The following is a 72,089-nucleotide window of genomic DNA, read 5'->3' on the forward strand; positions in this document are numbered from 1 at the left end:
GAGAATTGCATGAACACTTCTGTAGATATCACCATCATCACATCAGCCATTCTGGAATTTGAACGGATCACTTGTAACTTCTATCCACTCCCAATCTTTGTTCTAACAGATGGTGTGAGGTGGACTTCCGTGCCTTAATCTAGGGAAGCCAGCTGATCTAAGGAACCTCTTCTACTTTTTTTTTTTTTTTTGCTTCTCTTTCTCTCCCTGTTTAGCAAGTGTGAAAATCTAACTCTCTGAAACTTTAAAGACAATCTTGCCATTCTCTCAGAATCTTCTCCCCATCTTACCTCCATGCTTGACAAGGCAAAGAGGAAAGTGACAGGTGGCCTTCCCAGTGTGAAACCAGATGGAGAAGGTGTCACATTTGGGCTTATCCCTCCGGGGCACAATGCCCAAAGCACCCCACTTCTTCCCGATGCCATTGCTTGAGATTTAAAAATTCTAGATGGTGGGTACCAATTTGTTTTAAGAGCATCTTGCTTTTATTCCTCACCCCTAACTTTCGTCTCTGACTTGAACATATGCACAGAACAAACTTCTTTGAAAAATCTTTCTGAAAATCTCTGCAAAGGAAAAGTCCCCTACCTGTTAGCAATGGCTTTCCTGAAGCTGAGAATGAACCCGACTCACCTTTTTATTTTAATAAAGGCAGACAGTCTCCAATGCCCCAGCCCCGCTTCCATCATCCAGGTCACTAAGGAAGAACCCCTCCACTTTCTCATTATCATCCCACAGTCTTTCTCATCCTCCTCCAAAAACCCTAGAAAAGTAAAGGCTGTCACTTCTGTCATCTAGAGGAGATAAATACGTCCCAATAAAAAATTCCATAGCTACAGATATTCCCTAGGGTGCTGAATCCCAGTCTTCACCTCTGCTTTGTGTAAAACTATTCTGTTGTGTCCTGGTCCCTGCACCCCACCCCACAGAGCCATCAGTTGGACATGGAACCTAATAGACATTTCTGTGCACATTGAATAAGCTTTGACTCTGGGTGAGCATTCTGGTGATAGAATAGTGAAATATTTCATTTGTTTTGCTTTTTTTTTTTTTGCTTTCTGTGTGTGTGCTCAGTCTCTCAGTCATGTCCAACTCTTTGAGACCCCATGGACTGTAGCCCACCAGACTCCTCCGTCCCCAGGACTTCCCAGGCAAAATTACTGGAGTGGGTTGCCATTTCTTTCTCCAGGGATCTTCCTGACCCAGGGACTGAACCTGGGTCTCCTGCATTGGCAGGTGGATTATTTACCACTGAACCACCTGGGAAGCCCTTTTTTGCTTTATATTTGTGTTCAAATGTCAGTTATTGCTGGCGTGTCTTGCCAGCTGCCTAGGTGTTTACTTATTAAAGCACACCTTTTATGTCTATGCCATAATCTCATCCTCAAAGTGAGAAGGCCTGAGGAAGATTAGACATTAAAAAACAACAGACAAACAAAAAATCATCTTCATGAGAGTTATGAGATTTTCTAAACTCTGTGTATTGTGAATCAAAGTGTTTTCTAATCCTTTTTTAAAGACTATGAGAAACATCCTCTGTCCCTCCCTTCCTCCCAACCCTTCCCTCCCTTCCCTTTCCCCTTCCTCCCTTCCATAAACCATGCTGTACTTGCAGTATAAAAGGTACTTTGATAGAAAACATGTCAGCCCTAGATTCCATGATGCTTCATATGTCTTGACTGTTTTGAGTTACCTTCTCTGCAAAGAAAGAAAAACACTTTGGTTTATTTCACAGAAATCCGTGTGTATATGTGTGTATTTTTGTATGAATGTATGTATAAATACATTGTTGTTGTTTAGCTGCTAAATCGTGTCTGACTCTTTGCGACCCATTCCTCATTTGTAAATATATATCTACTTATGTATATGATAAATTGGATATGTAAATATGTATATGTCTGTATCCGTGTATGTATGTCTACACATAGATATGTACATATAGTTTTCCTTTTAGAAATAACTCAGACTTATTTTAGCAGTAAGAACTATAGACAAGCCTAAGAAAAAATGAAAATCACTCATGGCTCCACCATATTGGTGTATTACCCACTGCTATATTTTATATGGATAACCAGCAAGGACCTACCTACTGTAGAGCGCAAGGAACTTTACAGAATGTTATCTGGCAGCCTGGATGAGAGGGGAGTTTGGGGAAGAATGGACGCATGTATATGTTTGGCTGAGTCCCTTTGCTGTCCACCTGAAATTATCACAGCATTGTCAATTGGCTATTCTCCAAAACAGAATAAACCATTAAAAAAACAATAATAATATATTGATGTAATCCCTTCTAGCATTTAGTCATTCTTTTTCATTAATAGTATAGGTAAAGAAGAATACTTTCTTTCAGGTCTTTGTCAGTGAAGTGAATCTCTTTCTATAATCCTAGCCTGGCCACACACCTCCCAGGACATAAGTCTCTCTGTAGGTGATTCCTCTTGAGAAGAGTGGATCTGCCCAATTTATATAAATATTACATGGCGTGGGCTTGTGTTTTCATCTCTCAGGTGCTTTCAACGAAGAAAGCATGTAAGGGTCCATCATTAAAGCTCAGGGGAAATAATTGAGAGCATTCCATGTGCACCAGATTAGAACTAAAGCTTTGAAAATCACCTTTTTCTGTAGGATGTGAATAATCTCTCTCACGCAGGCACGCTGGGTGAAGCCTCCCTGGGAGGAATTACTGTACATAGGTGTGCCTGATGCAGAACTGCACTGGACATTTTTAAGATTTGTTAGGATGTGGGAAAATAATAATTTCATTTTTTCTCTTTCTCCCTATGAGCTGGCAATCATTTCTCTCTTTCCCCATCTTGGCTCAATAGCATCATATGTTTTTGTTTTTGTTTTTCTGGATTGTATCAGGTCACAACAGAAAGGAAATACAGAATGTTCGCCAGTGAGTGTCCAGGGCGCCTGACTGCCCTGTGTCATTGTACACAAGGGATTAGCTGTGTTACCTCCCTCTAATTCTTGGGGAGTCATTTTTCCTCTCAGCCTTTTGTTGGCAGTGAGGGTAGCTCTAAATATCATGTACCATCTTCCTGAGTTGCTTGCGGTTCAGTTTCTTCTCAGAGCCTTCCCTCTTTGGCTTCTGGTGTTTTCTCACATGACTCCCAAGTTTCCCCCCTCTGGCTCTGTTGGTTGACTACTCCTCAGGCCAGCTTTCTGGGCACACAAGCAGTGCAGTCAGACAGGGCACTGCTCAGAAGGGCCTCCCCTTAGGATTACTGCTCTGCAGTCACCGTCTTCAAATCCTCAATATCTTTCTTTTTGGATTTGTGCTTTGAATGAAGTAGGTCGGACAATGGAAGCTGCACCAGGACAAAGAGCTTTGACTCCAACTTTCCTGCCTCCAGCTGCCTCTGCTTCTCCCTGGGTTGGGTTCTCAGCTGTTTGCCACCGTTTCTTTGGCTCTGCTGGCCTGGTTATCCCTGCCACTCTCCGCTCTGCAGATCAGGGTGGGACGGGTCCACTGTCTCCCCTGCCTCTGTGCCTAGTGGAGCATGGGTGTGGGTGTGGGCAGGATTAGGCTTGGACACGGACCTTGCAGTCTTTTGCAGTGGAACAAGGTGGCAGCCATCCCTGCCTCGGGCCCAGCAATGCCACAGGGTGTTCGTGACTCATTAAGGGGAATGGAAGGCCAGTCAGTCAGTCAGTTCAGTCACTCAGTCACATCCAACTCTGCGGCTCCACGAACCGCAGCACACCAGGCCTCCCTGTCCATCACCAACTCCTGGAGTCCACCCCAACCCATGTTGATTGAGTTGGTGATGCCATGCAACCATCTCATCCTCTGTCGTCCCCTTCTCCTCCTGCCCTCAATCTTTCCCAGCATCAGGGTCTTTTCCAATGAGTCAGCTCTTCGCATCAGGTGGCCAAACTGTTGGAGTTTCAGCTTCAACATCAGTCCTTCCAGTGAACAGCCAGGACTGATCTCCTTTAGGATGGACTGGTTGGATCTCCTTGCAGTCCAAGGGACTCTCAAGAGTCTCTGAATGGAAGGTATGTTTTACCTACGTGGAACCCAGTGCAAGGTGATAGTCACTTGAGAGCCCCCTTGTGCCAGGGATTGGGGAAGCAGCCCTGGGGAGATGAGGTTGACTTCCCTACATGTTTCTCTGTCTCCACCAACTAGCAATGTCAGCCCTGGCTCCCTAGCATACATCCCTCTCCTCTTCCTTTAAAAAACTGTGTTTCCCAAGTCTACACAACCAAGTGCTTCAGGAGATACTAATTCTGACCATGGCTGTGAGAGTGAGCCTGGTTTACCCATATGTAACCCCATTCCTCTTGCCATAATTATGGATCCAAAAATAGATGTGCGATGCAATTCTGACCACAGGAATTTGAGAGAATATCTTCTGAGATAATTTTGATGCAGTCACAGAAAGAGGCTCCTCTCTCCTTTTCCGTTAGTTGCCGTTGTGTTCCAGTGTTATGCCCAGACCTAATGCAGCCTCAGTGACAACAGCAAGAAGATGAAGCCAGGCCTGGGAGGGCAGAGCTGAGAGATGCAAGGAACCTGGCTTCCAGAGCATGCTTTGAAATCACTGAACGCTCTCTGTATCCTGACTGTTGTTGCTCAACATATATTGAATCGGGGCTTCTTTTACTTACAGCTAAGTTTATACTAACTTATGGCATCCTTTTTTTTCCTCTTTCCCTTTGATTTCTATTTTCAGTCAGTCTATATCATTCTTCCTGTTGGAAAATGAGTTCTCAACTAGATTTATAGAAATATATAGGATATATGCTATGCATGTTAATTTTTTTTTTAATCTGAATAGTTGGCAGTCTGACCATAAAAGTGGCAGAAAACACACCCGGAAGAGGTGAAAATACATACTCTTCAAGTAAATATGTCAGTCAATTTTTTTATACTCACTTTTCTCGTGTTTATATGAGCCAGTGTAAGTATAAACCAAAATGTTTGACATTTATGATACCAAACCTCTACCACCTAGAAATAAACTATAAGAGAAAAGAATACAACACTAACAAGAACTAACAAGTCTATACATACTCTCTTACTGGATTCTGTGAGTATGGGAGGAAAGCCGATTGACAGGGAGCAGGTGATGGGAGCAAATATATATATGATCTGCAATATTACTTCTATTTTTAAACTCTTCACACCTTTCTCTGCCTACTAAGTGTAATGTCACTGAAAGCAGAAATAATGCCTCATTCATCTTTCACAGTCCAGTGACCAAGAGAGAGCAAAACACAGAAAGTACTCAATAAGGATTCGTTAGCTAAATAAATAAAGTAATGGATAAATGAGTGAATAAATGAAATAGCAAAGGAATGAAAACATATTAACCACTCACACATTATGATTTAACATTTTATTTCATAATTACATCTTCTACACTAACACATAGGCCACCAATAAATTATTAATTTCATTGAATGATAAGAAAATTTTATACTCTTTCTTTACCATTCACTCAGAACAACTTCTAGCAAAGTCAGGTGGCTCAGTGGTAAAGAATCTGCCTACCAATGCAGCAGTTGCAGGAGATGTAAGTTTGATCCTTGGGTTGGGAAGTTCCCCTAGAGGAGGAAATGACAACCCACTCCAGTATTCTTACCTGGAAAATCCTATGGACAGAGAAAACTGGCAGGCTACAGTCAAAAGAGTCACCAAGAGTTGGTCATGACTAAGCATTCACACAACAACCAGAACAACCCATCATTTTCTTCAGTTCATTTCAGTTCAGTCACTCAGTCGTGTCCGACTCTTTGCGACCCCATGAATTGCAGCACGCCAGGCCTCCCTATCCATCACCAACTCCCAGAGTTCACTCAGACTCATGTCCATTGAGTCAGTGATGCCATCCAGCCATATCATCCTCTGTTGTCCCCTTCTCCTCCTGCCCCCAATCCCTCCCAGCATCAGAGTCTTTTCCAATGAGTCAACTCCTCACATCAGGTGGCCAAAGTATTGGAGTTTCTGATTTAGCATCAGTCCTTCCAAAGAACACCCTGGACTGATCTCCTTTAGAATGGACTGGTTGGATCTCCTCGCAGTCCAAGGGACTCTCAAGAGTCTTCTTCAACACCACAGTTCAAAAGCATCAATTCTTCAGCACTCAGCTTTCTTCACAATCCAACTCTCACATCTATACATGACTACTGGAAAAACCATAGCCTTAACTAGACAGACCTTTGTTGGCAAAGTAATGTCTCTGCTTTTGAATATGCTATCTAGGTTGGTCACAACTTTCCTTCCAAGGAGTAAGTGTCATTTAATTTCATGGCTGCAGTCACCATCTGCAGTGATTTTGAGCCCCAAAAAATAAAGTCAGCCACTGTTTCCACTGTTTCCCCATCTATTTCCCATGAAGTGATGGGACCAGATGCTATGATCTTCGTTTCTGAATGTTGAGATTTAAGCCAACTTTATCACTCTCCTCTTTCACTTTTATCAAGAGGCCTTTTAGCTCCTCTTCACTTCGTTTTCTTATTATGTATTAAATGTCTGGGACATGTCTTGTTTCTTAATGAGCAGAAGTTTTCAAAGAGCTGGTAATTCTATATTTATCAGTTTCACTAAGTATAGGATCTGCATGCTACCATCCTATTTGTTTAATAATTTTTGTTTAGTATCTGCTTTGTATAAGCTACTATTCCAGATTCTGGAGATAAAATAATGAGCTCACATATCAGGTCCCTATTCTCAATAAAATTACAATCTAGTTTGCACTAGCTAAGCATAGACAAAGAAATAAAGAGAATAATTTCAGATCACTTGGCCTCTAGTTCCTTTCATATATAATGGCAAAATTAGTAGGACTAAGACAAGTAGGTGACTTGAAGGAGTAGTGAAGGAATAAAACTTTGGAAGTGAGTAAGTAAATGAAGAACAAAGTAGGAGAGGGTAATGTATGTGAATATTGAAATCATCAATAATGATAATGCAGAAAAAGTGGACAAAGATAGTGAACCCAAATGAGAAAGAAAATGCTTGAAAACACTGATGGGTGATTGGTGGATAACAGATTCCAAGTGGGGTGGGGAATGGTTTGAGTTCCAAGAAAATAAGAATGTTTTAAGGAAAATTATGAAAAGACCTGTTTGAAAGTAGCAATGAAGAGCAATGCAAACATCTACTCAGTCACCTCATCCAGAGGTTTGTGTGATTTCAAGGGAAGTGGCACTCTTTGGTGAGAATCTTTATTTAGGACAGAAGTAAGAGAACATCTAAGAAGGAGTTATGTATATTAGAGAGTTTGCTAAAGAAAAACTATGAATTCCATGAGGCACATTGGGAAGGACCTGGGAATATATGAAGCTGGATGTTTGGGTCAATTTCATAGAATTTCAGCATGGAGGTAATGTCCTGATGATTGTGTTGATGCAGAGGCTATAGGTGTTTGATGGCAACTTAAGACAACAGGAATGTGAGGCAAGATAGCTTAATTCTGAACATACAGTCCATATTGTCTAGGAATGAAGGCATCACTTTAAGCTGGAAGCTTTAGGGAGACTGGGAAACTGATTCAGATTTTATATCCATAGCTGTAATTCCATGTCTAAATTTGGTGCAGTAGAAAGACTATGGATATAGAAGGATTCAGACTTGTGGATTCCAAATCCAGTCCTGGCCAGCACTGCTAAGCCTCTTCAGTCATGTCTGACTCTTTGCAATCCATGGTCTGTCACCCTCCAGGCTCCTCTGTCCATGGGATTCTCCAGGCAAGAATACTGGAGTGGGTTGCCATGCCCTTCTCCAGGGGATCTTCCTGACCCAAGGATTGGCCCCAAGTCTCTTATGTCTCCTGCATTGCAGGCAGATTCTTTACCACTAGTGCCTCCTAGCTATATGCATGTTGCCATATCACTCAACTTCTTTGAGCCTCAGTTTCCTCACCTGTAAAGTGAGCAGGCTGTACCATCTTGAAGAGGAAACAAACCAAACAAGAAAATTGGTTTAATTAAATTCTAGAGAAACTGGCTCCCTTTGTACGTAGCTATTTTTTAAAGGCATATACTCATTTTGAGTGTTAGTTCTATAGTTAGACAAAGATGAATTTTTATCCCAAGTCCACAATACTAGTTGTGCAACCTAACTCCCTAAATTTTCTCTAATTTTCTCATGGTGGGGGGTGTAACAATCTTAAATAATTATCGTGAAAATTAAATGGCACAGTATCTGACAAGTATTAAACACCTGACACATTTTAGTTGTGTATTATTAAATGTGAGAAACGTTTTTTGATTCTGTTCATTTAGGCTATATAACACCTCATTAATACTTTAATATTTTAAGCTGCTAAAACGTCAGTATGAAACTGGTTAGGTAAATGGCCTCTGGTACTTATGACCTTTTCAGATGAGGAACAAAATAACATCTAATTCAGAATAAAAAATAAATAAATAAACTCTTCAGAGTGAACCGTGAAGACTGAAACCGTTTTTCTGTTTGGTCCTTACTTTGTCAAATTAATCATATTAATTAAAAACAATGTGGAAAAAAAAATCAACTGTTCCAACACTGATTTTGTTTTCCTATTTTTCTATATTTCAGAAATAAATTTCTGGACGTGCCACTTCCTAAAATTATCCATGGGTCAAAATAAAGTACATTTTTAACAAGATGTGTTAGTAAGAATGAACAAAGTGGAAATCCCTTTCTGATGAATCTCCTAATTAGTAGAATAAAGGGGTTGAGCTAGATGATCTATAAGTCCCTTAGAGCTTCCAAAATTTCATTAATTTCTGATTATTGATATTCATTGGGTAGCCCCAAGAATATTTTAGAGTACATATTGTGCTTCTGCTTTTCTTCTCCTGCCCTTTGGGAGCACTGAGCTCTTCCAAACGAGTAAGAGGAGAACAGGAAGATGGAGTTTGGTAAACAAGGTACCAGACATCCCCAGGAGCACCAACCTCTGGAGCCTGCCCTCAGAAGTCACATTGAAGTCAAACAAAGGAGAAACATGGCATTTCTCTTTTGATGGATACAGTTAACATGCAGTATAGGAAAAAAAGGAGAATCACTGTCAACATGCTATGAAATAGTAATGAATGTATTTTTGGAAATAAGATTTTTAAGTGTGTTATACCCATCAAAGTTTGTCAATATCTAATCAACCAGGAAACCGTTTGAAGTAGAAGTGAAAGGAAAAAAGGAAGACTGAAGAAGTGAGTTTTGAGTTAACGTTATTTCTTTACATAATCAATACTGTGATTTTATTTTGTTTTTCATTTCAAACCTCATTATATTTGTGTGTTTAAACATGTGGGTGTGTGTTTAAACATGTGGGTGTGTGTTTGTGTTTGTGTTAGTTTGTGCTTTAGTTCTTAAAAAGCTTCTTCAAAGATTAAAATAATGGCAGAGAGATACGTAGACATTAAGGGGGGATGAGTGTGGTCAAGGTCATAATCCCAGGCTTACTGCGCCCCTCAAGGTCATTGATGTACCTGAAGGTGCATACAGGTGAATATAAAGAACTGCAGGGTGAGGGCACCAGAAAGGTAATAGGAACTGGTTGAAAATCTCTAGCTTTGTAGGATACATGGTTGGTTTTCTTTTAAAAAGCTAAACACATTTCACCGGTAATGCTTTCTAAGCCATAGATACACTGTTGTTTACCTAGATTGATGCTTAATGTTTAAATGGATTTTAAAAACATTTTTTAAATAAATCTTTTAAATGCAGGTTCTGATTTAGTAGGTGTTGGGTAGGATCTAAGATTTTGCATTTTCACCACTCAGAATGCTGTGATGCCAAAACTGCTGATCTATGGGACACGTTTAAGTAACAAGAATTCTTTTGTTATTATTATATTTACTCATTTCTTTTAGGACCTCATAAACTTCACAGGATGGAGAAAGAAATGGCAACCCACCCTAGTATTCTTGCCTGGGAAATCCCATGAGCAGAGGAGCCTGGCAGGCTACAGTCCATGGGATCCCAACGCATCAGATATGACTGAGTAACTAAACACACAAACTTTACAGGAAAGCATTTCTTATACCAAACCACTGAGGTTTTGATACATAGCAGGACTCTATGCAGCTCCCGGGCACAAAAACCTTTCTGTGTTCCCCATTTCTTGATTACAGGAAATAAGCTTCAGTCTCCTTGACCTTCCCTAAATTCTAATGGACAGGTTCAAATGAATGCTAATTAGGGAAGAGAGGGGATGCAAGAACAAGGGAGGGACAGTCAAAAGGAACCATAGTACATCCTTGGGGAATGGGCCTGGGAACACAACAACCTTGGGGAATGGTCCAGGGAACACAACAATATCATTCAGTTGTTTTGCAGAGATTGAAATGCCCTCCAGTTGGGAGAAGTTAAAGGTATACCCATAAGCATGTAGAGCCCAGAACAGTTGGAACCAGAGGATTGACGGTGCTGATTCCCACTTACATCAGTTCAGTTGAGTTCAGTTCAGTCGCTCAGTCCTGCCTCTTTGCCACCCCATGGACTGTAGCACACCAGGCTTCCTTGTCCATTACCAACTCCCAGAGCTTATTCAAACTCATGTCCATTGAGTTGGTGATGCCATCCAACCATTTCACTCTCTGTCATCCCCTTCTGCTCCTGCCTTCAATCTTTCCCAGCATAAGGGTCTTTTCAAATGAGTCTGTTCTTCCCATCAGGTGGCCAAAGTAATGGAGTTTCAGCTTCAGCATCAGTCCTTCCAGTGAATATTCAGGATTGATTTCCTTTAGGTTGGACTGGTTGGATCTCCTTGCAGTCCAAGGGACTCTCAAGAGTCTTCTCCAACACCACAGTTCAAAAGCATCAATTCTTCAGTGATCCGCTATCTTTATAGTTCAACTCTCACATTCATACATGACTACTGGAAAAACCACAGCTTTGACTAGATGGACCTTTGTTGGCAAAGTAATATCTCTGCTTTTGAATATGCTATCTAGGTTGGTCATAGCTTTTCTTCCAAGAAGCAAGTGTCTTTAATTTCATGGCTACAGTCAGCATCTGTAGTGATTTGGGAGCCCCCGAAAGTAAAGTCTCTTGCTATTTCCATTGTTTCCCCTTCTATTTGCCATGAAGTGATGGGACTGGATACCATGATCTTAGTTTTCTGAATGTTGACTTTTAAGCCAACTTTTTCACTCTCCGCTTTCAGTTGGATCAAGAGGCTCATTAATTCTTCTTAACTTTCTGCCATAAGGGTGGTGTCATCTGCATATATGAGGTTATTGATATTTCTCCCAGCAATCTTGATTCCTGGCATTTCGCATGATGTACTCTGAATATAAGTTGAATAAGCAGGGTGACAATATACAGCCTTGACATACTGCTTTCCCTATTTGGAACCAGTCTGTTGTTGCATGTCCAGTTCTAACTGTTGCTTCTTGACCTGCATACAGATTTTTCAGGAGGCAGGTCAGGTGGTCTGGTATTCCTGTCCCTCGAATAATTTCCGTATCTCTTGAATAATCTCTTAAAGAATTTTCCGTAGTTTGTTGTGATCCACACAGTCAAAGGCTTTGGCATAGTCAATAAAACAGAATTCGACATTTTTCTGGAACTCTCTTGCTTTTTTGACAATCCAGCAGATGTTGGCAATTTGATCTCTGGCTCCTCTGCCTTTTCTAAATCCAGCTTGAACATCTGGAAGTTCATGGTTCACATACTATTGAAGCCCGACTTGGAGAATTTTGAGCATTACTTTACTAGCGTGCGAGATGAGTGTGTTTGTGCAGTAGTTTGAGCATTCTTTGACATTGCCTTTCTTTGGGATTGGAATGAAAATTGACCTTTTCCAGTCCTGGGGCCACTGCTGACTTTTCCAAATTTGCTGACATATTGAGTGCAACACTTTCACAGCATCATCTTTTAGGATTTGAAATAGCTCAACTGGAATTCCATCACCTCCACTAGCTTTGTTCATAGTGATGCTTCCTAAGGCCCACTTGACTTCACATTCCAGGATGTCTGGCTGTATGTGAGTGATCACACCATCATGATTATCTTAGTCATGATCTTTTTTGTATAGTTCTTATGTGTATTCTTGCCACCTCTTCTTGGTATCTTCTGCTTCTGTTAGGTCCAAGCCATTTCTGTCCTTAACTGTACCCATGTTTGCATGAAATGTTCCCTTGGTACCTCTAATTTTCTTGAAGAGAGCTCTAGTCTTTCCCATTCTATTGTTTTCCTTTATTTCTTTGCACTGATCACTGATGAAAGCTTTCTTATCTCTCCTAGCTATTCTTTGGAAGTCTGCATTCACATAGGTATATCTTTCCTTTTTTCCTTTGCCTTTAGCTTCTCTTCTTTTCTCAGCTATTTGTAAGGCTTCCTCAGACAACCATTTTGCCTTTTTTCATTTCCTTTTCTTGGGGATGGTCTTGATCACTGCCTCCTGTACAATGTCGTGAACCTCTGTCCATAGTTCTTCAGGTACCCTATCAGATCTAATCCCTTGAATCTATTTGTTACTTCCACTGTATAATTGTAAGGGATTTGATTTAGGTCATACCTGGATGGTCTAATAGTTTTCCCTATTTTCTTCAATTTCAGTCTGAATTTGGCAATAAGGAGTTCATGATCTGAGCTACAGTCAGCTCCTGGTCTTGTTTTTGCTGGCTGTATAGAGCTTCCTTGGTGGCTCAGAGGGTAAAGAGTCTACCTGCAATACAGGAGACCTGGGTTTAATCCCTGGATTGGGAAGATCCCCTGGAGAGGGAGATGGCAACTCACTCCTGTACTCTTGCCAGGAAAATCCCATGGATGGAGGAACCTGGTAGGCTACAGTCCTTAGGGTCCTAGTCGGACACAACTGAGCGACTTCACTTTCACTTTTCATTTTGGCTGCAAAGACAATCAATCTGATTTTGGTATTGACCATCTGGTGATGTCCATGTATAGAGTCTTCTCTTGTGTTGTTGGAAGATGGTGTTTGCTATGACCAGTGCATTCTCTTGGCAAAACTCTGTTAGCCTTTGACCTGCTTCGTTTTGTACTCCAAGGCCAAATTTGCCTGTTACTCCAGTTATCTCTTAACTTCCTACTTTTGCATTCCAGCCATCTATAATGAAAACGATATCTTTTTTGGGTGTTAGTTCTAGAAGGTCTTGTAGGTCTTCGTAGAACAATTCAACTTCAGCTTCTTCAACATTACTGGTTGGGACATAGATGTTACTATAATTTTGAATGGTTATCTCTCCACCAACCAATCAGAAGAATGTCCACCAACTGATCACACCCTCTTTGAATCATTACTGTGAAACTCCTCACTACCCTCTCCAGATCAGGACACATAGTTTTGAGGGCATGAGCCAGCCCCCTGTGGCCCCCTTTGTCTGGCACATCAATAAAACTATTCTTCTCTACTTCACCTAAAACTCTGTCTCTGAGATTTAATTTGGTGGCAGGGTTCAGAAGCCAAATTCAGCTTCAGTTTTCATTTCCTCCCATACCTGTCTTAATGAATAATGGCCAGTTATCTTTTTAGCTTAGTTTAAGGATTGTCAAAATACTACTCTGTTGCCTACTCTACTCTGTTTCTATACCTCAAGCCTTCCTGCCTTCCTTCCTTCCTTCCTTTTCCCCTTTTGTGGAGCCCTATACCAAGGTCACAGGACTGAAATCTCTGGAACTGACCAAGCCCCATAGCAACTGTTGCCATGAGCCTCTGGATCTAAATGAGCCAGTCTCCTGATCCCATATTAGGTAAAATACCCACCCTATTACCCACCCTATAGCATCCTAAACAACCACTTAATGCCACTACTCCAGTGGGTATTTTCTCTGTCTTGAGGCTATAAAAATTGGCTCAGTTCAGTTCAGTTGCTCAATCATGTCCAACTCTTTGTGACCCCATCGACTGCAGCACACCAGGCTTCCCTGTCCATTACCAACTCCCAGAGCTAACTCTTACTCATGTTCATTGAGTTGGTGATGCCATCCAACCAGAGAGTTTCACTCTCTGTCATCCCCTTCTCCTCCTGACTTCAATCTTTCCCAGCATCACGGTCTTTTCAAATGAGTCAGTTCTTTGCATCAGGTGGCCAAAGTATTGGACTTTCAGCTTCAACATCAATCCTTCCAATAAATATTCAGGACTGATTTCCTTTAGTCCTGAAGGAAATGGACTTTTTGGATCTCCTTGCAGTCCAAGGGACTCTCAAGAGTCTTCTCCAACACCACAGTTCAAAAGCATCAATTCTTCAGTGATCAGCTTTCTTTACAGTCCAACTCTCACATCCATATATGACTACTGGAAAAACCATAGCTTTAACTAGATGGACCTTTATCAGCAAAGTAATGTCTCTGCTTTTTAATATGCTGTCTAGGTTGGTCATAGCTCTTCTTCCAAGGAGCAATAACTGTGATTTGGGACAATTAGAAATGGTGAAATGTAAGATCACATTAAGCAGTGGGGTGGAACAAAAATTAGGAATCAGAACACACTTCTGAACTGAGTTTGCCAATTAAGCAAGCAAGCTCATATCTGTCTTTTGAACATATGGCAGAGTAGAAGGATGTGCGCTCATCTTCTTCTGGGAGAACTCCAAAGTTACAACTCGCTGCTGAACAACCATCGACAGGAGAATGTTGGATCCCACCCAAAAAAGTACCCCACATCCAAAGGCAAAGGAGAAGCCCCAGCAAGGAGGTAGGAGGGGTGAAATTGCATTTAGAATCAAACCCTATACCTGCCAGAGACACTCGGAGGGATCAAACAAAACTTGTGCTCACCAGAACCCAGAGACCCCACAGAGACTGAGCCAGAACTGTGTTTGAGTGTTTCCTACAGAGGTACAGGTCAGCAGTGGACTGCCACAGGGACAGGGGCTCTGGGTACAGCTGACCTGGATGTGGCAAAAGCCCTCTTGGAGGAGGTTGCCATTAACCCCACCACAGAGCTGCCAGAACTTACATAGGACTGGGGAAACATACTCTTGGAGGGCACAAAATCTTGTGCACACCAGGACTCAGGAGAAAGGAGCAATGACCCCACAGGAGACTGACCCAGACTTGCTTGTGAGTGTCCAGGAGGCTCCAGCAGAGGCGTGGGTCGGCGGTGGCCTGTGGCAGGGTTGGGGGCACTGAGTGCAGCAGTGCGTGCATGGGACTTTTTGAAGGAGGTCCCCATAATCTTCATTACCTCCACCATAGTTTGGCCTCAGGTCAAACAACAGGGAGGGAACACAGCCCCACCCATCAACAGAAAATTGGATTAAAGATTTACTGAGCATGGCCCGGCCCATCAGAATAAGACCCAGTGTCCCCTTTAGTCATTCTCTCCCATCAGGAAGTTTCCATAAAAATTGGCTAGTAGCCTGCAAAAGGGTTCAGTTCTCCCTTGAGCCTGCCTGCTGTTCTAAAAGCATCCAGTCTAATAAACTTTATTCTCCTCTTATTCTGCCTCATGTCTAGAAATTCTTTTCCAATCCACATGCAGACCATGACACCTTCTTTCTTTCTTTTTTTTTTTTGTAAATTAATTAATTTATTTTAATTGGAGGCTAATTACTTTACAGTACTGTAGTGGTTTTTGCTATACATTCATATGAATCAGCCATGGCTGTACATGTGTCTCCATCCTGAGCCCCCCTCCCACCTCCCTCCCCATTCCATCCCTCTGTGTCATCCCAGTGCACCAGCCCTGAGCACCCTGTCTCATGCATCGAACCTGGACTGGCAATCTATCTCACACATGGTAACATACATGTTTCAATGCTATTCTCTCAGATCATTCCACCCTCGCCTTCTCCCACAGAGTCCAAAAGTGTGTTCTTTATATTTGTGTCTCTTTTGATGTCTCGCATATAGGGTCATCGTTACCATCTTTCCAAATTTCATATATATGAGTTAATATACTATATTGGTGTTTTTCTTTCTGACTTACTTCACTCTGCATAACAGGCTCCAGTTTCATCCACCTCATTAGAACTGATTCAAATGCATTCTTTTTAATAGCTGAGTAATATTCCATTGTGCATATGTACCACAGCTTTCTTATCCATTCATCTGCTGATGGACATCTAGGTTGCTTCCATGTCCTGGCTATTATAAATAGCACTGTGATGAACATTGGAGTACACATGTCTCTTTCAATTCCGGTTTCCTTGGACACCTTCTTTCTTTCTCTCTATCTCTCTCTTTATCTTTCTTCTTTTCTTTTTTGCTAACTTCAACACATTTCCAAGTTACTTTGAAGATATCTTAACCGTTTTTTTCAAATTTCCCAAATTGGTTGTTTTTCACTCTTTCTCTCTCCCTGTCTTGGACACAGGACACTCCACCACTGCAGAGATTCCCTAATGGACAATAATACAAATACATATCCTGAAGCAGCTACCATTTAGGGGTCTCCTCATAGGAAGATACAGTTTCCTGTATTTATTAATGGCACTGGGAAAACAGCAATACGGGGATGTCCTGTGGTAGCATTCTCCAGATGTTGAGAAGTCTGGCTTGGTTTGGGGGCTGCTGTTGCCTATTTTCTCTTCTAATGTAGTCATAGTCCCTGAAGGGAATCCAAGCATGAAAGATGCAAAGAAACAGTGAATTGAAAGGCCCCTATGGGTACAAGTCTAAGTTGACTATGTTTGTGACGGTGACATTCATTTCCTGCCTGCTGCCAGCTCTGAAATCTTGGTTAGACAGAAGAGCAGAAGTTAATTGCCTCAGAGAAAAGGTCCCTGCATTAATTGTCACGTTAAAGTTCACATCACATTAAAGCTTTGAGCTCAGGTTCCTCTTAGCAGCTGGGCTCAGAGGAGCCATGGAATCTCATGCCTGTACATAATGACTGTTCTCCAGAGAAATTTTCCACTTCCACTGAGACTGGAATGGAAAAATATTTAGCTTGAACTACAATTGTAAAACCTCAGCAGGTCCAGGAAGACTAGAAGAGAGAGGAAAGGATTTTGTCAGAGAAGTGGAAATCTGAATGACATACACCAAGAAGGGGTAATACTCAGGAGGCAGATACTAAAGTGGACTAATGTGGCTGTGAAGGGCAGAGGAGCCTGGCAGGCTACAGCCCATGAGGTCACAAAGAGTCAGACACAACTGAGCAACTAACACTTTCACTTAGCTAATTATATTAAAGGAAGACTGTGATCAACATCATAGAACAAATGAGATAATATCCAGTGGGAGTCATGAGGATGAAAAAAAAAAAAAGAATTTCTTCTTATAAGATAGGGGATGTCTTTTAGAAGAACTAATATTTATGTTACACCTTAAATGAAAGCCATTTTTCAGACTTCTGTTTCCAACCTCTGTCCTTCTGTAACAGACAAAGACAATAGTCCTTTGAATCATACTGATTTGCTGGTAACCAAAGGTGAAATCAACACAAAGAGTAGGTCCTGGTTTCTCTACCAAGAAGGGACTTCCTAGGTAACTGAAGCAGTAGAGAACCCATCTGCCAATGCAGGAGATGCAGGTTTGACCCCTGGGTAGGGAAGATCCCCTGGAAAAAGAAGTGGCAACCCACTTCACTATTCTTGCCTGGAAAATCCCATGGACAGAGAAGCTTGGTGGGATACAGTCCATGGGGCCACAAAGAGTCAGACATGACTGAGTGACTGAACTCAGCACAAGTATAGGAAGAGTACTGGACAGTCACTTAGTCCATTATCCTGTTTCCATTCAAGGCATTCAATCTTTCAACACAAATAGTTATTAATTGATTTCATACTCACTTGTAATGTCTCATACTCTGGTGTAATTTAAGACCAACTTCCTCTCCTTCAGTGGAAGCTTACTACTTGCTATTAATACAACCCTTCATATTCCAGAAAAAAGTCAGCTTATATACACATCAACAACACAATGGACATGAGTTTGAGCAAACTCTGGGAGATAATGAAGGACAGTGAAGTCTGTCGTGTTGCAGTTCATGGGGTGGCAAAGAATCAGACACAAATTAGGGATTGGACAACAACAATATATTCCTGTAGTTAATCACATTCTCTATCACATGATCTTTTAAAGAAAAATAAACATTATATTTTCTACTCACTATATGCAGAGTACATCATGAGAAACACTGGGCTGGAAGAAGCACAAGCTGGAATCAAGATTGCCGGGAGAAATATCAATAACCTCAGATATGCAGATGACACCACCATTATGGCAGAAAGTGAAGAGGAACTGAAGAGCCTCTTGATGAAAGTGAAAGAGGAGAATGAGAGAGTTGGCTTAAAGCTCAACATTCAGTAAACTAAGATCATGGCGTCTGGTTCCATCACTTCATGAGAAATAGATGGGGAAACAGTGGAAACAGTGTCAGACTTTATTTTTCTGGGCTCCAAAATCACTGCAGATGGTGATTTCAGCCATGAAATTAAAAGACGCTTACTCATTGGAAGGAAAGTTATGACCAACCTAGATAGCATATTCAAAAGCAGAGACATTACTTTGCCAACAAAGTTCCGTCTAGTCAAGGCTATGGTTTTTCCAGTGGTCAGGTATGGATGTGAGAATTGGACTGTGAAGAAAGCTGAGCGCCGAAGAATTGATGCTTTTGAACTGTGGTGTTGGAGAAGACTCTTGAGAGTCCCTTGGACTGCAAGGAGATCCAACCAGTCCATTCTGAAGATCAGTCCTGAGTGTTCTTTGGAAGGAATGATGCTAAAGCTGAAAATCCAATACTTTGGCCACCTGATGTGAAGTGTTGACTCATTGGAAAAGACTCTGATGCTGGGAGGGATTGGGGGCAGGAGGAGAAGGGGACGACAGAGGATGAGATGGCTGGATGGCATCACTGACTCGATGGACGTGAGTTTGAGTGAACTCTGGGAGTTGGTGATGGACAGGGAGGCCTGGCGTGCTGCAATTCATGGGGTCGCAAAGAGTCAGACACGACTGAGCGACTGAACTGAACTGAACTGAACTGATGCATTTTTGAGTGTCTTCTTTAAACCCTCTCAGCTCATCAAAGTATCCTATAAATTGAAGCCTAAAGAATTGTACCTTGAGCACTGGGAATGCAGAAGTCAGGATTGAGAACAAGGAAAGTGATTGTCCTCATCTCCCACTCTACTCAAGGTCTATCCATTATTTCATTTGAACATAGCAATGGCAAGACCACCTTAAAATGGTATGATACTATAAATTCACAGTCAGTTAGCCTAAATTCCAAATGGTTTCATTGAAAAAATGAAAGGACTTGCATTGGCATTTGAAATTAAAAACAACAACAGCAATTGGCTTCTCTTTTAGCTGTGCTGGGTCTTGTTGTAGGGCAGACGAGGGTACTCTGCAGGTGTGGGACACAGGCTTCTCATTGCAGTGGCTTCTCTTGTTGCAGAGCATGAAGTCTAGGGTGTGCGGGCTTCAGAAGTTGAGGTACAAGTTGCCCTGTAGCACATGGGATCTTCCCAGACCAGGCATTAACAGGTGGTTTCTTAACCACTGGACCATTAGGAACGTCCCACAATTGGCCTTTTAAGTGTGTCTCTAGGTCCCAACATTGTGTGAATGCAGCCCCCTCAGTGGAGGCTGTGGCACTGGACTCTGCATCACATCTGAGTAGCAAACCATACTCTGCTCGCTTTATGCCTTGTTGCTTCCTCTTGGCTTAAAAGTGTTTAACCTTTGGAACACAGCATTTGCTATTCATCTCCTAATGAGGCTCTTTGACTTAAGTCTTTGAGGTTTATTCATCTGAGTGGTTTTGCTTAAGCCTGCAGAAAAAAGAAAGGAAATAAAAACATTGCCAGGTTTAATACCGACTCTTTTTTGTTAGAAAGCCTGAACTTAGGAGTCTGCCGATGAAGACCTGGTGGTTGTCTTAGCATTTTGGTCCCATGCAAGTGCAGGCAGGCTAATGCTCAGGCTCAGCTGGGTGGTGTCTAGGTTAACATTGCTTACAGTGTCAACATCAGTTAATCTCCCCAAAGGGCTATTTCTTGAATTTGTAGAGGAAGTAGGGGGTTATTATTTCTGATCATAATTATTATATTGAGTTGGCCAAAGAGTTCATTCGGGTTTTCCAAACCAGCATACAATATTTACTATGACTGCTACAGGAGTAAGGAAATCAATCCACCAGAAATTAATCTTTCCGAAATAATTTCCTAGGAACAGGGCTAGATTTTAGGAGAAAGGACTTTCTGGATCTGTGTGAAATGTCCTGGACTAGGAATCAAGAGACCTGGTACTAACTAGCTAAGTATGTCTAGTTGGGTCATGTTATCCACTGGGTCTTAGTTTTCTTTCCATAAAAAGAAACACTAATCTCTCTCCTCCCTAACACTCCAGGATACTGTGAACACGGTGTGGGGCAAAAGATATTAAAAGTCTTTAACAAAGCTGTTGTTGTTCAGTTGCTAAGTCCTTTCTGACTCTTTGCAACTCCATGGACTGTAGCAATCCAGGCTCCTCTGTCCTCCATTGTCTCCCAGAGTTTGCTCGTGTCTACTGAGTTGGTGATGCAGGAAAAATATATGCTTTCTTTTTCTCTTTTTCTCTTTTGTCCTAATGGAGCAAATCAGACATATTCCTCCATCGATTTCCCCATGCCCACATACAGGTGTTTCAGATTTGAAGGTAACAGGTACACCTGCAGGACTCACGGTTTGGACACAGAATAATGCCCAGAAATTATTGGACTGAGGATCCTGGACTTGGGACAAGAACAGTATGGGCACTTCTGCTATCCACTTCTTAAAGCATGTCATTAGAATTAGAGGCAGAAGACTTCCCTGGAAGCCCAGTGGTTAAAACTTCACCTTCCAATGCAGGGGCTATGGGTTCAAACCCTGGTTAGGAAGCTAAGATCCCACCTGCCTCATGGCTGGAAAAAAAAAAAAAAAGTAAAATAGATCAATATTGTAACAAATTCAATAAAGACTTTAAATGATCCACATTTTAAAAAATCTTTAAAAAAATGAATTAGAGGTGGGAAGAACCTACATATCACATATTAAAGCAAAAGGACACCTGTATAGATGAAAATCTCTAGAATAGATTTCATGGATTGTGAAATAACCAAAAACATTCCATTTGCAGTGACTAAGGCAGGTATACTTATAAGGAGGTGATGAAGGGGGTGATGGAATTGCTGCTCATTGTTAGTAGGAGGTGTGAAAGCTCCTTACCCCAAACCTGACAAAGAATTGAGCGCTACTCCTGGTCTTTAGCATAACCCATATTTGGAGCAGAGAAAAAAGAACAATCAATGTTTCCTTGGGGGCTGGAAATTCATGGGTCTGGTTTCAGAAATCCCTGCAGACAGTTTGGTTCAGTGATGAGGCTTGTTCGATCCTCGTACTCAGGCACACTCAGAGCACGCGCAGTTGACCAGACATTCACCAGTGTCTCAGAAGCAAGATTCCGTGACTTTTAGTCTGGTTTCCATCCGATCAGAATCACTGTCTGCAGAGATCCTGCTCAGAGACGGGTCTTTTCACAATATACAGAATTCAGGAAAATATAAAATGGGCTTTGAATAGAGCTTGGACTTTGAAGTCAGACAAATATAGAATCGAATCCCAGTTCTATCGATTATTATCTAGAAAATGACAGGTTATCCCTGTGCTTCAGTGTCTCTGTGTCAATTGATAATAATTGTGTCTTCCTTCTGTGGCTGTTGGGAGGATTAAAAGCACCCTGGAATTCTTTCTGACATGGCTAAGAAGTCCTGTATGATGGTTCCCTTCTCCTTTATGTAAGGTTTAGGAGTACTTGGCACCCAGCAGGCACCTTCCTGGTAGAAACAATGGTTATACCTGCATTTGTACAAGTTCAAGAGAAGATGTAATATGTGCTTCATACAGAGATAGTTTAGAATATTCCTCAAAGAACAAGAATCTGAATTCTCTAAATATGGCAACCAGATTATTAAGCAGTTTCCTGGAAGCCATATCTTTGTTTTTTGTTTATTTGTCAGCATATTTATTTCTCTATCTGCAAAGGAAAGAAAATATTGGCATTAGTATTTGGAAAACTTGATTCACAACAGCAGAAAATATCTTTTAAGCACCTAAGTAACCCTAGGTCTTTCAGGAAGTATTGCATGTTTTGGGATTCCCTGGTGGCTCAGTGGTAAAGAATCTGCCTGCAATGCAGGAGACACAGGTTCCATCCCTGAGTCAGGAAATCCCCTGGAGGAGGACATGGCAACCCAATCCAGTATTCTTGCCTGGAGAATCCTATGGACCGAGGAGCCTGGTGGGCTACAGTCTATTTAGTTAGTCCCAAATTCCTTTGAAATGAGCTAGAGTGAAGGCAACTGCTTAACCTAATATACTGTCAATACGTATTTCCAGCATAATGGCCCTATTTTTTACATTAGAAAATGAGGGTTAAAATCATAGTCCAAAACCAAAGCAATTCAATCTGGAATATACATAACAAATACTTCTTACATAATGATGACTAAAAATAAATAATCATCTCATTCTTCAGGTATTTGTTATTATTATTAGTTTTCAGGGTTATCTTTAGTCTGTATCTATTGAGGAGCCAGCCCATTTTAGAGATTAAATATATTAGAGAGAAACAGACACCAAAATGTATAATGGGGAAGGAGAAAGGAAGGCTTGAGAAAGCTGAGCGAGGTAAGCTAGTCTGGTAGAGTTGGTGCAATGCCATGGTACCAAAAAGGGATTGAATCCAGGTATAATTGGTAAGAGGTGGCACAGCAAGATTTGGGGAGATAAAAGGAAGAGATGTGTTTAAAACAGTAAGCAAAGAAGATGCCTGCCTTTTCCTCCCTCCAGGTCCTAGTGAAATTTGGAGAATTAATGAACTAATATCTACAAAGTACTTAGAGACCATGGAATGAAAGAACTATAGAAGCCCCGAGTAGTATTATAATTTTATTAAACACTTATTGAACATGATACAGAATATATAGGTACCTATACTTCTACCCAGAGGGTTGAGAATGTAATTGCAATGTTTTTATTAATCATCTCAGGAGCAGAGGGAATTCTAGCTAACTAATATGTTTGATATATCTCTGAAGAATTAGATGGATATTGCATCTGGTCAACAGCATTTGCTCCCTGGATATTTAAGAACATACTTGTAGTGTTGTCACTATGCAGTACTAATACTGACACTGATACAAATGATGATAATAAAAACTAAAGTAATAATATGCCAGAAACTTTGGTATGTATTACATGTATGTACTTTCACTTTTCACTTTCATGCATTGGAGAAGGAAATGGCAACCCACTCCAGTGTTCTTGCCTGGAGAATCCCAGGGACGGCGGAGCCTGGTTGGCTGCTGTCTATGGGGTCGCACAGAGTCGGACACGACTGAAGCGACTTAGCAGCAGCAGCAGCAATCTATAATCTTGACAACAAATTCTGAGAGAGAAGATTAACATCCTCATTATAGAGATGAGTAAATTGAGACCTAGGGAAGTTATCTGATACTACACAGCTAAGTAAAGAATCTGCCTACAATAAGGGAGACCTGGGTTTGATCCCTGGGTTGATTCCCTGGAGAAGGGAAATGCTACCCACTCCAATATTCTGGCCTGGAGAATTCCATGATTGCAGTCCACGGGGTTGCAAAGAGTCGGACACGACTGAGTCACTTTCACTTTTTTCACACAACTAGGAAGTAATGTATTCAACCCTATAAGCCAGCCAAGACTAGCTCCTGCATCATGATTTTTTGTTTTTGTTTTTTTGTTATATGAGACAGTTGGATAGTCCAGGATTATAATAAAAGTGATATGACATTGTCTTCAACTAAGAGTTCTTTACATGTGTTCCGTAAACCTTCTGTAAAGTATTTACGGAATGTCATGAAATGCTTTACAACCTTGCATAATTAATGTTACGCTTTTTTCTATTTTCCTAGTGAGTAAGTCTAGACACTTCATCAGATTCTTGAAGGAGGTCATAGGCAAGTAGGGGTAAGAACCACTGTGCCCACTTGTCGTTTAGCCACTAAGTCGTGTCTGACTCTTTTGTGACCCCACGGACTGCAGCCCACCAGGCTTCTCTGTCCATGGGGTTTCCCAGGCAAGAATACTGGAGTGGGTTGCCACTTCCTTCTCCAGGGGATTTTCCTGACTCAGGTCTCGAACCTGCATCTCCTGCACCTGCAGGAGTGTTCTTTACTGCTGAGCCACCAGTGAGCCCTGTGCCTACCTTGAGGAAGCTCTCCATATTGAGCAGAGTCCAAAAATTTATAATGAGTCTAATCCTTAACAACTCAGCTCAGACATTAGGGTTGTCAGGGTATGTCTCTGGTGGGGCAGGGGTGGGGTGGGGTGGTGACAGGGGTGGGGAATGAGTGGCAGATTCAGGATCTTGCTTTCAGTTCCCTCAGCTGACTTCCATCTCCTCTGTTTTTCGGTCTGCTCTTGTGAGCCAGATACTGGAAAACCTGCCAAGGGCTGTCCCCACCCTAGTCCCAGGTTCTGGTTCTATACATGCTCCCTGACTCCCACAGAAGAGACAGCTACAACTTCATGTATGTACAACCCAAGATAAACCCTTATTCAAGACATTAATTTGCATACTAACTGTTTATGTGTTCATCCCCTTCGTCAGACTCTATGTCTTCCCTAGGCAAAAGCTGTATCACATTCATCTTTTGATTTCATACAGCTCCTTTATAGAGCATAGTACCTAGAATATAGTCAGTACTCAACAAAAAACAAATTGTTGTATAGATAGATGGATAGATTAAGTGAATGTATTTATTACAGGCTTGAAAGCTAAGACATTGAAAGATGTATATTAATGGAAAAGAACTCACTAATTTTGTTTGAGTTATAAACAGATGTTAGTAAAATCAATGATGAATATGAAAAGGGAATACAGACCACACATGGATTGATGCTTTCCCTATACTAACAGGTATAGACCGATGATCTGGTATAGTAGAATTTTGCCAAGGGTATTTTTAGGAGAATAAAGTTAGATGATTGAAAAGCCATAGCGTACTACAAAACTTATATCAGTTGTCCTGTCCTCTGCAAAAGCCACTGTAGCTGACATTCCAGCTCCTGCTTTCTGCAATTTTGCTTAATAGAGAGTGAAGGCCTCTCAGGCACACAAAAATCTAATATTAACATCTCAGCAATGTATTCGAGCTGCCACCTGCCCATCTGAGCTACAGATCCTTGGAGGAGCCTAAAAGGACAGAAGAATTCCTGCTATTTTAGAGTATCTTTGACAGTGAAGAGGATAACAATTTTAAACAATCTATCAGACTTACGTTTAGTGAAAATTCCTGGCTTGTTAGCCTGGCTAATCTTTGAGTTCTCGGTATTTGAACAGAAAATGCTGTTATCTCTTATCCCATCCATTCCTGTGGTGAGCAATGGGTTGGTACTCACTGCTGGAACCAGTCTTGATGATATCATCCTCATCACTATGGGAACGCTGTCCTTTTATAGCATCCTGTTACAGGTTAAGTCCACCCTAAAAAAAGTCCAAGGGCTCTCTTGAAGTATAATCAGAATTCTCCAGTGGGATTTAGGTATAATCTGTGAGGGGTGACATGAAAGAATAAGTATTTCTGAATTTTACTGAAAGCCTGCTGAATTCCAAGACTTAAAAAAAGAAAATCCTATCTTCAAATAAAGAGATAAAAAGAGTATACTTTTACAAAGGCAGTTAGGTATTTACCCAGATGGATAATCTATGTTTTTATACTTTCCAGGGTACACTAGAATATCCTTCCAACTCTCAAATGAGCCCTGCTGCCTGGCCTCTCAGGAGAGTAGAACCTCAGAACAGAGAAAAGTTGTCTGAATTTATTTCGGTATAGCTTTCTGGATCGTTCAGGTGGTGAAACAGTTGTGCATTTGCTGCTGTTTGGTAAAGCATATTGACTTCATGAATATGTGGCTTTTTTTTTTTTTTTTTCATTTCTTCAATGAGGATTATCATAGGAAAGTTCTGAGACTTTTGCCTAGGGGAAAAAGCAAAAAGATTTTTGTGGCATGAGAGATAATACTTCAGTTCCTAAATGGGTGTATTATACACTTCCTGAATCCAGTGACCTCTAGAGAAAACTCTGTCTATGTTAACACTGAGGCTACAGAGATGATTTTTTTTTCATTAGTCTGTCTTTAAAGTTTCACTCTTTGGGGAGACTATTTGTCCTGGTTTATATGTAATTTCAGAAGCCATGGATAAGCCCATGGGAACCTGTCAGTATCAATGTCATTTTGTTTTTTCCCTTAATGAAGTCAAAGATTTACTTAACATATTCAAGTCAAGCAAAATATTCTTGTACTCATCTTCATTAGGGACTTCCCAGGTAGCTGGGTGGGAAAAGAATCTGCCTGCCAATGCAGGAGACAAAGGAGCCTATTGGGTTGGATTCCTGCGTCGGGAAAATCCTCTGGAGGAGGAAATGGCAACCCACTCCAGTATTCATTCCTGAAGAATCCCATGGACAGAGGAGCCTGGAGGGCTACAGTTCATACGGTCACCAAGAGTCGGACAGGACTGAGCATGCACATGCGCACATCTTGATTAGAATGACAACTTATCCCATAAGCCCATTAGCTACAAAAGCAGACTAAAAGTTATATTCCCTTTAATTTGCTATGTTAAAACTAATCTGGGTTTGTCCACATTGGTTTTGGGGGCAAGATTAAACCAACTCAGTCCTCATTTGTACGTCGGTCTTCATAGTCTGCGGTGCTCATTTTTCTGGTCACACTTGCCTAGATGATCTAGACATTTAGGAATGTGAGTCTAAAGTCTGGTGATTGATTCCCTTCTTCTTTGTGATTCTACCCTTCCATCACACTCAATTTCAGGAAGACCATGTACATTATTTGACAAAGACAAAGTAAACTAAGATGGTGTTACATGCACACATTTTTATTTGTTTTTATTTATTTGTACTCCAAGAAATATCCTGGCTGGTGCTTTCAGCAGCTGGTGGGACCCTGACAGAGCCAGCAGAGTCCTTTGAAGTAAAGGGCCCGTGATGCTGCTTTGGAAGTTGAAAAAGTGAGGGCAAAGGGACTAGATCCTTGCCTTTTAGGGTTATGAGTCCCTGACTCTGAGTCAAATGTTGGAGAAAGCTGACAGGTTAAAGAAATCAAGATACTTTTAAAGGGCCAGACATCCTTTCCCTCTTGTATCTGGGATAAACGTCCCTCAGTCTCAAGCTCAAAGAATGCTTCACCTTAACTTAAAATCACACAACTGGTGGGTAACGGAAGTGCACTTCACTCTGTACTCCGAGATCCAGGATACAAAATTTCTGTCTTTTTTAAAAGAAATTTTTATTAGAGCATAGTTTATTTACAACATTGTGTTAGCTTCTGCGGTCAGCAAAGTGAATCACTTATACACATACACACATATATATCCCATTAGATTCTTTTCCCATATAGGATCATTACAGAGTCTTGAATAGAGTTCCCTGTTCTATCCAGTAGGTACTTATTAGTTATCTATTTTATACATAGCAGTGTGTATACATCAACCCCAGTCTCCCAATTTATTCTCCCCCACTTCCCCCTTGGTAACTGTAAATTTGTTTTCTACATTTGTGACTCTATTTCCCCTTGTAAATAAGTTTGTTTGTACCTTTTTTAATAAGATTCCACATAAAAGTAATATCATGATATTTGTCTTCATCTGACTCACTTTATTCAGTATGACAATCTCCATCCATGTTGCTGAAAATGGAATTTCTGTCCTTTTTTTTTTTTTAAGTAAGAAGACTAGAAACTGTTGAGAGCTATTCTTGAGTTTTATCCAGATGTCATTCTGGTGTGCAAATTGTTCAGTACACTTCCTTTATCCCCCAACCCCACCACACATTATAATTTTATCTTCACAGAGGGCACAGCAGTATCAGTGAGACAAAGTTCATCTTATTTTTGCCAACCTTAATAAGAGACAAATAAAGAGCAGTAAAGGTACATCCAGCAAACTTGATCTTTAAAAAACCTAAACTTTAACTTCAATAGCGAATTTTTAAAACCAACTCATTTTGGGAAGCTTTTGAAATGTTGCACTTACTTGAAGATCACAGGAAATTGAATTAAGAGGCTTTTTGACCCTCTGTTAACTGGGACATAGATCAGGGCTCACTGGCTGCTGACTTGTGTTGGCAAAGTAATTTGAGCAATTCATCCACAACCTGCCTCCCGATCTGTAACATCGAGGTAAGAACGCATGATTGCTTTAGTTTCATTGATTGGGTGCTCAAGAGATTGTAGAAACTAGAAGGTAGTGATAGTGCAGACACAGCTCAATACCCAGTCCACAGGACTGTTAGAAAGGAATCCTCCGAAAGTGCAAACCTAATCAATAGCCCGATACCCATTCCCGCCTTAACACCCTTTGGTGACTTCCTTTTCCCATAACACCAAGTGTCTCAGTCTGATAGGTAAGCAAACCACTATCTAGTCCATCTTCAAACCATTGCTTACCCTTCCTACCACACAGACCAGCATTTGCCCCCTTAAATGCTGTTCCTTTGCACACATAGACTTGCCATATGGAACTTCTTCCTCCTACCATCTCCACTTGCAAGGTCAGCAATCCAGGAAGCCTCCTCCCTGTCTGCCTGAGACATGTTAGGGATTTCTCCCACCATATTATAGCACCTTCCACAGGGCGCTCATCACACTATGCTGTGATCAGCGGTTTTCTTATGCACACCACGGTTATTTCAAGAGCTCTTTGAGAGCAGAGCTTACCTCCTGTTCAGTTTTATATTCCCATATCTACCTTGGCATGCAGTAAAACAGTAAATGAAAACCCAGTATTTGTGCTTTAAGAAGAAATTGGGACAAAATATGCCACTTGACTTGCTTGTCACTATCTCACAATTTCCTAATCTCAGTTTTTGAAGGCTGAGTAACCTATATGCCATGCAGAAACACATATACATTTACTTCAGGCATATTTTGTGACTCTTGAAATTTGTAAGCCAGCATTTGTGGTTCAGTTTAGGTACAAACTGAAATCTCAAGGGCTGAGCTGTGACAAGGATGAAGGTGAATGATAAAGAAGGGCGGAGGAATACAGACTCTAATGCTGGTATGTAAAATTCAAAAGGTTTCAGCTGGTGAACTGACTGGGGAAGTCTGATACCCAAGTCCAGGGAACCAGTTCAATGCCAGGACCAACATGTTAGTGAATAATAAAAGCAGACACGATGCTTATTCAGAAAATGCCAAGACGGAAACTTTCCAGGTAGAGAGAAACTTATAAAACTGTAGACATTTTCAAAAAGTGGTAGATGGTTGAGGCATACTTCTCACCTCCAGAAAACCGTTAATTTATTTTCCCTGAAAATCAATTCCCTCTTCAGGTTTTACTTTGTCTGTCAGCATACTACTGTCTCCTAGTCACCTCAGAATATAAAACTTGCAGGCTTTGGAGCTTTTTATACTCTTTTATTTCCAATCATTAATTATAATAAAATCATAATTGTAAGAATTAGGTTTGTTTATTAAGCTATTGCCTTTGAGTAGAAAGGCTATTGAAAACATATTTGAGATGCATCCGGTCCCATCACTACATGGGAAATAGATGGGGAAACAGTGGAAACAGTGTCAGATTTTATTTTTGGGGGGCTCCAAAATCACTGCAGATGGTGACTGCAGCCAGGAAATTAAAAGATGCTTACTCCTTGGAAGCAAAGTTATGACCAAACTAGATAGCATATTCAAAAGCAGAGACATTACTTTGCCAACAAAGGTCCATCTAGTCAAGGCTATGGTTTTTCCTGTGGTCATGTATGGATGTGAGAGTTGGACTGTGAAGAAAGCTGAGCACCAAAGAATTGATGCTTTTGAACTGTGATGTTGGAGAAGCCTCTTGAGAGTCCCTTGGACTGCAAGGAGATCCAACCAGTCCATTCTGAAAAAGATCAGCCCAGGGATTTCTTTGGAAGGAATGATGCTAAAGCTGAAACTCCAGTACTTTGGCCACCTCATGCGAAGAGTTGACTCACTGGAAAAGACTCTGATGCTGGGAGGGATTGTGGGCAGGAGGAGAAGGGGACGACAGAGGATGAGATGGCTGGATGGCATCACTGACTTGATGGACTTGAGTCTGAGTGAACTCCGGAAGTTTGTGATGGACAGGGAGCCCTGGCGTGCTGTGATTCATGGGGTCGCAAAGAGTCGAACATGACTGAGCGACTGAACTGAACTGAACTGAACTGAACTTCATCAAGGAACTTCACCTAAAAATTCATGAGTACTTCTCTAAGAATTCAACTAAAGCATGAACTTAATTCAAACAAAAGATAATCAGGGAAACTTCCACATATAATTCATGGTAGTGTGTGTATGTGTGTGTGTATTGTGTACACACACTCACATACTACAGTACTAATACTATAGAAATAGGAGTAAAACATCATGGAGATAGGAGAGAAATGGTAGTATGTAAATGTTACCCGTTTTTGAAAAAGATGAAATAGTATGACTAAAAACTGGGAAAGGAGAAAATAGAACAACATGATTGACTGTTAAATATATGTATGTATTTACCAAGTGGGAGTCAAAGCCTATCACTGGAAAATAAACTTCTTGTTGTTTAGTCACTAATCGTGTCTGACTCTTGGCCTCCCCATCGACTGTAGCCTGCCAGGCTCCTCTGTCCATGGGATTTTCCAGGCAATAATACTGGAGTGGGTTGCCATTTCCTTTTCCAGGAGATATTTCCGACTCAGGGATCAAACCCGAGTCTCTTCTGTCTCCTGCATTGGCAGGCGGATTCTTTACCACTGAGTCACCTAGGAAGCCCACAACCTAATTTGAGTCACTCATATGCCCATGAAAATGATCTTTTTTCTTCAGGACCAGCAATCATAGTAGGCTTCAGTTATCCTAGAATGCACATCTTTGGATTGGTAAAATCCAATGCCCAGCTTTAACTGATCAGACACCTTGTTCACATTTGTAAGATGTGTGGAATAATAATTATTGGTTGCTATAGAATGAAGACAATTTACTATTAAATACCTTGTTTAGCTCATTGCACTCAATAAGTGTTATTATTATTTTATTGTTGTTACTTATGTTGCTATTATTGTTTTTGTCTAGCATTAACCTCCAAGGTTAGCTTAAAATACAATCTAATTTTCTATTAATAACCCATTACAGATCAGTCATGTAAGAATTTATTTAAACCTGTTTAGGAATGATAATTCCTGTTTCACTTCTTAAAGTAATGAATTCCATAAACTTTATTGCCTGCTGTGTAACATGGCATTTCCTTTAAATTGTTTTAACTTAGCTTTTCCAAGCCTCAATGGATTCCTCACAGCTTTAAAAAGAAACAGTATTTCATTCATAAGTCTGTTTTGATCTGACTCACACCCTGAAATTTGTATAAATGCCAATCACAGCCTTCACACTCATGATTATTCTAGACCCAATAATTTATTTTATTGTCTTTAAATTTGATATTAAATTTAGTACTAACTTTGTAAGTCGAATGAGGGGAAAATGTCATTCAAGGATAGAAACTTCTCTTTGGTCTTATCACTTATAGTCTGTGCTACCCTCACCCTTAGCTTGGAGTTCTGAGGGTCCAGATGATTTTGATCAGAATCCAGTAGAAGGCTTTGGAGAAATAATCCCTAACATGGACCCAAGCATTAATATGTTTTTAAAGATTGTTTTTATGTGCATTATTTTTTAAAGTCTTTATTGAATTTGTTACAGTATTGCTTCCGTTTCATGTATTGGTTTTTTGACAGCGAAGCATGTGGGATCTTAGCTTCCTGACCAGGGTTTGAACCTGCACTTCTTGCATTGGAAGGCAAAGTCTTAACCACTGAACCACCAGGGAATTCCCCATACATGAAGAAGGATCCTCCATAAGGATCCTCTCTCTCAAACTGACGGAAATTTCCCTAGAATCTTTCTTTTCTGGATTTACCTTTCTGTTTTAACCTTATCATTGTCCCAAAGATTTGAACAGTAAGATCAATAATATGTATTTTCTGAGTACATTTTAGGGATTAGCGTTGGTGCTAGCACTTTGTGAGAGACACGAAAGAGACGTGAGGTATGATTTATATCTTTGTGGACCAGTAATCTAAGGGTAACTAGAAGGACATATAAAAAATAGAATATAAGACAGTGTAGGTTACCTGTGCTATGCAAATCAGACAAAAAAAAGCATAAGAAAGATACTGGTGTACTTTACTAGTATACTCAAAATCCTTGGCAAGGGAAGATATCAAATAGGAGAAAATATGTATAATTGTATATTATTTTATCAAATATATATGTATATGGAACTTCTCTGATGGCTCAGCAGGTAAAGAATCCACCTGCAATGCAGGAGACACGGGAGACGCGAGTTTGATCCCTGGGTCAGGATGATCCCCTGGAAGAGGTAAATGGCAACCCACTCCAGTTTTCTTGCCTGAAAAATTCCATGGATAGAGGATCCTGGCAACCTAAAGTCCAAAGGGTTACAAAGATACTATTTTATAATTTTTTATGTACTCAAACAGTTTAAAAATCAAATAGCTATCAATGCTTTGCAGCTTAAAAAGCAATTTCCTGCTCCGTCCACTCTCAGCATCAATCCCAGATGCAATTCATGTCCCGTTCTTAGAGTTCTTTTTCTAATATGAGCCAAAATATTTCAAAACAGTATTTAAATGTCTCTCATCTCTATTTGTTTCCATTTTAGATGGGTTCTATCGACTTCCTCCATTGTAAAAGGGGGTTTTGCTTTCTTACAACTCATGAAACACATATTTTCTCACATAGACACATGCACTTTATTCATGCATCACACCACAATCTTCTCACATTGGCCCATGTGGTTATGCTACAATTTTTAGTTAAAAATAATCATTTAGGAACTTCTCTGGTGGTTAACACTCCACTCTCTGATTAACACTCCACCTTTCAATGCAAAGCACGCAGGTTTGATCTCTGGTCAGCAAACTAAGGTCTCACATGCTGTGCAGTGCAGCAAAAAATATTCTTTAAAAAATTAAAATTAAAAAGTAATTACTTAACTTTTTATGACTGAGATAAATAATTTTGAATTTAACTTTCCTCCATTAAGTTTTGTGGCTTCCCCAATGGCTCAGACAATAAAGAGTCTGCCTTCAATGCAAGAGACCCAGGTTCAATCCCTGGGTCAGGAAGATACCCTGGAGAAGGAAATGGCAACCCACTCCAATATTCTTGCCTGGAGAATCCCATGGACAGAGGAGTCGGGCAGGCTACAGTCAATGGGATCCCAAAGCGTCAGATGCAGCTAGACTGAGCAACTAACACATTCGCTTTCCCTATGAGTTTAGGTATGTATTACATTTCCTTTACCATCTTTCCATTTTCTTTGGAGTTGATAACTGAATCAATCCCTGATTCCCTCCCCTCCCCTCTCTCCCTCCTCTTCTCCTCCTCCTCTCTCCTCTCCAATTCCTCTCCCTCACCTCTCTCCCTCTCCCTTTTCATTTTCTAAGAACCTAATAGTCATTTATAAATAAACATTCTTTTAGTAGTGTAAACATTGGGTCAGCCAAAAAGTCCATTTGGCTTTTTCCATAAGATGTTATAGAAAAACCAAGCAGACTTTTTGGTCAACCCAGTATCTTCTCCGAATTTCAGCTGCTAAGCTGATCTGTCCATTTTCATTTATTGGAGATGCCCCTCTGGATGCCCTTCCTCCTTGTGAGCTGGCCTGTTCCAGGCTTACTCTACATCAGCTGTCCTCAGACTGCCTGTTCCCTCACTAGGGAAGGCATTCCTTTTATTTCTTTTCTGTTTCTTGGGTGTCAACCTTGAGTATTCTTGTTTGTTTCTTCCTTTTACTGAAGTATTTTCTTTAGCAGCCTTCTTAGAATATATACTTGGGAAGTAATATTTGAGTACTTGCACATCTAAATTATCTTTATTTCTGTTTCATTCTTATTCATTGCTTATCTAGAGAGAATCTTAGGTTGGAAATTCTATTTCCTCAAAATGTTCAAAGCATTAATGCTTCATTTTCTAATGTGGATGTTGACAAATATAATTTTTGATCTTTTATATGTGACTTTATTTCTATCCAAAAATTTAAAAAATCTTCTCCCTAAGATTTTTGGAATTTGATGATAGTATTCTTGGATGTGTTTCCTTTATTTTTTCAGTCATTATCCTGAGTACACATTGAGTCCGTGAATCAAGAACTTTTATGTCACATTTCTTCATATTTACTGATTTATTTTATGTTTTTTCCTCTGCTTTCTCTCTTCTCTTTGCTACTTCTATTAGTAGATATTGGAGATTTAAACTGACTTAGCATTTCTCCTGTTTTCATACCCTTATTCTATTTTACTTCTCTTTTTTCACCTTCTGGAATATTTCTTCGCCTTTAGTCTACAGCTCTGAATCGAATTCTTATATCTGCTCTCATCTTTAATTTGTAAGGTTTTTTTGTTCTGGGACTCATCCTTTTCTAGCTCATTTCCTTCTTATCTCAAGGAATCAATAAGTTGAATCTTGTACCTCTGAAAATTGCAAATGTTTTCAAGTTTCCTTCTGATCCTTGAATTGCTTTTCTCACCTTCAATTTCCCTTTTTAACATTTTTTTTGTTGTTTTTTGATCTTTGTCTTTTATATGAAAAGTGTTCCTCAAGTACCTGGTGCTTCTTAGCAGATGGTTAACATTTAAAAAGTGAGTGAGCTCACTGGATTCTATATGCCTTACAGGGACTTCTTAGTTGGTGTGGGTTTGTCTGGCTGGGAGAATTGAAGGACCCATTACTATTAGCGTGTGATGTCTCAGTTCATTTTCTCATAAATAAATCACTAATCTAGATCTCTAAAGCTCTTATCAAGAAACTCATGGGTTCAACATATACTATGGATGATCTCCTACTAGAGACTGATTTTCAGCCAAGTAAGGAAAGGAGACTGACTGTGTGGGGAACAGGATCACCATATGTAGAGACTTTCAATAAACATCTGGGTCTGGTGGTCAGGTGTCCAAATTGTTTCTGATTCACATCTTCTTTGAGTACGTCTCTAATCTTCTGTCTGGAAGAGAAGGGTCAGTTTCCATTCACTGCTGGGTGAAGAAGGAGATCTGTAGCTGAGGGACATGGTATAGTGTTGCCAGAAAAAGTACAGTCTACCAGGTTAGATATGACAATAAGATAAACGATTTTTTTTCTATATATGACCGACATTAAATTATTGTTGGTTTTTTTAACTGACATTCAAATTTAACTGAAAGGGGTGACAAAGGATGAGATGGGTAGATAGCATCACTGACTCAATGGACATGACTTTGAGCAAACTCTAGAAGACAGTGAAGGACAAGGAAGCCTGGCACACTGCAGTCCATGGGATCACAAAGAGCTGTACATGACTTTGTGACTGAACAACAACAACAACAAAAATTTATTTTACTTGGGAATCCTTGCAACCCTGCTCTGAAATGACTGACTATAGACTTTAACTACTATTGTTGATTTTAAGTTAATCTGCATTCTGCTTTCCAAGGTGCCTGGCTCAAGTCACTAGTTTTTGAAGGTTTCTGGGATTCTGTGTTAAAAGTGACATTGCTTCTGGCTTATTCTTGCCCTGTACCGCCAGCATAATTTTCTATTTTCTTTTCCATACTAATGCAGCTAACATTTCCCAGCTCGTTTTCAGATTCTAAAATGCTCTTATTATTTCCTTTCATTCTCTCTATACTTGGGAGTTTATATTAAACAAACACACACACACACACAAAATTTTTAATTCCATTTTGGTTTCATATGTTCCTTCATTCGCTGTGTTTAATCAGGATTATGCAATAATATTTCTAAATGTTTGAATAAGAAGATTCCATCATGGCTGCCTGGTTAAACATAGAAGAAGAACTGCATGATTCATCTTCCCTTTCTTTCTAAATCCCACTAAATGATGCCAAAAGAATTTAAAAACCTAACAGTTGTGGGAGAACATGTTTCAAGTCATTTTTTGGAAGATGGAACATACTAACTGACTGTCTAGAATGGAGGGCGCTTCAGCTCGGTACCCAGACGTGGGGAGACTGGTATGGAAGAGGAGGTTTTTCTACTCTGCCAGACCACTCATCCTTAGGAAGTACCGGGAGCCTCAGCAATTGGGGTGATGGGCTGGGCTGACAACAGGCCTTCTAGTCTATGGTCTCAGTATAGGAAATCCTTAGAACGGTCCCCAGGTGCTAGGCATCTGGGTGAATCTCCTCAACCCTATCCCCACCCAGATGCAGGGCCAATCATTCTCTAGAGAAACAGAAATGGAAAGAAGCTCTTTTGTATATCAACACAGAAGATAGCAGGAGCAACCTAAGAGGCCCAAAATGAGAGACTAATTGAAAAATAAACACAGAGAAGACGTCACTGTCCTTTCCGTGTCTTGCTTTCAGAATTCTTCTAGGAATGTATACACATTCTCCCTGCATGTAAAAGATTAGGAGATTCTCTGGAGATAGAATAATAGCTCAGAGCAAAAATCTCCCTCCATACTCTGATACTGAAGGATCCCCTAATGAAGAGGATAACTTATGACTTCATTGTCCGTAAGTGCTACTCAGAACCAAAAAGAAATTCTTGAGTTCCACGCAGAATTCCAACCAGCTTTTTATGCCCTTATCCTTCAACAAGAACAAACATGAATAATCAGACTTAAGATTTTTGAAATACCACTGATATGAAAGAAAAAGCAAACAGGAAATGGAGATTTGGAAAAGAAAAGCAATACATAGAGCACAAAATATCCTTTAAAACATTACGATTAATACTTTTTTAGAACAAACAAGTCACTGAATTCATCAAAATATTAAAAGAACAGAGTGCTACAAAGTGAAGTAATCAAACAAAAAATAGTTGTATATTAAATAAATTGGTGACTGAATATTAAATTAAATTAAATTGGCAACTGAAAAATAATAACAACATTAAATATAACTATAGCAAACTAATAACCAAAAGTTTGGTAGATAAAATTAAGGAAATCTCCCAGAAAGTAAACCAAACTAAAAAAGAAGAGGAGAAAGAAAGATACTAAAATTGAGGATAAACTAAAGATAGGTGGGGGCTTTCCAGGAGACTCAGTGGTAAAGAACACGCTTGTCAATGCAGGAGACACAGGTTCGATCCCTGGGCCAGGAAGATCCCCTAAAGAAGGAAATGGCAAACCACTCCAATATTCTTGCTTGGAAAATCCCATGGACAGAGGAACCTGGTGAGCTACAGTCCACAGAGTCTCAAAAGTGTTGCACACAACTGAGCTACTAAACAGCAACAATAACAAGGACAGGTATAGGAAGACCACCATCCAACTTGGAATGCAAGCAGAGTGGAGAAAGTTACCAAAGAAATAATATGAAAACTCTCTCAGAACTGACAGATGCTTGCGAGTGTCCAAAATGTTAAATCTCTCTCTCTCTCTGACACATACCCACGCACACACAAACATATGAATGTTATTCTGAGATTTCAGAACAATGGGGCAAAAAGAAAGTTTAATGAGAAAATAAAAGATTGACCACACCAAAGATAAAGGACATTGACGGATTTTTTCACAAGCAGTCTGGGATTCTAGAAGATAGTAATTCTCAGGGAAAATTATTTCCAAACCAGAATGCTATATCCAGCCTAAATATTTACTCATGTTTAGAGAAATGATTTGAAAATTGTAATGCGTACGCAAATCCCCAGGGATCTGTTAAACTGAAATTGTTGTAGGTGGGGCCTGAGCTTCTGCATTTCTACCAGACTTTCAGGGGATGCTGCTGCTGTAGGTCAGTGACCCCCACTTTCAGTAACAAGGTTAGAGGATGGCTGAAAAATCTAAGGGATAAAACCGGAAATGGACAAGTCCAAAATGCCATACACAGGTGAGTAAACACAAGAACCAAGACTTTCCTGGTGGTCCATTTGTCGAGAGTTCTCCTTCCAAAGCAGGAGACGCAGTTTCAATCCCAGGTCGGGGAACAAAGATCCCACATGCCACAGGGCAACTAGCCTGCACACAGCAACAAAGATCCTGGGCAGCCAAAACAACAACAACAACAAAGAAACTGGCAAGTGGAAAACCCAAGACAACAGTATGCAAAAAGCCTGGAGAACAAGTTCAGACTGTAGCAGCTAGAGAGAGATGTATGAAGTGGTTTTTCATAGAAACACATGAAAAAATGGATATTTGCACGTATTTGGGAAATAAATTATTTTTCAACTGTTAGAGATAATTGGAGGGTTTGGAAAAACAAAATAACCTTAGATACATAGAAAGTAAACAAACTTAAAAGACAAGGCAATTATTAATTCCAGGAGGAAAGAAACAGTTGTACAATAAATAAAACATGCTCGTGCTTGGCTCAGTGCGGAATGATATTTACAAGGTCATTATTTCAGCCACAATTTGTGCTGGTTAGTGGAAGCTTAGTAGGGGTTGCAAAATAGGTGCTGTGATAACCAGCAAGGGCAAGTAAATGGATTCTATCTAAATTTAAAGAAACATCAGTGTAAGCATATTTGTTGAAATATAAAGGATAACAATCAAAAGAAATGGCTGATTACTTTGAAAGGGCTTCCCTGGTGGCTCAGTGGTAAAGAATCCACCTGCCAAAGCAGGAGATGCAGGTTCAATTCCTAGATTGGGAAGATCCCCTGGAGAAGGAAACGGCAACCTCATCCAGTATTCTTACCTGGAAAATCCCATGGACAGAGGAGCCTTGCAGGCAACAGTCCATAGGGTCGCAAATGTCAGACATGACTGAGTGACTAAACAATGACAACAAAGTACTTTGAAAGAGGCTGATTCTGGAGAGAAGGGCTAAGGATTGGAAAGGAATAAGACAAATAACTGCGGATGTTTTGCACCTGGCGGCCCAGACGATTAAGCGTCTTCCTGCAATGCAGGAGACCAGGGTTCGATCGCTGGGTCAGGAAGATCCCCTGGAGAAGGAAATGGCAACCCACTCCAGTACTCTGGAGGAGTCTGGTAGGCTACAGTCCATGGGATCACAAAGAGTCGGACATGACTGAGCAACTTTACTTTCTTTCTTTTCTTTAGTGTTATATGATTTTAAGCTTCCTATGTGTATTACTTTGAAAAAAAAATGAGTGTGTGGGTGTACACTTGTATAGCTCTATTGTGGCCATAGAAAAAATGACAACATCTTATTTTTTATGTTTATTCTGCGGGAGTGTGACACTATGGCTAATTCTATCATTTGTTATTCTTCCAAGGTGCCTGGTGGCTTGGGAAACTTGGTACCCAGTCATTGCTGAATCTGATGAGTTTGTTCCTCCTGTTCCATTCATCTCTGCCACCAGACAGATTCCAGGCCCCACAGGCCTGGGCAGACAGATCAAACCAGAGATGGAAACTCAGTCTCACCTGTATCTTTCCTTTGTTCTGACCAGCCCCAAGAAAGGGTCATTGGGTACCTTTTAATAGGCCAGTAGCTAGATCCAAGGTAAAGGATTTTCATCAATGAGGGGTGGGGGTGAGGGGAAGTGCTGCTATTTTGCAGAACCACAAAAGTAGGCAAAAAAATTTTTCTGCACAGATTAGAAAACGTATATTTAGAAAAATATATGTTAAGTTTAGAGCAAAAGAGACTCTCCGCTTTTGTCAAAGAATTGAACCTCTTTTCAAAAACGCTCTCAGATTTCTTAGCCATATCATTCCATACCATAAACTGCCCAGCAAGTCTCAATTTTCACACTGTATAATAAGAAATGCAGTGAAGTGAATAATCCCAAACACCCCATAACCTTCAAATAATCATGTATACCTTCCTTTGGAATTCACCTATTTTTCCAGAGGATTTCCTTTTCTAAGTATATTTCTATTGGGTTAGTATTTGTTTCAATATCCTGATTTTCTGTCTCCCTTGTCACTCATAGCGAATAGCGTTGGGATGGGCATAATTCACACATCTCTTGAAAGTGAGAAAGAGGAAAAACTAGCCTTAGCGTAATAATTTGTGATAGATAATTTATACATCTGCACATGAATATTCATTCAGGACATCTTCTGTCCCTGCAATGGAGAGAATTCTAATTAAGATGAGACTTCAGCTGAAACAATAGCTCAAATCTTTAAGGATTCTCTGTATTAACCAAATGCCCAAAGATTTGTTGTCCCTTGAGTTTATTCACCTGTTTTTCATTCATTCAGCTGTTCTTTATTTCTTTGCACATTCTGCATTTACTCTTTCATGGGAGCACTACTGTATCCTAGGACCTGTGTTAGGTACAAGAAAGATGAGGAGTAACTAATTCATATATAATTGTTGCCTTTATGGCACTTATAGGCTAGTCTACTGCAGTGAACCTGAGATTTTTTTTTTTTAACCAATTATGCCACTTCATTTCTTTAGTGGTTTAAGAATATTTTGATAAGAGAAAGACATTCTCAAAATGGAATACCAAATGACAAGCCACAAAACTCTTACAAAAAGCAAGAGGAAAAGTCTGGCTTACCAGATAGATAAACTTTTGAATTAAAACACTGCATGATTTAATATATACAGGATTTAAGTATTTCTACTCATTTCCATTAGAAAGACAAAGAAGTAGCACTTTCTGGTGTAGTGCAATCCTGTTTTGAAAGCATGTAATGTTCTGAATATGTGAAAGAACAATAATAATACACAAAATATAATTGCATGAATTATGTTCCTAACTACTGTATGAGGTCATTTTTAGACTCAGATAAGAGTTTTATAAGTGTTTGTTTTAAGAGATGAAAATTACAGAATGGTACATTCAAAGTCCGAGTCAAGGAAACTCTCTAAGTGGTTTGGAATCCTCTGAGAATGTACTAATGTACTAACTAGGAGTACAATCACTTTCTTTAAAAACAAGAAACATTTAATATAGCAATCCAGCTCCTTCACCCTTAAAGATGATATTCAGCATAGCCTCTGATTCTTCTAGCAAGCTTATTACAAAATAAAGATGTCTGGTTTCTATCTTTGTAGTCTGTAACCAAGCATTCTAGGAGAGTCTATGGTAAACGATCTTGGACTACACTTTAAGAATCACTGGGGATGGAACTGTCCCATCCAGGACAAGGTCACAGATGGCCTGGCAGTAGATCTCAAGGACAGGCTTAGGGCCACTGGGCACCATTAGCACACCTACCCGCCATGGCTGCCATCGTTTCTGCTGCCCGGCTAGCCAAGACAGATGTTGTCCTGGGGCACTGGCTTGAGCTCCTGTGGGTGCCCCAGGAGTGCACAATGGTTTTACATGGGCCCGCTATGTTACGGAGGCAGCAGTTAGACCCATAATCATGGTGGCTGCCAGCACTGGGATAGCTGCTGCATTAAAGCAAACCAGCCAGCTATGGCTGCAAACAGCACTACCTTTTTAAAAATATATTAATTTCTTTGGCTGCATTGAGTCTTAGTTGCAGCACATAGGATCTTCGTGGCATCATGCAGTGAACAGATTCCCTCTAGTTGTGTCGCATGGCTTCAGACCTCGTGGGCTTCAGTAGTTGTGGCACACTGGCTTAGTTGCTCCACGGCATGCGGGATCTCAGTTCCCAGGCCAGGGATTGAACCTATGTCCTCTGTATTGTAAGGTGGATTCTTAACCACTGGACCACCCGGGAAGACCCTGATACTGCAGTTTGAGAGCACATCCAGTGGAGCTCTCTGCACACAACTGCAGAACAAATACCAGAACCATCAATTGGAGTAGAGGCTCTCAGGCTTCAGCAGGAATCAGAGTCCCCTGAAGGACAAGCTGAAATCAGATTTCTCGCCCACATGCCCCTGGTTTTTGACTCATGAGAACAAGGGTGGAATCTGAGATACTCCTAACAGGTACCTCCATGATCACTAACACTGATTCAGGAAGCCCACACTGAGACTCTCCGAGCTTGTGTGGCCAGGAAGCTGTGCACTTACAGAAAGTACATGTCAAAGTGTGTCTATCCTACATTATTCTATAAAAAAGACCCACCTGAGTGCAAATGACAGCAGAATCTACAAATGCCATTTAAGAAAGAAAACAAAAATTACCATCTACCTGTAAATAATGCACTGATTTCTGCAGCAAAGCTCACATAACTTGCATTTGTTTTTTGTTTTTTTTTCCCCCAAGATAGAGCCCCACAGGTTGAGAACTATGTTATCACCATTTTCAGTAAAACCAATCGATGCAGGTCTATTTTCTAAAACCTCAACTCGGAGTGTGGAATCCCACTTGGAATTAAACTCTAATGGAAGTTTCATTAGTTATGTGTTCTTACTGACCTGTTTCTTCTGCTTTTTAATTTTAAAAAAGTAATAAACCTTAACCTTGACTCATTTTCAACAGCTAAATAATTTTATTTCCTAATGATAAAAAGTAATAAAGGTTTATTTAAAAATAGAATATGAAGTTAATAAAAAGCTTTATATTCACTCAAATATTTTACAAATTTGAGGGGAGTTTTCCCACATGTAGTATTATATCATAAGTATTTTTTCATAGTAGGCTTCCCTGGTAGCTCAGACTGTAAAGAAACCACCTGCAATGCAGAAGACCTGAATTTGATCCCTTGGTTGGGAAGATCCCCTGGAGAAGGGAAGGGCTACCCATTCCAGTATCCTTGCCTGGAGAATCCCATGGACAGGGGAGCCTGGCAGTCCATGGGGTCACAAAGAGTCAGACACAGCTGAGCAACTTTCACTTTCTCATAGTATTAAAATATACTTTGGAGAAAGAAAAAGATTCTACCCAAAGGACAAAGTGAAATAGGAACTGTAATGATGCAAAAAATAGTTGTATGTGTAAATAGACAAGATAAAGTTGTAGATGGAAATTAGCTTTTACTGTTTAATCAAGCTCTACAATCCAAAATGTAGAGATGGGAACACAAAGTACAATTTCCAAAAGGAAAGTTGCCGTAAGCTCTCAGAGAGATGCAGGCAATTACATTTTATACACCTACAATTCCCAGGGGAATTAATAAATGTATCTTCTGCTCCAAGTCTAACTTGTGTTGCTCTGTTAATTTATAAATACTGCATATCTGCCTCTTTCTATCCTCAAGTTGTCTTTTCAAACTTGCTCCTTTCTACCTAACAAAATAGTGTTTTAATGCCAAACCCTACCTTTACAACCAAAAATCAAGCCATTATTTGGATTAGCCAAATAAAATATTTCTCTATCATTAACCAAGATAGCCTTTGTTAGTGGTTTTCAACTTTGGTAGCACAGCAGAAACACAAGGAGCTTAACAACAACACTAAAGCCAGAGAGACTTCCCTGGTGGTTCAGTGGCTAAAGACTCTGTAGTCCCAATTCAGGGGGCCCGGGTTCCATCCCTGGTCAGGGAATTAGATTCCACATGTAGCAACTAAACATCCAGCATGCTGCAATGAAGGCTGAAGATCTGCATGCTGAACTAAGACCTGACACAGCCAAATAACTAAATAAATATTTGAAAAAAGAAATGCTAAAGCCAGCTTCGGTTTGGTTGTACCACTTGATTTGTGAGATCTTAGTTCCCTGACAGGGATCAATCCAGGCCCCCAGCAGTGGAAGCACAGAGTCCTAACCAGGGGACCACCAGGGAAGTCCCAGAGATTCTGCTTTATAGACGGGGGGCAGGGGTGGGAGGTTGGTGAGCTAGCAGAATAGGCATTACCTGGGAACTGCTAGAAATAGAAAACCTTAAGTTGCATCCTGGACCCAGTGAATCAGAAATTCTGGGACTTCTGTGCTTTAGCAATCCTCCAGATGACTCAGGCGCCTGCTGAAGTTGAAGAATATCCTAGGCCACTGAATCCTTTGCATATGCAGAAAGGGGTAAAGTGTTTGTTCAACATCATGAATAATGAACGTAGACATACCTTGGCAATCCTGCAGGCTGGATTCCAAACCACCACAATAAAGCAAATACCACACACAAAAAAGGGATCACACCAATTTGTTGGTTTCCCAGTGTATATAAAAGTTATGTTTACACTATATGGTAGTCTGCTAGTGGATAATATCATAGTCTAAAAAAATGTATACTTCTTAATTAAAAAAACATTTCATTGCTAAAAACTCCTAACCATCATCTAAGTGTTCAGTGAGTCATAATCTTTTCTTTTTAGACTATCACTTTCAGTGTATTTAGATCTTATTAAATGTCTCTCAGCAGTGTTTTAGTTTCCGTTGTATGTGTCTCTCCCATCTTCTGTCATATTGACCCCAAGAAATGTGCTTAGTCACTCAGTCACATCTGACTCTTTGTGACCTTTTCTTCTCCAGGAGATCGTCCCCACCCAGGGCTCAACTCTGCATCTCCTGCATTGTAGCCTGCCAGGCTCCTTTGTTCATGGGGATTCTCCAGGCAAAAATACTGGAGTGAGTTACCATGCCCTCCTTCAAAGGCTCTTCCCAACCCAGGGATTGAACCCAGGTCTCCTGCATTGTAGGCAGATTCTTTAATGTCTGAGCCACCAGAGTATTTCATATTTTGGCGGGTTTTGTTTTTTTTAATTTCCCGTTTTTCATTGCTAGTTTACAGAAATACAGTCAAATGTTGTATGTTCATCGTATGTCTTACAAGCTTGTTAAACTCACATAAGAGTATTAAAAGCTTTTTTCTGTATTCCATTGTCGTTTAGTTGTTGTTGTTTAGTTACTAAGTTGTATTCAACTCGTTTGCAACCCCATGGACTGTAGCCCACCAGACTCCTCTGTCCATGGGATTTCCCAGGCAAGAATACAGGAGTGGGTTGCCATTTCCTTCTCTGGGATATCTTCCTGACCCAGGGATCAAATCCATGTCTCCTGCATTGGCAGGCAGATTCTTAACCGATGAGCTACCAGGGAAGCCCTCATATTCCATTATATTTTCTAAATAGATGATCATGTAGTCTGCAAAGTAAGATAATTTTACATAATCTTTTTGCTAGTAGAAGGTTTGAAATATTGCTGGATTTATCAAAATGTGTCACAGAGACAAGAAGTGAGCAAATGCTGTTGGAAAAATGGCAGCAATAGACTTCCTGGACAAAGGGTTTCCACAAACCTGTATTTGTAAAAGACACAATTTAATGTAATGGATTAAATCAAAGGGCAATAATATGAGGTATACCTGTAAGCACAAGCAGTGAAGAGCACTCGCTTTGCACCAGGCATTGTACTAATTGTTTCACATGATTTTACACTGATCATTTCAACAAGCCACAGAGGAAATACTATTATTATGCCTGTTATTTTAATGAGAAAACAGACACAAAGGTAGTCATTTGCCCAAGTACACACAACAGCTAAGTGATAGATTTGGGATTCAAATTCGAGAAGTCTAACTCTAAAATCTCAAGCTCTGAGCCAAATGATCACATCATAAAGATTCTAATATGTGCCTGTCTATTCTGCCCTCTATTTTGGCTGTAGCTACCTAACCATCCAGATGTTATTAAATGCAGTTTAACAATATAATGGGCTTCCCTGATGGTTTAGATGGTAAAGAGTGAAGTGAAGTCATTCAGTCATGTCCGACTCTTTGCGACCCCATGGACTGTAGCCTACCAGGCTCCTCTGTCCATGGGATTTTCCAGGCAATAGTACTGGAGTGGATTGCCATTTCCTTCTCCAGGGGAATCTTCCTGACCCAGGGATCGAACCCAGGTCTCCCTCATTGTAGACAGACGCTTTACCGCCTGAGCCACCTAAAGAACCTGCCTCCTAATACAGAAGACGTGGGTTTGATCCCTGGGTCAGGAAGATCCCCTGGAGAAGGGAATGGCTACCCACCCCAGTATTCTTGCCTGGAGAATTCCATGGACAGAGGAGCCTGGTGGGTTACAGTCCATGGAATCATGGAGAGTCTAACACAACTGAGTGATTAACACTTTCACTTAACAATATAACACTTCATAAGTGGGATAGTCTTTGCTAGCAAATTTCAGAGGTTTTCCCAGCTAAGGCCTCTTTGCCATGTTGAGTGTCTCCGTCAGTGTAACAGGGAATTTAAAGTTCATTTGCAAGAAAAACAATCACAGGGTCAAATTCAATGATCTACTAATACCATCTGGACCATGCTCACCTTTGGCAGAATCAAAAACACAACTTCTGGAACTCAAAACCCTTAGCCCTGTCTCCTAACGTTAAGTGGACTAGCCTTAGTTTCTGGACTTGAACTTGGATCTTGACTTATAACTGAAGAATGATGCCCTAAACAGCTACTCGGGGATCTGGCTAATACTACTTTCTAAGCAATGAGTGATGTCACTTATGGGAAAGAGTCCTATAGATGGTAAAGCTCTATACAGTTAGAAGGCATTGCCATTAAAAACATGTACCTCCAGGGAGAGACTTAAGCCATTAGGAACAAAGAGTTTGGCTTGTTGAAAAAAAGACAAATTTTGCATAAAGTCATGTCAATTGATGAGATGGATTCTTTCCATCTCTTCCCTGGCAAGATGTAAGATACTGGGCAAATCATCCTTATGTTTAAGTCTCAGTTCAAGTTCTGTGCTGATGTTAACATGTTTATAACTAGACTTGACAAGTCTCTTTTCTTTCCTGTATTTCAGAACCACATTCAGCAGTAAAACATTTTTTGCACTTGTATCTGATATTTCTTCCCAAGGAAAATCCCTAAGTGGGCTTTCCTTTCTTAACATCATTTCCTCCTTTGCTATGACCTAAGATCCCACTCTTCCTCCCACTAACCCAAGAGGCCCATCCTCCCTTGTCTTCTGTGCCTCATTAGTTGCTCTGACCCCAACTAGCCCATATCCTGCTGTGTTCTTGATGACTCTGACCTGGTTCACCTGAATCTTTCAATGAGCCAGTGGTTTTCTTACTCCTGGGGTACTTTGTGTTTGACCCATGGGATTGCTTTTCAACAATTCATTTGAAAACAAATCCTTAAAGATAAAGTAAAATAATCAGTTCGGTTCAGATCAGTTCAGTCACTCAGTCATGTCCAATTCTGCGACCCCATGAACTGCAGCATGCCAGACCTCCCTGTCCAACACCAACTCCCGGAGTTCACTCAGACTCATGTCCATTGAGTCAGTGATGCCATCCAGCCATCTCATCCTCTGTCATCCCCTTCTCCTCCTGCCCCCAATCCCTCCCAGCATCAGAGTCTTTTCCAATGAGTCAACTGTTTGCAAGAGGTGGCCAAAGTACTGGAGTTTCAGCTTTAGCATCATTCCTTCCAAAGAAATCCCAGGGCTGATCTCCTTCAGAATGGACTGGTTGGATCTCCTTGCAGTCCAAGGGACTCTCAAGAGTCTTCTCCAACACCACAGTTCAAAAGCACCAATTCGGCGCTCAGCTTTCTTCACAGTCCAACTCTCACATCCATACATGACCACTGGAAAAACCATAGCCTTGACTAGACGAACCTTTGTTGGCAAAGTAATGTCTCTGCCTTTCAATATGCTATCTAGGTTGGTCATAACTTTTCTTCCAAGGAGTAAGTGTATTTTAATTTCGTGGCTGTAGTCACCATCTGCAGTGATATTGGAGCCCAGAAAAATAAAGTCCGATACTGTTTCCACTGTTTCCCCATCTATTTGGGGTATGGTAAAACTGAAGAGCCAATCCTTTGGCCACCTGATGCAAAGAGCCAATTCATTGGAAAAGACCCTGCTGCTGAGAAAGTTTGAGGGCAGGAAGAGAAAGGGATGACAGAGGATAAGATGGTTGGATGGCATCACGGACTCAACAGACACGAGTCTGAGCAAACTCCAAGAGATAGTGAAGGACAGGGAAGCCTAGCATGCTGCAGTCCATGGGGTTGCAAAGAGTTGGACATGATTTAGTGACCAAACAACAACAAAATGGTTAAGTCCAGAAGTTAAAGGACTTAATGCAAGAATTGGGAAAAAGATCCAGAGGTAGACTGACTCAACAATATTTAGATTTAGTTTTCTCCTCTTCTGCTTTTGGGTGCAAGTTTGCATACCTGATGCACAGTGAGGCCAAATAAAATGAAATGTCAAAATTTGGAGCAGAGAAAGATTTATTACAGGGAGGGTCATGAGAGAACAGTATATAACTAGTGGAATTTTGAGGATTCTACATCTTGACCTGGATTTTATGGGTCCTGACTCTTTGGTAATAAGTCAAAGCACAATTTCAGGAAAAGTAAATCTCTTCTAACAGCCTTGCTTCTAATTTAGACTTTACCATGTATTAAACAAATGAGGAGGAGCTACCCCACATCCAAGGTCAGGGGCAGAAGCCAGGAGGACCCCATGCCCGAAGGGTGGCGGCCAAGAGGAGTTACCCCACATCCAAGGTCAGGGGCAGTGGCCGAGAGTGCCAGGCTGCGATGGCGCAGGAACGGCTGAGAAGAGCTACCCAAGTCCGAGGTCAGGTGCGGCGGCCGGGAGGAGCTATCCCACACCCGAGGCCATGGGCAGCAGCCGGGAGGACCAACCCCACGTCCAAGGAGTGGTGGCTGTGCAGGCGCAGGAGGGCCTAGAGGAGCTATCCCACATTGAAGGTCAGGAAAGGCAGTGGTGAGGAGATACCCCTCGTCCAAGGTAAGGAGCAGTGGCTGCACTTTGCTGGAGCAGACGGGAAGAGATACCCCACACCCAAGGTAAGAGAAACCCAAGTAAGACTGTAGGTGTTGCAAGAGGGCATCAGAGGGCAGACACACTGAAACCATACTCACAGACAACTAGTCAATCTAATCACACTAGGACCACAGCCTTGTCTAACTCAATGAAACTAAGCCATGCCCGTGGGGCAACCCAAGATGGGCGGGTCATGGTGGAGAGATCTGACAGAATGTGGTCCACTGGAGAAGGGAATGGCAAACCACTTCAGTATTCTTGCCTTGAGAACCCCATGAACAGCATGAAAAGGCAAAATGATAGGATACTGAAAGAGGAACTCCCCAGGTCAGTAGGTGCCCAATATGCTACTGGAGATCAGTGGAGAAATAACTCCAGAAAGAATGAAGGGATGGAGCCAAAGCTAAAACAATACCCAGCTGTGGATGTGACTGGTGATAGAAGCAAGGTCCGATGCTGTAAAGAGCAATATTGCATAGGAACCTGGAATGTCAGGTCCATGAATCAAGGCAAATTGGAAATGGTCAAACAAGAGATGGCAAGAGTGAATGTCGACATTCTAGGAATCAGCGAACTGAAATGGACTGGAATGGGTGAACCGAACTCAGATGACCATTATATCTACTACTGCAAGAAGGAATCTCTCAGAAGAAATGGAGTAGCCATCATGGTCAACAAAAGAGTCCCAAATGCAGTACTTGGATGCAATCCCAAAAACGACAGAATGATCTCTGTTCGTTTCCAAGGCAAAACATTCAATATCACAGTAATCCAAGTCTATGTCCCAACCAGTAATGCCAAAGAAGTTGAAGTTGAATGGTTCTATGAAGACCTACAAGACCTTTTAGAACTAACACCCAAAAAAGATGTCCTTTTCATTATAAGGGACTGGAATGCAAAAGTAGGAAGTCAAGAAACACCTGGAGTAACAGGCAAATTTGGCCTTGGAATACAGAATGAAGCAGGGCAAAGACTAATAGAGTTTTGCCAAGAATATGCACTGGTCAAAGCAAACACCCTCTTCCAACAACACAAGAGAAGACTCTACACATGGACATCACCAAATGGTCAACGCTGAAAACAGATTGATTATGTTCTTTGCAGCCAAAGATGGAGAAGCTCTATGCAGTCAACAAAAACAAGACCAGGAGCTGCCTGTGGCTCAGATCATGAACTCCTTATGCCAAATTCAGACTTAAATTGAAGAAAGTAGGGAAAACCACTAGACCATTCAGGTATGACCTAAATCAAATCCCTTATAATTATACAGTGGAAGTGAGAAATAGATTTAAGGGCCTAGATCTGATAGATAGAGTGACTGATGAACTATGGAATAAGGTTCGTGACGTTGTACAGGAGACAGGGATCAAGACCATCCCCATGGAAAAGAAATGCAAAAAAGAAAAAAGGTTGTCTGGGGAGGCCTTACAAATAGCTGTGAAAAGAAGAGAAGCGAAAAGCAAAGGAGAAAAGGAAAGATATAAGCATCTGAATGCAGAGTTCCAAAGAATAGCAAGAAGAGATAAGAAAGCCTTCTTCAGCAATCAATGCAAAGAAATAGAAGGAAAAAACAGAATGTGAAAGACTAGAGATCTCTTCAAGAAAATTAGAGATATGAAGGACACATTTCATGCAAAGATGGGCTCGATAAAGGACAGAAATGGTATGGACCTAACAGAAGCAGAAGATATTAAGAAGAGGTGGCAAGAATACACAGAAGAACTGTACAAAAAAGATCTTCATGACCCAGAAAATCACGATGGTGTGATCACTGACCTAGAACCAGACATCCTGGAATGTGAAGTCAAGTGGGCCTTAGAAAGCATCACTACGAACAAAGCTAGCGGAGGTGATGGAATTCCAGTGGAGCTATTTCAAATCCTGAAAGCTGATGCTGTGAAAGTGCTGCACTCAATATGCCAGCAAATTTGGAAAACTCAGCAGTGGCCACGGGACAGGAAAAGGTCAGTTTTCATTCCAATCCCAAAGAAAGGCAATACCAAAGAATGCTCAAACTACCACACAATTGCACTCATCTCACATGCTAGTAAAGTAATGCTCAAAATTCTCCAAGCCAGGCTTCAGCTATACATGAACCATGAACTTCGAGATGTTCAAGCTGGTTTTAGAAAAGGCAGAGGAACCAGAGATCAAATTGCCAACATCCGCTGGATCATGGAAAAAGCAAGAGAGTTCCAGAAAAACATCTATTTCTGCTTTATTGACTATGCCAAAGCCTTTGACTGTGTGGACCACAATAAACTCTGGAAAATTCTGAAAGAGATGGGAATACCAGACCACCTGACCTGTCTCGTGAGAAATCTGAATGCAGGTCAGGAAGCAACAGTTAGAACTGGACATGGAACAACAGACTGGTTCCAAATAGGAAAAGGAGTATGTCAAGGCTGTATATTGTCACCCTGCTTATTTAACTTATGTGCAGAGTACATCATGAGAAACGCTGGACTGGAAGAAACACAAGCTGGAATCAAGAGTACCGGGAGAAATATCAATAACCTCAGATATGCAGATGACACCACCCTTAAGGCAGAAAGTGAAGAGAAACTAAAAAACCTCTTGATGAAAGTGAAAGAGGAGAGTGGAAATGTTGGCTTAAAGCTCAACATTCAGAAAATGAAGATCATGGCATCCGGTCCCATCACTTCATGGGAAATAGATGGGGAAACAGTGGAAATAGTGTCAGACTTTATTTTTGGGGGCTCCAAAATCACTGCAGATGGTGACTGTGGCCATGAAATTAAAAGACACTTACTCCTTGGAAGGAAAGTTATGACCAACCTAGATAGCATATTCAAAAGCAGAGATATTACTTTGCCAACAAAGGTCCGTCTAGTCAAGGCTATGGTTTTTCCTGTGGTCATGTATGGATGTGAGAGTTGGACTGTGAAGAAAGCTGAGTGCCAAAGAATTGATGCTTTGAACTGTGGTGTTGGAGAAGACTCTTGAGAGTCCCTTGGACTGCAAGGAGATCCAACCAGTCCATTCTGAAGGAGATCAGCCCTGGGATTTCTTTGGAAGGACTGATGTTAAAGCTGAAACTCCAGTACTTTGGCCACCTCATGCAAAGAGTTGACTCATTGGAAAAGACTCTGATGCTGGGAGGGATTGGGGGCAGGAGGAGAAGGGGATGACAGAGGATGAGATGGCTAGATGGCATCACTGACTCGATGGACGTGAGTCTGAGTGAACTCCAGGAGTTGGTGTTGGACAAGGAGGCCTGGCATGCTGCAGTTCCTGGGGTCACAAAGAGTCGGACACGACTGAGCGACTGAACTGAACTGAAATAAATGACTGTAAATAAATGACTGGTTGGTGTTTCCTGTCTAAAGTGTATGGTTAGCAAGTGAGTTCTATACATCCTGTTATAATTGTTGCTCAGATGAGAGCATGTGTGCAAAAATATTTAGGAAACTTAAAATACTCTAAAACACTAAGAGTGGTGATATTTGTTTGACTGTAGCTTGTCTCTCTCACTAGATGATGAATCTCGTTTCAGGCAATAAGAGGTCTGTGCCCAGTTCCAGCAGTGTGGTGAGATGAGGAGTGTCCGGGACCTCCAATCATTTCTCAGACACTGTGCTGGGGGTGGGGTATCCTACCTGGAGACAGTGTCAGATCCCACAGGTGAAGGTCTCTGTTAGCAAGATTGCCCTTCTCTCATTTCAGATGGCAGTGGTCAACTCAGATTATCACCCGAGCTTCACACAATGACTATAGATCAGAGGTTCCAATGATCCTCTCCTTGAGTTTGATTAATTTGCTTGAACAACTCATAGAACTAACAGAAACCTTTTACTTACTATATTACTGATTTATTATAAAAGACTATAACTGAGAAACAGCCAAGATAGCAGAGATGAAGAGGAAAGGAATGAGGAAAGTGTTGGGGGGCCTCCACATCCTCTCCAAATGGGCCACTCTCCCCCAGTCTCCACATGTTTGCCAACCCACAGTGCCTCTTGGTTTTTATAGAGGCTTCACAATATGGGCACGATTGACTAAATCATTGTTATTAGCAATCAACTCACCTTACAGCCCCTCTCCCTTCCTAGAGATGGGACAGAGGTGTGACTAAGTTCTAACCCTTTGATCAAGTGTATAGCTCCCCTAGCAAGCAGCCTCCATCCTTATGTACTTCTCAAAAGTCACCTCTTAAAAAAAAGCTGAAGATATCTTTGTAGCTCTCATCGCTTAGGAAATTCCAAGGGTTTTAAGAGTTCTGGGCCAGAAATGGGGACAAAAATCAAATGCATATTTCTTATAAATGTCACAGAAAGATTATTTGTTTGTATACCACACAGAAGCAAGACTATACTTTAATAAGCATTTCATAAATATATGTTGGTAGATTGCCCAATATAGTCTCTGACCTTAACCTCAATTTTGCTATTACTTTTGTTAAAAGGGAATATTCCTAATATGGAGTTTTTATGTTTGGGAGGAAAATTGCAAGCCATTATTTAACAAGGTGTTCAGGTTGATGCCAGAATACAACTTTTCAGCTTCATCTTCCTTCCACACTAAAAATGACACCCTCTCTTATTTTTCTGAGCGAAGTCTTATGCAGACTATATAGCAACTCCAGGGGTGTGGTTATAATGAGATAGCCATCTCCCTGGGGCTTCACAGACATTGGTTCTGTACTCAGACTTCACTCCAGGGGTATGACTACATCTCCGTAACCACCCCCTCTTCACTGCTTAACCCCCATCCCACTAGTTCAGACATGCTTATGGCTTACCTCATTTAAGTAGAATAATAATTTTAAAAGACTTGCAAAATTGCAAGTTAATTGTGTCTTATATTTCATGAATGCAAATGTTTCAGATTCTTTTCAGCATATTAGATCAGACGCTGTGGTCCTCAGTCTGCCCCTGAGGTATCCGGCTCAGTGATGGGAAAACCTACTAGAGAGCCTGGTGCCAACAAAGGATGCAACTTAATTAGCTCAGATCTTCACAGTTTTGCAGCCTGAATGGAGAGAGGCAAGTCCCAGGACTCCCTCCCAGGAAATCAGGATGTGCACAATGATGCAGGAAGCCTGAGATTTACACGGTCACTTTTTGATTACTGCTTAGTATGGGGTGCAAATAGCTTTGAGGAAATGGAGCCCCAGAGAACTTTTAATGCCAGTGAGATGGTGATCAGAACGCCTTCAGTGATTGTCGGATCCTCCATGTAGGTCATTTCAAGGATGCTGCTTAGTCTGTGTGGAAATACGCGCAGAATCAGGTGAAGGAGAGCCCCCCTACTTCCCGACTCCCTACCTTGCTCAAGCTGAAGTAAATGCACAAGAAGCTGGAGAACTTTCTATTTCTTTAGAAACTGAGAATATTTGGGATATGTTTAGGACAATTTCCAGTCAGCAAACTTTTTTATTCTTTAGCTATTACAAAGTGCTCAGTACTAAATGAAACATTGTGTGGATGTGTATGAATTAAGTAGTCAGTGACAGATCACTTGGAAAAACCAAAAAGGAAAATAATGAATGAAGGCAAAAAAAAAAAAAACTTTGAAACTGTAAAACCACCCTTTTTCAAATGAATTATAAGTTTAATGACGTAGGGATTGTGACTATTCTCTTCATCTTTTAAATTGTATTTCACCTTTTCTCAATCCACTGTGTAATGCAGCACTTAGCAAAGAATAGATATTCAATAGATATAAATAGATAACCAGTGGGAATTTGCTGTATGAAGCAGGGAGCTCAAACTCGTGCTCTATGACAACTTAGAAGATGGGTTAGGGTGGGAGGTGGGAGGGAAGTTCAAGAAGGAGGGGACATATGTATACCTATGGCTGACTCATGTTGATGTATGGCAGAAACCAATGCGATACTGTAAAGCAGTTACCCTCCAATTAAAAACAAAAAAAATTAAAATTAAAAAAAAAATAATGGAGGAGTCCTTTTAAGTAACAACAATAAAAGTAATGATTACTTAAAAAAAATACACAACACTTCTTTCTTCAATGAATTATAAGTTTAATAAGATTAGACATTGTGACTATTTTATTCATTTTTAAATTGTACCTCACCTTCTCTCAACCCAGGGTGTAGTAGTACTAAGCATCGAATAGGTATTCAATACCTGTTGCCTGAGCACACAAATGAGTGGTAAATAGCGTGAGGCAGGTTGTAAGGACTCAAGGAGATGAGTGCTCAGGAGAAGCAGTGCTGGTTAAGCTGGACCATTACATCTAGGAGTTGGTAGACAGCTGGCAGAATAGCACAGTGCTTCTTCTTTGTTAAACAGCTTTATTGAGATGGATTTCACATACCATATGATTTATCTATCTACATTGTACTCCACAAGATTTTTTTAGTATTTTTACAGGGTTATGAGACCATCGTCTAAGTTTACATTTTCATGCTCCCCAAATGAAACCCTGTGTCTATTAACAGTCGCTTTCCCATTCTCCCAACCCCATCTCAAGTTCTAGATAACCACTGATCTCTTTTCTATCTCTATAGATTTTGCTATTCTGGACGTCTCATAAATGGAACGATATAATAAGCGGTCCTGTGTGATGGACTTACTTTATTTGTTTTCCAGGTCCATTCATGTAGTAGCATACATTAGTACTTCATTCTATTTCTATAGCCAAATAATTTCTATCCTATGGCTATATCAGATTTTATTTAACCATTCATCAATTGATGGGCATATAGATTATTTCCACGGTTTTACTATTATGATTCACAACTACTATGAAAATTTGTATACATGTTTTTGTGTAGATATATGTTCTCATTTCTCCTGGTTATATACCTTAGGGATAGAATTACTGGACAATATAGTCACTTTTATATTTAACATTTTTAAGAATTACGAAACTCTCTCCCCAAGTGTCTGCACCATTTTATACTTCCACCTAAAACATATCCGTGTTCCAATTTCCTTACCTTCTTGCTAACACTTGAGAGGGTCAGTCTTTTTGATTATAGCCATTCTAGTGGATATGAAACGTTAGTTCATGAATTTGATTTGCATTGCCTTAATGCTTAATGTTGACGTTGAACATCTTTTCATGTGTTTACTGGTCATTTTAATTTATTTATTTATAAGGTCTATTCAAATCTTTTTCATGTATTTTTATTTGAGTCATTTGTTCTTTTGTTAATGAGTTATAAAAGCTTTTTATATATTCTGGATGTAAGTCCCTTATCAGATACATAATTTTCAAATATTTTCTCTCAATCTGTGGGTTGTCTATTTCATTTTCTTGTATGATAGTTTAGAAATATATAGTACAATAGACTTTGATTTTGATACAGTGGGATTTATTTTGTGTGTGTGTTGCTGTACTTTTAATGTAGAATAAGAAAAAGATTTCTTGGCTTCATGTATAACTTGAAGTTATGAAGATATGCTTTTGTGTTTTCTACTAATAGTTCGTGATTTTAGTGTTTACATTTTGAGCTCATTTTTGTGTATGGTGTGAAGTAGGAGGGCATAAGCTTATTCTTTCAATGCGCGGACGTTCAGTTTTGCCAGTACAATTTGTTAAAAAAGCCATTCTTTCCCCCATTAAACTGTTTTAGCACTCTTATTAAAATTTAATCAACTATACATAGAAGGTTTTACATGCTTCCCAGGTGGCACAGTGGCAAAGAATCTGCCTGCCAATGCGGGAAACTCAAAAGACACAATTTTGATCCCTGGATCAGGATGATCCCTTGGAGGAGGAAATGGTAACCTACTCCAGGATTCTTGTTTGGGAAATCCCATGGACAGGGCAGCTGGTGGGCTGCAGTCCATGGGGTCGCAAGGAGTTGGACATGACTGAGCATGCATGAGGAACTGATAATGTTTAATTTCCTGAATCTAAATTCCATTCCACTATTCTATTTGCCTTCCTGTCAGGACTATAGTGTTATGATTATAGTAGATTTGTAGTAAGTTTTTAAAATCAGAAAGTGTAAAACCTCCGTTTTTTCTTATTTTTCAGATGGTTTTGGTCATTCTTGCTCCCTTAAATTCTCACATAAATTTTAGGATCAGGTCATCAATATCTACAAAAAGCCACCTGGGGTTTTGGTAATGAATGTGTTGAATCTGTAAATCAATTTGAGTAATGTTGACATTTTAGCAATATCTAGTCTGTCGATAAATGACCATGGGGTATCATTCCATTTATTTAGACCTTCTTTCATTTCTTTCAATAATGTTTTGTAACTTTCAATGTATATGTCAAACACCTTTGTTAAGTTTATTCCCAAGTATCTTATTCTTTTTTATGGTAGTTCAAATGTAACTGTTTTCTAAATTTTGCTTTTAGAAGGCTCATTTCATGGCTAATGTAGACAAATACATCACTACTTGTAGTCTACAACACTCCTGAACTTTTTTATTGGTTCTAATAGGTTTGAAAGTTCATCCCTTAGTATTTTCTATCATCATGTTTAGAGTTTCTACTTAGGGTTGACTCCTAGCATGCTTACACATATTTCATTTGCCAAAGCGTATCACCTAGACAAACCTTACATGCTTAATGCATTCATCACGTGTTTTCATACATGCTATAAAAACTATGAGTACTTAGGTATCAATACTTAATAATAGCAATAATTTTACTACTTTAGTGAGGACAGTCCAATGTAAAATTCCTTTTTCCTTTGCATTCTTTTTCTTTCAAGTGCATGGCAGTGATTGCAATGACTAGTACAGTTTATATCCACTGCACCGTTCATCATTTTATCCAACACAGCTTGTGGATGATACACACAAATGTTAGTATAGTGAAAACAATGCAATTATTTTTGTATTAAAATAATTTTGACCCAGAGGGCTCCTTAAAAGGATCTTAGAGACTCCAGGAGAATATGGACCACACATGGAGAATCCCACTACAATGTACCATTGGTGGTGTTGGTTTAATAGCTAAGTCATGTTCAACTTTTGCAACTTCATGGACTGTAGCCCTCCAGGCTTCTCTGTCCATTGGATGTCCCAGGCAAGAATACTGGAGTGGGTTGCCATTTCCTTCTCCAGGAGATCTTCCTGACCCAAGGATTGAACCTGCATCTCCTGCATTGCAGGCAGATTCTTTGCCACTAAGCCACTAGGGAAGCCCCATAATATACCATTGGGAGGATCAAAAGAAAGAGGAGATTCGCCAGTACAAGCAAAGATGTGAAAGTATGTACAGGCACAAGCAACATGTGGTTGCTGGAGAGACTACTGCATATTTAAAAGGATCCAATGGAGAAAAGATGAGGGCAGATTAAGTATTTAAATGATATTGATTTAGTAGAGCAGGAAATTTTAAGACTTGGAAGTTTGGTAACCACATGTAAGATCTACATAGTAGTTTTACTCGATTTGGTTTGATTTCTGACTTCTGAGTCAAGCATAATTAAATGGCTCCAGAGCCATTTTTATTGTCCATTATCCCAGGTCAAAAGTTCTTATACACAAATAATGTGCCACATCTGAGGAGATGCCACAGATATTATATTGGGTTAACCAAAAAGTTTGTTTCGGATTTTCCATAAGATGTTACAGAAAAACCTGAACAAACTTTTGGGGGAAAACTAAGACATTGTATAGCAAGGAGAGATAAGAAAGTCTTCTTCAAGCAATCAATGCAAAGAAATAGAGGAAAACAACAGAATGGGAAAGACTACAGATCTCTTCAATAAAATTTGAGATACCAGGGGAACATTTCATGCAAAGATGGGCTCGATAAAGGACAGAAATGGTATGGACCTAACAGAAGCAGAAGATACTAAGAAGAGGTGGCAAGAATACACAGCAGAACTGTACAAAAAAGATCTTCACAACCAAGATAATCACTATGGTGTGATCACTCACCTAGAGCCAGACGTCCTGGAATGTGAAGTCAAGTGGGCCTTAGAAAGCATCATTACTAACAAAGCTAGTGGAGGTGATAGAATTCCAGTTGAGCTATTTCAAATCCTGAAAGCTGATGCTGTGAAAGTGCTGCACTCAATATGCCAGCAAATTTGGAAAACTCAGCAGTGGCCACAGGACTGGAAAAGGTCAGTTTTCATTCCAATCCCAAAGAAAGGCAATGCCAGAGAATGCTACACATTGAACTGAACTGAAGACATTGTACAGTATTACACTTCTTCAGTTCAGTTCAGTTGCTCAGTCATGTCCAACTCTTTGCAACCCCATGAATCCCAGCACACCAGGCCTTCCTGTCCATCACCATCTCCCAGAGTTCACTCAAACTCACATCCATCAAGTCGGTGATACCATCCAGCCATCTCATCCTCTGTCATCCCCTTCTCCTTCTGCCCACAATCCCTCCAGCATCAGAGTCTTTTCCAATGAGTCAACTCTTTGCATGAGGTGGCCAAAGTACTAGAGTTTCAGCTTTAGCGTAATTCCTTCCAAAGAAATCCCAGGGCTGATCTCCTTCAGAATGGACTGGTTGGATCTCCTTGCAGTCCAAGGGACTCTCAAGAGTCTTCTCCAACACCACAGTTCAAAAGCATCAATTCTTTGGTGCTCAGCCTTCTTCACAGTCCAACTCTCACATCCATACATGACCACTGGAAAAACCATAGCCTTGACTAGACGGACCTTTGTTGGCAAAGTAGTGTCTCTGCTTTTGAATATGCTATCTAGGTTGGTCATAACTTTCCTTCCAAGGAGTAAGTGTCTTTTAATTTCATGGCTTCAGTCACCATCTGCAGTGATTTTGGAGCCCCAAAAAATAAAGTCTGACACTGTTTCCACTGTTTCCCCATCTATTTCCCATGAAGTGATGGGACCAGATGCCATGATCTTAGTTTTCTGAATGTTGAGGTTTAAACCAACTTTTTCACTCTCCTCTTTCACTTTCATCAAGAGGCTTTTTAGTTCCTCTTCACTTTCTGCCATAAGGGTGGTGTCATCTGAATATCTGAGGTTATTGATATTTTTCCCAGCAATGTTGATACCTGACCATTCAGGTATGACCTAAATCAAATCCCTTATGATTATACATTGGAAGTGAGAAATAGATTTAAGGGACTAGATCTGATAGATAAAGTGCCTGATGAACTATGGAATGAGATTTGTGACATTGTACAGGAGACAGGGATCAAAACCATCCCCATGGAAAAGAAATGCAAAAAAGAAAAATGCCTGTCTGGGGAGGCCTTACAAATAGCTGTGAAAAAAAGAAAAGTGAAAAGCAAAGGAAAGATATAAGCATCTGAATGCAGAGTTCCAAAGAACAGCAAGAAGAGATAAGAAAGCCTTCCTCAGCAATCAATGCAAAGAAATAGAAGAAAACAATAGAATGGGAAAGACTAGAGATCTCTTCAAGAAAATTAGAGATACCAAGGACACATTTCATGCAAAGATGGGCTCGATAAAGGACATAAATGGTATGGACCTAACAGAAGCAGAAGATATTAAGAAGAGATGGCAAGAATACACAGCAGAACTGTACAAAAAAGATTTGCACAATCAAGATAATCACGATGGTGTGATCACTCACCTAGAGCCAGACATTCTGGAATGTGAAGTCAAGTGGGCCTTAGAAAGCATCACTATGAACAAAGCTAGTGGAGGTGATAGAATTCCAGTTGAGCTATTCCAAATCCTGAAAGATGATGCTGTGAAAGTGCTGCACTCAATATTCAAGCAAATTTGGAAAACTCAGCAGTGGCCACAGGACTGGAAAAGATCAGTTTTCATTCCAATCCCAAAGAAAGGCAATGCCAAAGAATGCTCAAACTACCACACAATTGTACTCATCTCACACGCTAGTAAAGTAATGCTCAAAATTCTCCAAGCCAGGCTTCAGCAATATGTGAACCGTGAACTTCCAGATGTTCAAGCTGGTTTTAGAAAAGGCTGAGGAATGAGAGATCAAATTGCCAACATATGCTGGATCATCAAAAAAGCAAGAGAGTTCCAGAAAAACATCTATTTCTGCTTTATAGTATTATACTTCTTACTGCAAATCAAAAAGCACTGGACTCATTATTAGAGAAATGTAAATCCAAACTACAATGTGATATCACCTCATACTGATCAGAATGGCCATCATCAAAAACAAACAAACTAACAAAAACTACTAACAATAAATTCTGGAGAGGATGTGGAGAAAAGGGAACCCTCCTGTTGAAAGGTAAACTGATACAGCCATTATGGAAAACAGTACAGTGGCTCCTTAAAAAACCAGGAATACCAGCAATCCTACTGTTGGGCACAGACCCAGAATAAAACACAATTTAAAAAGACACATGTATCCAATATTCATTTCAGCACTACTGAAAGTAGCTAGGACATGGAGGCAACCTAGATGTATATCAACTGATAAATGGATAAAGAAGTAGAGGTATGTATATACAATGGACTATTACGCAGCCATAAAAAGGAATGAAATGGAGTCATTTGTAATGATGTGGATGGTCTCAGAGTCTGTCATACAGATTGAAGTGAGAAAGAGAAAAATAAATAGTGTATATTATACTATATATATATATATATATATATTTATAATACCCATATATATATATGCTGGAGAAGGCAATGGCACCCCACTCCAGTACTCTTGCCTGGAGAGTCCCATGGATGGAGGAGCCTGGTGGGCTGCAGTCCATGGGGTCGCTAGGAGTCGGACACGACTGAGCGACTTCGCTTTCACTTTTCACTTTCATGCATTGGAGAAGGAAATGGCAACCCACTCCAGTCTTCTTGCCTGGAGAATCTTAGGGACGGGGGAGCCTGGTGGCTGCCGTCTATGGGGTCACACAGAGTCAGACACGACTGAAGTGACTTAGCATAGCATATATATATGCATATATATGGAGTCTAGAAAAATAGTACTGATGAAACTATTTGCAGGGAAGAATTGGTGATGCAGATGTAGAGAATGGACTTGTGAACACAGCAGGGGAAGGAGAGGGTAGGACAAATGGAGAAAGTAACGTTGGCATATAGTCACTGTTGTGTGTAAAACAGAGAACTAGTGAGAAGGCGCTGTATAGAGCAGGGAGCTCAGCCCAGTGCTCTGTGATGACTTAGAGAGGTGAGAATTGGGAGGGGAGGAGGCTCAAGAGGGAGTGGAGATAGACAGAGAGAGAGAGAATAGATAGATATGGCCGACTCATGTTGCTGTACAGCAGAAACTAACACAGCGTTGTACAGTAACAATTTTTTCTTTTTTAATGGAGCACTGAAGTGATCATTGGCGTGGGCAGTTTTATGCATGAGCACAGGGAGCAAAGGCAAATACTACAGGTGGGTTTATATGAAGCTCCCGAGATTTATCAAGATCACTCACTTTATCAGGCCCCTTCCAAGTCCTTGTACTTAATTTTTGTATTTGCAAACTTTTATTGTTTTTCTTTGAGAGGTTGCCTCAGCGTTTGTAAAGTTGAGGGCCCACAAAACCCAGGTTCATCCCTGGTGGCAACTGTTCCCCGGGGACAAGGCTTCATTTGCAGTGGGCTCTGCATGCTATGTCTGACTTCTCTGAACCATGCAGTGATGAGACATGGCCTCTGAGAGGGACTCAGATTCATCATGACAAAGAGGCACTTACAGGAAAGGCTCAGGAAATAAAGCAGGGTAAGGGCCTGCTATCAATGCCAGACGTCATCTTCCTGCTGACTGCAAGCTGAAGGCCCTTCCTAAAGCAAGAGGGACTGACCACTTTCCAAGGTGAGCACAAGCTGATTACTGAAGTCAGTTGTGAACCTTCTAATGATAAAACAAACTCTAATGTCCCAGTAATTTGCAGACATACTGTGTCTTCTTTCTCTATTTTTTGAAATCATTTCAGAGCATTTAGCCCACATTGTCTTTATGGACTTTAAAACAACTCAAAGGAGTAACAGAGGCCTCTAGAGTAACCCATGTGTCACACAGACATCCCTTTGGGCCTCAGACAGTTATGGATTCACGCTACATTAATGCTCTGGGTAGTTAGTTTGATTCCCAAAACAAGGTAACACTTTCAAATGAAGTTCAAAAAAGCATAAAGCTAAATAATAAAGAACATACACATCTCGAGTTCCTCCCCCGGGGACCAAACAAATTCAGATCCATCAACAAAATGAAAAGAAAACACATTTTAATGAGATAAAAATACACTGACATTTTTAAAGAAATAAAATTCCATTTTATTCCCTATGGGATTATATGGATCAAACCATCTGATGTCATCTAGCCCCGTGGATTTGAGCTGGGGCTTCAGAGCTTAGAAAAGACTCATTCCTCTTTCCATGACATAGTCATACCTCATTCTACAGGGATATATGAAACCTCCAGAGAGGCAGGGATGTGAATAGTGGAAGAATGAAGAAAGGGGTTGTATTTTTCAGATTATTACACACTGAAATATGTAGGAAGGACTAGATTTCCAGTAGCCCAGCCAATAGCAATGGAATCCAAACTTTCTTCTTGGTGCATCTGATATCTGATAACCTACATTATAGATACCCATGGTCTCTCTTTTCATTTCTTTTTATCCACCTTAAGTCTGACTATTTAATTAGGTTAAATGGGTCATATTCTAGGGCTCTGGTTATTTATACAGCATTTTATAAGTGTGTATGTGTAGTCAGCCTCAGGCTATGTGATATTCTTTTTTTTTTTCTTTTTAATGTGATATTCTTTATTGTGTTGCTGGGCAACTTTACCTACCTGGAGGCAAAATGCAATGTCTACCAACTGAGGTCATGGCCACATGGAGGCGGTGTACTTTCTTGAGTAGCTTCCCATCCTTACTAGGCAACAACAAACAAGATCCACGACAAATAATCTAGGACTTCCCTGGTGGTTCAGTGGATAAGAATCCTTCTGCCAATGCAGGCAACACAGGTTCAATCCTTAGTCCAAGAAGATCCCACACACCTCAGAGCAACTAAGCCTGTATGCCACAACTATTGATCCTGTGCTCTAGAGTCTGTGTTCTGTAACAAGAATTGTTTTTATGGTTCAGTCACTAAAGTAAAAGTGAAAGTGAAGTCGCTCAATGGTGTCCGACTCTTTGCGACCCCATGGACTATAGCCTACCAGGCTCCTCCCTCCATGGGATTCTCCAGGCAAGAGTACTGGAGTGGGTGGCCATTTCCTTCTCCAGGGGATCTTCCTGACCCAGGGATTGAACCCTGGTCTCCCGCATTCTAGTTAGACGCTTTAACCTCTGAGCCACCAGGGAAGCCCCCTTAGTGACTGGACTAAGCCTCCTCATGTCCAATTCTTTGTGATCTCATAGACAGCAGCATGTCAGGCTCCCCTCTCCTTCACTAGCTCCCAGAGTTTGTTCAGATTCATGTCCGTAGAATTGGTGATGCTATCTAACCATCAGGTCCTCTGTTGTCCCCTTCTCTTCTTGCCCTCAGCCTTTCCCAGCATCAGGGTCTTTTGCAGTGAGTTGGCTCTTCCCATCAGGTGGCCACAGCAAGAGAGGCCACCACAGTGAGAAGCTGGTGCACACCTAGGGAGTAGCCCCCACTCGCTGCAACTAGAGAAAGCCCAGGTGATGCGACAAATAACCCAGTACAGCCACAGATAAATAAATAAAAATACAATTTTTAAAAAATTACAGAAAAGAAAATCTTTAAAAACAATGTGTTAATATAATCTACGTGCCAGCAGCATAACATAAAAGGTAGCATGCCCAACTGAATGTCCTTGAAAGAATTTCCTAAAACTAGGATGCTCTAGATTTTCTTCCACTGTCTCCATGGTTCCCATTTTCCTTTCACGGTGGCTCAGAGGTTAAAGTGTCTGCCTGGAATGCAGGAGACCCAGGTTCGATCCCTGGGTCAGGAAGATCCCCTGGAGAAGGAAAATGGCAACCCATTCCAGTACTCTTGCCTGGAGAATCCCATGGAGGGAGGAGCCTGGTAGGCTACAGTCCATGGGGTTGCAAAAAGTCGCACAGGACTGAGCGACTTCACTTTCTTTCTTTCACTTTCTTTCAGCATCTATTTATCCTTGTCAGAGAAATTGAGACAGGGATTTTGTTTTTAATCCCAGAATGGACTTATCTTTGTTTATCAAAGCTGATGGAGGGCTAGGCCTTAGGCATCATCAACCTCTCTTTCAAGTATTCACATTCTGATAAGAAAACACTCTTGAGAGATAGGCTAATGCAACTTGGTGAGGAATTGTTATATGCTGCACTTTGCACTAAGTAAGCAAGATGTATCAGCTTTCCTGGGGTGGCCTCTTATGAAAAGGATGTAGCAAAAGAAGGAAAGAGGATCATTTCTTAAGGCTTCCTCCAACCCTCCACCCCCTCCCCAGCCCCACCAGAGTAAGAATGGCTTTGTTATCTTAGGGACCTATGGGGTTCACAAAGTCAAACAGTATCTCCCTTAGCTTTTCTGAGTGCATCTACTTTAGAGGCAGTTATGATCCTTAATAGATATGTTACAGGCTAAATTAGAGAAGAAAATGGCAACCCACTGTGGTATTCTTGCCTGGGAAATCCCATGGACAGAGGAACCTTGTGGGTTATAGTCCATGGGGTTGCAAAGAGTTGGACACGACTTAGCGAATAAGCAACAATAGGGTAACTATATTCACTGGCACTATGGCACAGTGTAAGCAGCCTGGATTTTGAGTCAGAATTTATGAACTTTCTACTGCTTTCATTTACATGATCTAAACTGCAGTATCTCAAAGGTAAAAATGAGGCAACAGATATTTCAAAAATCTGTTGTGGTGAGAAAATGATAAGCTGAATTAAAGGGGTGATAAACTAAGAATAAGGACAGAATCTCTGTTGTGAATAATTTCTAGAGAAACATTAAAACTTTTTATCAAAACGAATTTGTTCTCCTCCTGTAAATTATATGGCGAGGTTCACAGGCCACTAGGAGTTATCATCCAAAAGTTATCCTGAGCTTCCCTGGTGGCTCAAATGGTAAAGCATCTGCCTGCAAGGTGGGAGACCCAGGTTCGATCCCTGGGTCGAGAAGATCCCCTGGAGAAGGAAATGGCAACCCACTCCAGTACTCTTGCCTGGAAAATTCCATGGATGGAGGAGACTGGTATGCTACAGTCCATGGGGTCACAAAGAGTGGGACATGACAGGGTGACTTCACTTTACTGACTTTTGATTTCCGTCTTCTATCTCTATGATCCACTGATTCACATGAAAGCTAGGATCGTCCTGAATCATGCATACATTTAGGATCCAAATTCATGCTTGTTTAAATTATGGGTCCCTATTTGGATTTCAGGGACCTCTGTTAGAAAATCCACCATGAAATAGATGAACCTGGAATCCAGAGATGAGAATAAAAAACTGAAATGTTTCAGATAACCAAATGGTGGATTTGCAAAATTCACACACTCAGATATGTGTGTCTTAAGGAATGAACAGATGTGTATGTGTAAAGGATAGCTCTCAGGGCCCAAGCAAACCTACTGAACAGCCCAGAGAAAGAACAATTGCTTCTGAACTTGAAAAAAAAGTGTGAGCAATGGTGGCCTGAAATGGTAATAGCAACAGTGAGTACCAGGATACTCTGGGTAGTGACCACTGAACATCCATAGTGAAGGATCACTGGAGAATCGCTATGTCAGTCATTTTCATGGTAGATGTTATAGCATTATAGGAGCTACTGACACAGGCACACAGCCCAGGAAGCTCTGATACCATTTGAACAGCAGACATAGAAGTATCAACAGTCATCAGTGGCAGTATGGCCAGCATCAGTCTGTGCCAAACAGAAGAGAGGAGACTGTTGGAGGCATGGAAACACCATGGTCATGACCAACCAAGTGTCCAGAGAATGGCTCTGAGCAGAGTGGCAAAATAACAGTCACTCAAGACGAAATTCAGGGTGCTCCCCTAGTGGCCCAGTGGTTAAGAATCTGTCTTCCAATGCAAGGAACATGGGTTCCAATCCCTCATCTGGGAGCCAAGAGTCCACGTGCCGTGGGGCAACTAAGTGCACTTACAACAGTGAAGATTCTGCATGCTGCAACTAAGATCTGACACAGCCAAAAATAAATAGTTTTTAAGGTGAAATTCATGATTAACAACCAGAGCAGCGCAGGACACCAGGTCTCATCCTAAACAGAAATGACATGAGAGTACAGATGAGTTGTCTATGGAAACTACCAAGGGTCTGATGAGTACAGAGCCTCAAAAGCAAGGATTCAGATGATTCAGGTGACCTAAGGTTACACGTGTAATTAACCTCAGCCTGACCGTTATTATGCGCTTATCTTGTACAGTCACTGTGTGAATAAATTCAGATAAAGAAAATTCTTGGAGAAATTCATGTGAAATGTTTATGATCTATCTTCCTTCTCGTAGAATGAAAGCTCCCTGAATTCCATAAATCTATCTATCCTATATTCTCTATATGTCAGTAACTAGAACAGTATCTAGAATATAATAAGTGCTCAATATGTACTTGTAAAATGAACTTGTGGCAGTTGTTTTATTACCCCTGAAATAGCAGCAGCCAACAGAAGTCCTTGGATAAATGTATTCCATGACAATTTACTGGGATAAGGACAGCCCACTGAATCCACTGATAGGATTGATTTATTGGATCAGAGCACTGATTTTAATTATTCCTATTTCCTGGAGGAACTCAAGTTCAGAGAGAGGAAATGCCTTTTACTGACCCACTGGAAATTGAATTTTGAGATTTGGAAGGAATGCCAAGCTATCAAGCCTTCCAGCCCTGAGTGTTCAGATTTCAGTCAAATTCTCTTGGACATCAAGTTACATGTCTATTTCTCTAAATTCTAGGTGAAATTATACCCAACTGCTATTCCCCAAAGGCTTTTCTCTCTTAAAAGATTTGGGGACATTTATCATTGTCCCTTATAAGATACCATGATTGATGTGGTCAATTTTGTTTTGTGCACAATTATTAGCATGGGCATTCCGTTTCACCTTTCTTATGGCACACAAACATTTTTTCCCCCGAAATCCACAGGTTCATATGGACTACATCCCACTCCAGAATCTAGGGGTTACTATCAACAAAAAAGAAATTCAAGTTCAACTAATTTCATTTCTGGGCTTCCCAAGTGGCTCAGTGGTAAAAATTCAGCCTACCAATGAGTCAATAGAGTAGTCTAGTTTTTAAGAAGGAAGCTATCAAAACACTTAGATTAATCATAGACACAAGCGGGAGACATAAAATAAAATTGCCAGCAATTCTATTAAAGCGAGAAAAGAGACACTTGGTTTTTTTCAAAGTTGTTGTTCAGGAAGGGAGCTCTCTGAATGACTGCTAGAAATAAATAAAATTACTAACAATAGAAAGAGTTGGCATACCTCAATGTTCAACTGACTAAATTGAAAAATGAACCAGGGCTAATTGCATCTTTTTGGGAGACCGAAGGCATGGAAATAGGACAGGCCCACTGCTTGGGCCTTAAATGCTGTTATATCCAACATCGATAGGTGGCTCAGTGGTAGAGAACATGCTGCCAATGCAGGAGACACAGGAGATGTGGGTTCAATCCCTGGATTGGGAAGATCCACTGGAGGAGGAAATGGCAACCCACTCTGGTATTCTTGCCTAGAGAATTCCACAGACAAAGGAGCCTGGTGGGCTACAGTCCATGGAGTTGCAAAGAGTCAGGCACAACTGAGCGACTGGGCACAAAGCACACAAGACAACGGCTCCATAAGTAGGATAATGTTAGGTATGGAGCTTCAGATCTGCCCATTTTGCATATGGTAAAATCCAGTAAATTAGAAAATGATAATCAAGAGCTTATAAAAGTATCTCTAAACATCTAGGAGAACTTCTTTTTTATCTTAACTTTTAAATTCCCATTTTTTTTTTAAACACGAAGGCCCATAGGATTTTCTATTAGCTAATCTAAGATAATATTACAATACTCTACTGGCTGTCCAGCCCTGAAGAAGTAGTCTAATGTGTCATATGGAGACAGGAAAGTCTACCAATTCACAGAAGGACAATCTTGGATGGAAATTGTGCCAAACACTCATGTATTTTTCATGTTTTTCAATTTAGCCATTTTTATTGAAATATAATTAATCTGCCATGTTGTGTTCTTTTCAGATGCATGGCAAAGTGATTCAGTTATATCTGTATGTGTGTATGTATACATATATATAAACACATATATACATATATATGTATTTTTCATGTTCCTTTCTAAGTTACTACAAGATATTGAATATAATACCCTGTGCTGTACAGTAGGTATTTATTTGTCTATTTTATTTATAGTATGTGCACATATTAATCCCAAATTCCCAATTTATCCTTCCCTCCCATTTCCCCTTTAGTAAAACATAAATTTGCTTACAGTGTCATGAGTCTATTTCTGTTTTGTAAATAAGTTCTTTTGTGTCATTTTTTAGATTCTACTTATAAGTGATATCATATGATATGTATCTTTCTCTGTGTGACTTTTGTTGTCATTGTTTGCTATCAAGTCATGTCTGACTCTTTGCGACCCCATGGACTGCAGCACACCAGACTACCCTGTCCTTCACTGTCCCCAGGAGTTTGACACCTCAAACTCATGCCCATTGAGGTGGTGATGCCATCCAACCATCTCATCCTCTGTCATCCGCTTCTCCTCCTGCCTTCAGTCTTTCCCAGCATCAGGGTCTTTTCCAATGAGTTGGCTTTTCACATCAGGTGGCCAAAGTAATGGGGCTTCAGCATTAGTCCCTCTAATGAATATTCCGGGTTTGGCTGACTTATTCACTTAACATGATCATCTCTCTGTTTTTCATTTAAAGAGGTTCAACAGAAGCCTGTTCTTCCCAGCTGATTCTCTCTCTCTTACTTTCTCTCCCCTTGCACAGACTCACTTGCACGCACAGACACTGATGTAGAGACCCACAGGAGAAACCTGGGCTGAGTAGGTTGTGAGACAGTTTTCCATTATCCAAGGGAGAAACTCTGTCTCCTTACTTCATAGGTTGTCGTTGTAATATGCAATGCTCTGTATCCTATCCCACTATTTTCCTTTTTATTACTGCCTCCAATCTCTATATCTCTAGCCTATTTCTCTCTTTCTAGGGGTTAAGTTGCCTAATGAAAAATCCCTAAGGCGAACAAAAGTCCTCAGGGGCAAAAGTGAGGACTGTGTGTCCATAAACTTTTATGAAGACTCACATTGCAGGCAGGAATCCAGGCTTGCAAGCAAGCTATAAACCCAGAGGATGTGGCCAGTGCAGACGGGCCTCTCCCACCCACACCTCCCCACGCCCTGCCGCAGATTTCTCATCAGGCTCTAACTGCCAAATGAAAAGTGTGGCCTAAAAGTAAAACGTCACAGGAATTAACAGTTGTGAGACATTTAGTGGTGAAGTCAATATTTACATACCCTAGGGATGCTGGAGAGGGAGCAGGAAGCAACACGGAGTGAGGATGGCAGAGAAATCTGCTTGGTTAATTTACCTTTCTTCCAAGTATCATATTATTGTTGTTGTAGTTTAGTTACTGAGTCTTGTTTGACTCTTTTGCCATCCCATGGACTGTAGGCCACCAGGCTCGCTTGCCCATGGGGTTTTCCAGTCAAGAAAATCCCATGGTTAACCACTCCCTTCTCCAGAGGATCTTCCTGACCCAGAGATCAAACCCAGGTCTCCTGCACTGGCAGACTGATTCTTCACTACCCAGCCACCAGGAAAGTAATAATTGTTATAGTATTTGGATGCAAACCTCCATCACTGGCACCATTTTCCTCTGAGCCCACACGCAAGTCAAAAAGGAGCTGCAAGTGATTGGCATTCCTCTCTTGTTTATTTGGATTATTCTAATATAGTCCACACTGTTTTTCCTGTTAACAATGATTATTGCTAATAGGTTTTAAATGATCTTGCTATGTTATTATGGTTGATTTAAGAAGAAAGATGGCATCAGGCCTCTTTCTGAGATGTGTGGAGAGCCTCCAGCAAGTGCTGCTCAAACCTAATTTATACATTCACAGGGAGGCTGGAGCCAAGGCTTCCTCAGGCCATTAACCTAAACTGGATTTCAGAGAAGAGAATCTCCCTTGGACAATTTAAAAGGCAATCTTCGTGCTATTACAACTTTAATTTTTTAAAGCTTTGGCTTTTTACAAGACACGCTTTACCTTCTTACATTGTCTTCACTCTGTCTCTCAGCTTAATTCTCCCTTTTCCCAGAGCATATGTCTATTTATAACCCAGCACTCTGGCATGAAGGTATATTGGAAAGACTGTAACCCCGATAATAACTGTTGGTGGCAGATTATTCAATTATGACTTCTCTTATTTCTCTAAGGGTTCCTTAAGACTCTTTCTTGGCTGCCGTTTGGTTCTTTGTGTAATCATTGCAGGCAAGAGGGGGAAATGGCAGTGCATTAAAGTTTTTTAATAAAAATAGAAATGAAAGACAATCCCCGGCTTTATTTCCAAAAAAGGGTGAAGGGGTGAACTTTTAATAGCCAAAAAAAGCTCGGTAGTCAGGGAACCAGTGGCTTGACAGTAGGCAATGCAACAATTAGATCCCCAGAAAATAATGGAATAGCTTCCACATCATTAAGGATTCCCAGGAATGGAAAAAGAACGCAGGAATCCTCAATATGAGTCATTAAAAACTTTTTGCCCTAAATTAGTGAGGCTTTTTCAGGATTTGGATGGGAAATGTGAAGGTGAAATGACCTAGGGAAAACAAAGCTATAACAAGTTAGAGAAACTACCTGAAAAATTAGAAACGTACATATTTCATCTGATAGCAGTCATGTTCCTATTGTGTGATCTGGCAAAAGGTTAAATTCTTCCTGTTTTGTAACACTGACACTTTTAGAAAGATATGGTAAGAGAGTAGGATTTTTTTTATTTTTAAATATTTATTTATCTTTATTTTGCCTGAATCTAGTCTTGGTTGCATCACTCAGGATCTTTCACGGTGCTGCACAGGCTTAGTTGTCCCGCTGCATGTGGGATCTTAGTTCCCCGACCAGGAATTGAACCTGCATCCCCTGCGTTGGAAGGCAAGTTCTTAACTACTGGACTACCAGGGAAGACTCAGGAAATTTTAAACTGTCCTGTCTCCGTCATTATCCTCTGCATACTTTATTTATTAACTCTCCTTCATGCTTCTGCCTTGCTTTTATTTTTCCTGAGTGGTCTTCCCGTGCAGACTAGCCATCTGCAAAGCAGATGAAAGCATCAACATTCTCACTACTGGTAGAAAAAGTTAACTAACAACCTGCATGGACAGGTTAGGGCTGATAAAGATTAATCAAGCAGAGGAAACCAGGCTAAGACCAGAATGCTAAATAAATATCCATAAATGTGGAGTCTTGCATATAGGTCAAAAAGACAAGACAGAGGAAAGAAGTCCTTCATTAGCAGGAGTTGAAACTCATGGGGCAATGTTGCTGCTGCTGCTGCTGCTGCTAAGTCACTTCAGTCACATCTGACTCTGTGCGACCCCACAGACGGCAGCCCACCAGGCTCCCCCATCCCTGGGATTCTCCAGGCAAGAACACTGGAGGGGTTGCCATTTCCTTCTCCAATGCATGAAAGTGAAAAGTGAAAGTGAAGTCGCTCAGTCGTGTCCGACTCTTAGCAACCCCATGGACTGCAGCCTACCAGGCTCCTCCATCCATGGGATTTTCCAGGCAAGAGTACTGGAGTGGGGTGCCATTGCCTTCTCCGTGGGGCAATGTTAGTTGATGTTAAATGTAATATGAGTCATCAGTATTTTGTGTCTTATGGAAGATCATATTTTTTGGAACATAGGGTAGAAATCTC

Source organism: Bos taurus, chromosome 29 (assembly GCF_002263795.3).
Source record: "Bos taurus isolate L1 Dominette 01449 registration number 42190680 breed Hereford chromosome 29, ARS-UCD2.0, whole genome shotgun sequence".
NCBI classification, from domain to species: Eukaryota; Metazoa; Chordata; class Mammalia; order Artiodactyla; family Bovidae; genus Bos; species Bos taurus.